The 71,081-nt window shown below is 50.2% G+C and overlaps 2 protein-coding genes and 1 pseudogene across 2 annotated transcripts; 1 reads left to right on the plus strand and 2 right to left on the minus strand.

Moving 5' to 3' along the window:
• Positions 1-24,689: 24,689 nt before the first annotated feature.
• Positions 24,690-24,801, plus strand: LOC119939864 (annotated as a pseudogene).
• A 2,242-nt stretch (positions 24,802-27,043) lies between these two features.
• On the minus strand, positions 27,044-38,072 carry LOC119939091 (myeloid zinc finger 1-like). The gene is made up of 7 exons (XM_038758852.1): positions 38,016-38,072; positions 35,364-35,798; positions 32,078-32,252; positions 29,477-29,547; positions 29,045-29,141; positions 28,688-28,804; positions 27,044-27,924 (listed from the first exon to the last, which is right to left on the minus strand). The coding sequence occupies exons 2-7, from the start codon at positions 35,733-35,735 to the stop codon at positions 27,044-27,046; spliced, it is 1,713 nt and encodes a 570-aa protein (XP_038614780.1). The 5' UTR covers positions 35,736-35,798; positions 38,016-38,072.
• A 2,439-nt stretch (positions 38,073-40,511) lies between these two features.
• LOC119939151 (C-C motif chemokine 1-like) lies at positions 40,512-45,029 on the minus strand. Its single transcript, XM_038758940.1, has 3 exons — positions 44,951-45,029; positions 42,289-42,397; positions 40,512-40,605 (listed from the first exon to the last, which is right to left on the minus strand). Exons 1-3 carry the CDS (start codon positions 45,027-45,029, stop codon positions 40,512-40,514), a joined length of 282 nt encoding a protein of 93 aa, XP_038614868.1.
• Between the last annotated feature and the right edge of the window lie 26,052 nt (positions 45,030-71,081).

A 71,081-nucleotide genomic window follows, 5' to 3' on the forward strand; every position in this document is an offset into this window, starting at 1 on the left:
TCTCCTCCTCCTCCCCAGCCCCCTCTCTTGCCTCCTCTCCACCCGGAGGGTAAAACTTTTCAGGCTCCCCAAGATTCAGACCCATGTGCCCTTCCAGGCTTGGGCCTGGAAGTCTAAAGGACCTGGATTCTAATCCTGACTCTGCCACCGGATTGCTGTGTGACCTGGGGCTAGTCACTTCACTTCTCAGAGTCTCAGTTTCCTCTTCTGTAAAACGGAGATTCGGTGGTCCCCTAATACTGTGAGCTCCGTCAGGGAGAGGAATTGTCTAATCTCATTGAATTTTATCTACCCCAGTGCTTGGCACATAGTAAGCACCTATCAAATATCACAATTATTATTATTGCCCTGGGTCCTCTCTGTCCCCCACCGTGGGATGTGACAGGACAAGAGAGGAAATGATGACTATCATTTATCTAGAACTTTTATTTTGGGCTGAAGATCTCATAATTCCACTCCTCACCTCTAACCCTTGTTTGCATGAGGAACCCAACGAGGCATGGAGAGGGCAAATGACTCGCCCAAGGTCACACAGGGTGGCATCTCACTGGGATCACACCCCCCTCCTCACTTGAAAGTGAGGATTATTAAGCACTGGAGTAGATGCAAGATAATCATATCAGACACAGTCCCTGTCTCACGCAAGACTCACAGTATAATAGGGAGGGAGAACCCGTATTTAATCTCCATTTAACGAATGAGGAAATTGAAGCACAGAGAAGTGGAGTAACTCTGTCAAAGTCACACAGCGGGCAAGTGGTAAAGCCGGAATTAGAACCCAGGTCAGTCAGATCAGACACAGCCCCTGTCCCATGGGGGATTTGCGGTCAAAGAGGGAGGGAGAGCAGGGATTTAATCCGCAGTTTACAGATGAGAAAACTGAGGCTCAGAGAGATGAAGTGGCTTGCTCTAGGAGAACGGCAGAGCTGGGACCAGAACCCAGGCCTGTTGATTCCCTGTCCCGTCCTCTTTCCACTAAGCCACACTGCCCCTCATGCTACTTCAAGCGCTTAGAACAGTGCTTTGCACATAGTAAGCGCTTAATAAATGCCATTATTATTATTACAAGCTTACTATTAACATGGCTACCAAGACAGGGCCCTCAGCTTGCCAAGTCTGGGGGAAGGAGGTAGCAGGGTAAGGAAAAAGGGAGGTGAGGAGGTGGCAGGGTGGAATTTTACCCATCTTACAGGACACCTGGGACGTTTTGGGAAAGGAACATGTCTACCGATTCTGAAATATTGTACTCTGCACATAGTAAGCCCTCAATAAATATCATTGATGGATTGATAAATTCCTAAGTGTGCGTTGCCTTAGCTGATAGTAACTGTGGTATTTGTTAAGCGTTTACTATGTGTGTACTAAGCACTGGGGTAGATGTGAGCTAATCAGGCCGGACACAGTCCCTTTACAACATGGGACAGCCCCTGTCCCTCTAGACTGTAAGCTCGCTCATTCATTCAATCAATCGTATTTATTGAGCACCTATTGTAGGCAGAGCACTGTACTAAGCACTTGGGAGAGGACAAAATAGCAATAGACACCTTTCCTGCCCACAACAAGCTTATGGTCTAGAGGGGGAGACCCAAGCGCTTAGTACAGTGGGGTGGGAGAGTGATATGTCTAAACTGGTGCTAGATTCAGTCATTCAGTCATTCAGTCGTATTTATTGAGCGTTTCTCCAGAGAAGTGAAGTGACTTGTCCAAGGTCCCACAGCAGGGTAAATGGGACCTCCTTCAGGAGGCCTTCCCAGACTGAGCCCCCTCCTTCCTCTCCTCCTCCTCCCCATCCCCTCCGCCTTACCTCCTTCCCCTCCCCACAGCACCTGTATATATATATAGATGTCTGTACGTATTTATTACTCTATTTATTTTATTTGTACAGATTTATTCTATTTATTTTATTTTGTTAGTATGTTTTGTTTTGTTCTCTGTCTCCGCCTTCTAGACTGTGAGCCCACTGTTGGATAGGGACTGTCTCTACATGTTGCCAACTTGTACTTCCCAAGCACTTAGTACAGTGCTCTGCACACAGTAAGCGCTCAATAAATACGATTGAATGAACAAATTGCTAGGAGAAGCAGCGTGGCTCAGTGGAAAGAGCACGGGCTTTGGAGTCAGAGGTCATGGGTTCAAATCCTGACTCCACCAATTGCCAGCTGTGTGACTTTGGGCACTTCACTTAACTTCTCTGTGCCTCAGTTACCTCATCTGTAAAATATGGATTAAGACTGTGAGCCCCCAGTGGGACAACCTGATCACCTTGTAACCTCCCCAGCGCTTAGAACAGTGCTTTGCACATAGTAAGTGCTTAATAAATGCTATTATTATTATTAATATGAATGAAAGTGACAGAGCTGGGATTAGAACCCAGGCCCTCTGATTCCCAAGCCCGGATTCCATCCTCCGGCCCATGCTGCTTCCAAGCTAGTTGAATAGAAAGGAAACTCTATTTTCCAAACAAGTTGTAAGAAAGGAAACTGTCCAGCTGGAATGGTGGCTAGTAGCCAGGATTTAGCTGTATGGGACTGTTTGCCCTGCTGTTTTCAGGAACTCTGGGCGTCCGCGCCAACTGAATATTTGAGCAAGAAGACACAATCAAGTAGCCAAGATGCTGACTCTGTGTCTGCCCTCTGGGTTGAAAATCTTGGATGCTCTTTCTGATCTTTCCAAAACATTTGCCTAGTGAAAAACCGGTCTCTGTCGCTGTCTCTCCTCCAGTTTCCCCCATCTCCCTTGCTCTCTTTTTAAACTTTTTTAATTGGTGTCTGCTAAGCGCTTACTATGCGCCAGGCACTGTACTAAGTGCCGGGGGTAGATTCAAGCTAATCAGTTGGACGCAGTCCATGTCCCTCATGGTGCTCACAGTCTTCATCCTCCTTTTGCACGTGGGATAGCAAGTGGCGGAGCCGGAATTAGAACCCAGGTTTTTCCGACTCCCAGGCCAGTGCTCAATAATAATAATAATAATAATAATGGCATTTATTGAGCTCTTACTATGTGCAAAGCACTGTTCTAAGCGCTGGGGAGGTTACAAGGTGATCAGGCTGTCCCACTGGGGGCTCACAGTCTTAATGCCCATTTTACAGATGAGGTAACTGAGGCCCAGTGAAGTGAAGTGACTTGCCCAAAGTCACCCAGCTGACAATTGGTGGAGTGGGATTTGAACCCATGACCTCTGACTCCAAAGCCCGGGCTCTTTTCACGAAGCCACGCTACAGGCCACACTGCTTCTCATCCTGGCTCCGCCACCTGCCTGCTGTGTGATCTTGGTCAAGTCACCTCACTTCTCTGCTCTCAGTTTCCTCATCTGTAAAATGGGGATTCAATCCCTGTTCTTTTTCCCCATTGAATGTGTAAACCTCAAATGGGGCAGGGGGTGAACCTGATCTAATTTTTGTCGTATCTACCTCAGGGCTTGGCACATAGTAAGCACTGTTGTTATTATTATTATCATTTTCATTATTAATCAAAAGTATTATGGTGTTTGGTAAATGCTTACTATGTGCCCGGCATTGTAATAAGCGGCAGGGTGGGTACAAACAAATCAGGTTGGACAAAGTCCCTGTCCTACATGGGGCTCATAGTCTCTGTCCCCATTTTACAGATGAGGGAACTGAGGCACAGACAAGTGAAGTGACTTGCCCAAGATCACACAGCAGACTAGTGGTGGAGCCAGAATCAGCATCAGTGGAGAAGCAGTGCGGCCTAATAATAATAATAATAATGGCATTTATTAAGCGCTTACTATGTGCAAAGCACTGTTCTAAGCGCTGGGGAGATTACAAGGTGATCAGGTTGTCCCTCGGGGGGTTCACAGTCTTAATCCCCATTTTACAGATGAGGGAACTGAGGCCCAGAGAAGTTAAGTTACTTGCCCAAAGTCACACAGCTGGCTATTGGCAGAGCCGGGATTTGAACCCATGACCTCTGACTCCGAAGCCCGGGCTCTTTCCACTGAGCCACTCTGCTTCTCTACGAATAGAGCACGGGCTTGGGAGTCAGAAGGGCCTGAGTTCTCTTCCCAACTCTGCCGCTTCTCCACTGTGTGACCTTGGGCAAGTCACTTCACTTATCTGGGCCTCAGTTCCCTCATCTGTAAAATGGGGATAAGAGAGCGAGTCCCACGGAGGACAGGGACTGTGTCCACCCTGATTAACCTGTATCTACCCCAACGCTTAGAACGGTGCCGGTATGTGGTAAGAGCTTACCTAGTACCATTAATTAATGCGTATTATTTATCGTTATTATCATTGTTACCAGGAAGACTCTGACTCAGCTGCCCAGTGAAACTTAGAAAGCCAGTCTCAGGCAAGGAGGAGAAAGAAGGATGGTTTCCAGATGAGCCAGTCGCAGATAGAATCTCTCTCACTGCTCAATAATGGTCCCATTAGGGGCCGGGAAATTGTATTTTTATCCCTGCAGTTTTACTCTGTCCTGCCGGGTTTTCAGCCAGAGACCAGTTGTCCTAATTCTCAATTCTTGGACAATAATAATAATAATAATAATGGCATTTATTAAGCGCTTACTATGTGCAAAGCACTGTTCGAAGCGCTGGGGAGGTTACAAGGTGATCAGGTTGGCCCACAGGGGGCTCACCGTCTTAATCCCCATTTTACAGATGAGGGAACTGAGGCACAGAGAAGTTAAGTGATGTGCCCAAAGTCACACAGCTGGCAATTGGCGGAGTTGGGATTTGAACCCATGACCTCTGACTCCAAAGCCTGTGCTCTTTCCACTGAGCCACGCTGTGTGCTGCAAGCACTTCATCCGAACCCCCCACCCCAGCCCCCCGTAAGACTCATCTTCTAACATCTGTTTTCCAGTTCCCTTTCTTCCTCCCTTGCCCCATCTCGGTAAGTTTCCATTCCTTCCATTCCTTCTGTCCCCCCCGCCTCCATGGGTCACTGTTGAGATTCTTGGTTCCTCCCAGCCGGCCACTGGGGACCGGTCTGGTACTTTGCGATTCCTGGAAACCGAGTCACGGGGGAAGAATTCTTCCAAGGATTCCTCGAATCATTCGATCCTTCAATCGGCGGTGCTCGCTGAGCACTTGGGAGAGCACAATAAGAGTGGTGTGGCCTCAGGGCTAGAGCCTGAAATTCAGAAAGACGTGGGTTCTAATCCCGGCTCCACCACTTGTCCGCTGTGTGACCTTGGGCAAGTCATTTCACGGTGTAGTGTTTAAAGCACGGGCCTGGGGATCCGAAGGTCATGGCTTCCAATCCCAGCTCTGCCACTTGTCTGGTGTCACCTCACTTGGGCAAGTCACTTCACTTCTCTCGGCCTCTGTTCCCTCATCTGTAAAATGGGGGTTAAAACTGTGAGCCCCACATGGGGTGGGGACTGTGTCTAACCTGATTTGCTTGTATCTACCCCTCCGCTTAGTACGGCGCCTGGTACATTGTAAGCGCTTAACAAATACCACAATTATTACTATTGTTTCACTTCTCTGGGCCTCAGTTTCCCTCATCTGTCAAATGGGAATGAAGACCGTGAGCCCCACGTGGGACAGGGGCTGTGTCCAACTTGACTAGCATGTTTCTATCCCAGAGTTAAGTATAGTGCTTACGATCTAGACTGTGAGCTCGTTGTGGGCAGGGAATGTGTCTGCTTATTGTTGTATTGTCCTCTCCCAAGTGCTTAGTACAGTGCCCTGAACACAGGAAGCGCTCAATAAATGCGATTGAATGAATGATTCATTCATTGAATGAATAAAAACAGTGGAACTCTTCTCCAAAATCCAAAACCGAAAACCAAAAGAGTAAGCACTTAACAAATACCATAGCCCCGCTCACCCTGCCAAAAAAAGCAAAGCTTTTTGTGATGCTATTGAAACTATAAGGGACTGGGAAAGCCGGGAAGGAGGTCTCTGTGATGTCTGCCTCCACCCCTCTAGACTGTAAGCTCACTGTGGTTAGGGAATGTGTCTGTTTATTGTTCTATTGTACTCACCCAAGCGCTTAGTACAGTGCTCTGCACACAGTAAGAGCTCAGTAAATACGACTGAATAAAAGAATGAATGATTGAAAGAATAAAACAGGGGTTGTGTCTAATCTGATCATCGCCCTTCTACTTGAGCTCAGTGTATAAAACAGGCAATTAATGAGAAGCAGCGTGGCTCAGTGGAAAAAACATGGGCTTTAGAGTCAGAGGTCATGGGTTCAAATCCCGACTCCACCAGTTGTCAGCTGTGTGACTTTGAGCAAGTCACTTAACTTCTCTGTGTCTCAGTTCCCTCATCTGTAAAATGGGGATTAAGACTGTGAGCCCCCCGTGGGACAGCCTTGTAACCTCCCCAGCGCTTAGAACAGTGCTTTGCACAAAGTAAGCGCTTAATAAATACTATCATTATTATCATTATTAATAAATATCCTAATTATTAAGGGGAATCTGGCAACTTTATTGGCTCCACTTTATTCATTGCCAGCCCTCAGCCCTGCAGTGCTTATGTCCACATCCATAATTTATTAATATCTCTTGATGTCTGTCCCCCTCTGAGAGGTAAGCTCCTTGTGGGCAGGGAATGTAGCTGTTACACTATTATACTGTAATAATAATAATAATGATGGCATTTATTAAGCACTTACTATGTGCAAAGCACTGTTCTAAGCGCTGGAGCACTGTTCTAAGCTGTACTCTAAGCTGTACTGTACTCTCCTAAGTGCTTAGTACGGTGGATACAGTGAGCACTCCGTAAATACGATTGACTGATTGAATTTACCTAACCCCAATCCAAGTGGAGTTTTGGTTTTCGGAGAGGAGTTCCATTGTTTTTATTCATTCATTCATTCAATCGTATTTATTGAGCGCTTACTGTGTGCAGGGCACTGTACTAAGCACTTGGGAGAGGACAATACAACAATACACAGACACATTCCCTGCCCACAACGAGCTCACAGTCTAGATCGCAAGCCCGCTGTGGAACCGGAGCCGTGTCCACCCTGTTGATTCTATCGCTTAATCAATCAATCGTATTTATTGAGCGCTTACTGTGTGCAGAGCACCGTACTAAGCGCTTGGGAAGTACAAGTTGGCAACATATAGAGCCAGTCCCCACCCAACAGTGGGCTCACAGTCAAAAAAGTACAGGACTGGGAGTCGGAAGATTTGGATTGAAATCCCATCTTGGCCGCTTGCCTGCTGGGTGACCTTAGATAAGTCACTTAACCGCCTTGTGTCTCAGTTTCCTCATCTGCAAAGTGAGGACTGATTCCTGTTCTCCCTCCCACTTAGATTGTGAGGGCCACGTCGGGTAGGGACTGTGTGCGATCTGTTTATCCTACATCTATCCCAGCGCTTAGCACAAAGTGAGTGCTTCTCAAACACGGTTATTGTCATTATCATTTTTTAATGGTATTTGTTAAGCGCTTACTATGTGCAAAGCACTGTTCTAAGCGCTGGGGAGGTTACAAGGTGATCAGGTTGTCCCACGGGGGTGGGTTCACGGTCTTAATCCCCATTTTACAGATGAGGTAACTGAGGCACAGAGAAGTTAAGTGAGCTGCCCAAAGTCACCCAGCTGACAGTTGGCGGAGCCGGGATTTGAACCCATGACCTCCGACTCCAAATCCCGGACTCTTTCCACTATTATTCGTAGTAGGAGGACCGGGAAGTAGCATGGCGTAATGGATACAGCATGAGCCTGGGATTCAGAAGGTCACGGGTTCTAATCCTGGCTCTGCCACTTGTCTGCTGTATGACCTTAGGCAAGTCACTTCGTTTCTCTGTGCTTCAGTTCCCTCATCTGTAAAATGGGGATTGAGACTGTGAGCCCCCCATGAGACAGGGACTGTGTCCAACCCAATTTTCTTGTATCCACCCCAGTGCTCAGTACAGTGTCTGGCACTCAGTAAGCATTTAACAAATACCATAATTGTTATCTGATTATCTTATATCAACCTTACATCTTCTAGATATCAATCTTATATCTTCGGGACTGTGAGCCCGTTGTTGGATAGGGACCGTCTCTATATGTTGCTGACTTGTACTTCCCAAGCGCTTAGTACAGTGCTCTGCACACAGTAAGAGCTCAATGAATATGATTGAATGAATGAATGCTCTGCACACAGTAAGTGCTCAATAAATACGACTGAATGAATGAATGACTGAACCCCAGGGCTTAGCATGAATTCAATTCAATCGTATTTATTGAGTGCTTACTGTGTGCAGAGCACTGTACTAAGCGCTTGGGAAGTACAAGTTGGCAACGTTTAGAGATGGTACCTACCCAACAACGGGCTCACAGTGTAGAAGACTGTGGTGAAGTGCTTAGCAAACATTGTGTTATCATTATTATTCATTCATTCAATCGTATTTATTGAGCGCTTACTATGTGCAAAGCACTGTTCTAAGAGCTGGGGAGCAGGTTGTCCCACGGGGGGGCTCACAGTCGTCATCCCCATTTTCCAGATGAGGTAACTGAGGCCCAGAGAAGTGAAGTGACTTGCCCAAAGTCACACGGCTGACAATTGGCAGAGCCAGGATTCGAACCCATGACCTCTGACTCCAAAGCCCAGGCTCTTCCCACTGAGCCACGCCGCTTACTGTTACCATTATCATAATTATTATAAAGAGAACTGCGAGTTGAACTCCAGCTGCATCCCAGATTTGCTAGGGACCCTTAGATGGGCCCGTTGCCCCCTACTCCGTGCCTCAGTTTCCCCATCTGAACAACAGAGAAGAGAAGCAGCTGCTTAGAGAAGCAGCGTGGCTCAGTGGAAAAGAGTACGGGCTTTGGAGTCAGAGGTCATGGGTTCATATCCCGCCTCTGCCAATTGTCAGCTGTGTGACTTTGGGCAAGTCACTTCTCTGGGCCTCAGTTCCCTCATCTGTAAAATGGGGATGAATACTGTGAGCCCCACCGTGGGACAACCTGATCACCTCGTAACCTCCCCAGAGCTTAGAACAGTGCTCTGCACATAGTAAGCGCTTAATAAATGCCGTCGTTAACAGGGTGGGGGGAGGATCTCGGCGATGCGAGCCTTCCCGCGGAGGCCGGAGGGGTGGAAGGCGGCATCGGGGGATTCCCGGAATCCGGGCAGGCGATGCCCCGTGCCCAGTCAGCCCATCGTGCCGACCTCTTCGGAAAGCAGAACGGGGAAATTCTGGGAAAAGCGATTTGCTGATCCAGGGCCTGAGCTCAGCTCTGCATTTAGAGCGGGGGGCTGGAAGCCACCCAGCAGACAGAGATAGAGAGAGAGCACGCTGAGGTTCCTTCCTCTTGAATTTGGAACTGACTCATTCCGAGACAAACCCTTGATTTGTGAATGAAATGCATGACATCAGGTCCACACATAAACACACACACTCTCTCTCTATCCCATAGGCAGTGAGAAGCAGCATGGCCTAGTGGATACCGCCCTGGCCTGAGAGTCAGAAGGCCATGGGTTCTAATCCCAGCTCCGCCACTTGTCCGCTGGGTGACCTTGGACAAGTCGCTTTACTTCCCCGGGCCTCAGTTCCCTCATCTGGGGATTCAGACTGGGAGCCCGTGTGGGACAGGGATCGGTCCCAACCCGATTAGCTTGGATCTAGAAGCAGCGTGGCTCAGTGGAAAGAGCCCGGGCTTTGGAGTCAGAGGTCATGGGTTCAATCAATCAATCAATCAATCGTATTTATTGAGCGCATACTATGTGCAGAGCACTGTACTAAGCGCTTGGGAAGTACAAATTGGCAACACATAGAGACAGTCCCTACCCAACAGTGGGCTCACAGTCTAAAAGAATCCCAATTCAAATCCCAATTCAAATCCCAGCTCCGCCAATTGTCAGCTGTGTGACTTCGGGCAGGTCACTTCACTTCTCTGGACCTCCGTTACCTCATCTGTAAAATGGGGATTAAGATTATGAGCCCCCCGTGGGACAACCTGAACACCTTGTAACCTCCCCATCATCATCCATCGTATTTATTGAGCACTTACTCTGTGCAGAGCACTGTACTAAGTGCTTGGGAAGTACAAGTTGGCAACATATAGAGACAGTCCCTACCCAGCAGTGGGCTCACAGTCTAAAAGAACAGTCTAAAAGAACAGTGCTTTGCACATAGTACGCGCTTAATAAATGCCATCATTATTATTATTATTACCTACCCCAGCACATGGTAAGTATTTAACAACTACCACAGTCATTATTGTCATTATTATTGTTATTATTGCTATTAATAACGACTGTGGTCTCCATCCCCTGTGTTGGCTGGCTGTTTTCAGGGTTCCTACTGGGCTCTTCTACCACGTGGGATTTCTGAAGGGTGTCTCAAGTCCAAAACGGTCATTCATCTAGGTCTCCCCTACTTCTGCCTGTTTCCATCTACCGACCATGTTGAGATGGGCTTGGGCCACGCTGATAAGCGGCGGAGAAAATGGAGATAAAAAGAAAAACTCCCATTAACTTTGCCCCCATTTCCCTTAATAACTGTGGTGTTCGTCAAGCGCATCCTACGTTTCAAGGGCTGGGGAGAGACAAGGTGATAATCAGGTCAGACACACTCTCTGCCCGACATGGGACTCCCAATTTAAGCGACATTATTTCAGCTGAGAAGCAGCATGGCCTAGTGGATAGAGCAAGGCTGTGGGATCCAGAAGGACCTGGGTTCTAATCTCGGTCCCGCCACTTGTCTGCTGTGTGACCTTGGACAAGTCACTTCACTTCTCTGGGCCTCAGTTACCTCAGCTGTAAAAAGAAGATTAAGATCGTGAGCCCCATGTGAGACACGGATTGTGTCCAACCTGATTATCTTGTATCTATTCCAGCTCTCCGTTCAGTGCCTGGCACATAGTAAGAGCGTAACAACAAAAAAAAAGGGGAGGACAGGCATTGAATCCCTGTTTTACAAAGGAGGAAACTGAGGCCCAGGGAAGTTAATCGACCTGCTCAGTGTCTGTTGTTGGGTAGGGACCGTCTCTATATGTTGCCAACTAGTACTTCCCAAGTGTTTAGTACAGAGCTCTGCACACAGTAAGCGCTCAATAAATATGATTGAATGAATACAACAAGCAAGTGGCAGTGCTGGAATTAGAACCCAGGTCCTCCGACTCCTAAGCCCGGGTTTTTTCCACTGCTTCTTCCTTCTCTTTCTCCTTCATCCTGCTTTCTCTCTCCGACTTGGTTTTAAGTCATCTGGAATCTAGGGGAGCGCTGTCTGGTTTGTGTCTTGCATAATTCCCGGGCAAGACTTCAACTCCTGTAAGTCCCATGGCTGACAAGAAATGTCTAGTGGACACGGGGTGATTTCGGGGAATCACTTAAGGCAAACGCTGCAGAGCCCAGCTAACTGACGGATCTCTCAGTGAGCCTGTTGTTGGGTAGGGACCGCCTCTGTTGCCGATTTGTACTTCCCAAGTGCTTAGTACAGTGCTCTGCACACAGTAAGCACTCATTAAATATGATGGGGAGGAGCCATGCACTGACCGCCGCTTGGAAGGATGCAACACAGAATGAGCTCGGTCAATTACTCATATTTATTGAGCGCTTGGTGTGTACAAAGGACTGCCACTGTTGGGTAGGGACTGTCTCTATATGTTGCCAACTTGTACTTCCCAAGCGCTTAGTACAGTGCTCTGCACACAGTAAGCGCTCAATAAATGCGATTGATTGATTGATTGATTGACTGGAGTATTGAAGAACGCAGGCCTGGGAATCAGAGGACCTGAGTTTGAATCCTACCTTGGTTAATTTCCTGCTGGGTGAATTTTTTTTTCTTAATGGCATTTGTTAAGCGCTTACTGTATACCAGGCACTGTTCTAAGCGCTGAGGAAGATACAAACTTATTCAGGTTGGACACAGTCCATGTCCCACACGAGGCCCGTACTCGTAATCCCCATTTTTCAGATGAGGGGGAACTGCGACACAGAGAAGCAGAGTTACTTGCCCAAGGTTCCACACCAGACTAGTGGCAGAGTCAGGATTAGAACCCAGATCCTTCTGATTCCAAGGCCTGTGTCTAACCACTAGACCATGCTGCTTCTCCTTGAGCAGTCTTCTAGACTGCTTCTAGACTGTGAGCCCACTGTTGGGTAGGGGCCGTCTCTATATGTTGCTAACTTGTACTTCCCAAGCGCTTAGTACAGTGTTCTGCACACAGTAAGCGCTCAATAAATACAATTGAATGAATAAATGAAGTCACCTAACTTGTCTGTGCCTCAGTTTCCTCATCGACAAAATGGGGATTCAATGGCTGTTCCCCCTCCTTATTTTGACTGTGATCCCCAGGTGGGAGAGGGACTGTAATCAAATTGGCCATTTTGGGTCTTTTCACTCCTGAAAGGATACTCGGTCTTGTCAGAGATAAGAGTTGGGGGAGACTCCATCTTTAATTCATTCCTTCGTATTTAATGAGCACTTACTGTGTGCAGAGCACTCTGCTAAGCGCTTGGGAAAGGACAATACAGCAATAAACGGTGACAATCCCTGCCCCAAAAGAGTTCACAGTCTAGAGTGGGGAGACAGACATCAGTACAAATAAATAAAATTACAGATATATACGTAAGTGCTTAGAACAGTGCTTTGCACATAGTAAGCGCTTAATAAATGCCATTATAAAAGTGCTGTGGGGCTGGGAGGGGGGAAGGGCAAATGGAGCCCGTCAGGGCGATGCAGAAGGGAGAGGGGGTTGAGGAAAAGTGGGGCTTAGTCTGGGAAAATCTCTCTGTTTGATGGCTGAGACTCGGTCCAGGCCTGAAGACTTGGGGGTCTTCGTGGAGGAGGTGACAATCGAATTAGTGGATCACCCCCTCTAGACTGTCTTCTCATTATGGGCTGGAAATATATTTGCTAATTCTGCTGCATTGTAATAATAATAATAATAATGGCATTTATTAAATGCTTACTATGTGCCAAGCACTGCTCTAAGCGCTGGGGGGGATACAAGGTAATCAGGTTGTCCCACGTGGGGCTCACGGTCTTCCTCCCCATTTTACAGATGAGGTAACTGAGACACAGAGAAGTGAAGTGATTTGCCCAGGCACTGTAATCTCCCAGGCACTTAGTACAGTGCTTTGCACATAGTAAGTCCTCAATAAAAACCATTTATTGATTGATTCCTAGCATTACTGAGGTCGTATCTCCTCCTCCAAGAGGCCTTCCCCGATTAAGCCTTCTTTTCCCCAGCTGTGTCTATCCACTTTGACCCGTGACCTTTGGACTTTGATATTCACCCCACCCCCATAGCACTAATGTACATATCTTTAAATTATATATCAACTATTATAAACTACTTATCATTCATATTAGTGTCTGTCTCCCCCTCTAGATTGCGAGTTTATTATGGGCAGGGAATGTTCTGCTAATCCTGTTGCATCGTAAGCAGAGCGGCTTAATGGATAGAGCCCAAGCCTAGAAGTCAGAAGGTCTTGGGTTCTAATCCCGCCTCCGCCACTTATCAGCAGTGAGACTTTGGGCAAGTGGCTTCACTTCTCTGTGCCTCAGTTATCTCATCTGGGAAATGAGAATTAAGACTGTGAGCCCCATGTGGGACAGGGATTGTGTCCAACCTGATTAGACTGAATCTACCCCAGGTCTCAGTACGGTGGCCGGCACATGGCAAGAACTTAACAAATGTCAAAATAATAATAATAATAATAATAATAATAATAATAATAATAATGGCATTTGTTAAGCGCTTTCTATGTGCCAAGCACTGTTCTAAGCACTGGATAATAATGTTGGTATTTGTTAAGTGCTTACTACATGCCAAGCACTGTTCTAAGCACTGGAGTAGATACAAGGTAATTGGGTTGTCCCCCCTGGGGCTCACAATCTTAACGCCCATTTTACAGATGAGGTAACTGAGGCACAGAGAAGTGAAGTGACTCGCCCAAAGTTGCACAGCTGATAAGTGACAGAGTAGGGATTAGAACCCGCGACCTCTGACTCCCACGCCTGTGCTCTTTCCACTAAGCAAGCGCTTAGTACAGTGCTCTGCACCTAGTAAGCGCTTTGTAAATACCAGTGATGGATTGATTGAGGGGGGCTCATTTGGGGGAGCAATTAAGGCACTGAAACTCAAAGAAAAATAAACTGGAAGATAAGTTATTGAGGGGTGGGTCTGTTTCCTCTCCCACCGCATCTCCCCTCCGTCCCTCCCCTGTGGGTCAAGAGGACTTCAGCTGCGGTCAAGGGGAAAGGCCGTTTCGGACTCGAGCAGGATACTGAGTTTCGTTTTCTCCTCGTCTCCGTGACTCAGTCCTGGTTACCACCTGCCAGCAGCTCTTCCAGTTGCCACACTTGGGAATTTCGGGATCAGAGCGATGGAGTTGCACAATGGCCTGGGATTCCAGCAGGGCCATGGCAACCGGAGGGGGAAAGTCATCATGGTAACCTGTGGGAGGGTGTTGCCATGGCAACCTGGTCCTTCCCTCCCTCCCGTGGCCTTGGACATTTCACCGCTGTGAAATGTAGAGACTGTAAACTCCTTGAGGGTAGGGATCATGTTTTCTAACTCTACTTCTGCTCCTAAGTGCTCAGTAGAGTTCTGGGATGATAATGTTCATCCAGCTCCTACTATGTGCTAAGCGCTGGGGTAGATACAAGGTAATTATATCGGCCCTGTCGCCAGGACCCAACCTCCTGAATTCAGGAGCTGGGGGTAAGTTGGGCAGCTGAGAGCTAAGGCAAGAGTGCTTCGTACAGTGTTCTGCACACAGTAAGCGCTCAATAAATACGATTGAATGAATGAATGAGAACAAAGGTAAACTGTAAACTCCTTGAGGGCAGGAATGGTGTGTTCTAACTCCATTTCCTCTCCTAAGAGCTCAGCAAAGTGCTCTGCACACAGTAGACTGTAAGCTCCTTTAGGGCAGGGAATGTGTTTTCTAATCTACTGTCCTCTCCCATGTGTGCCTAGTGGGACACACTGTGGGCCGGGAGTCAGAGGACCTGAGTTCTAATCCCAGCTCCGCCCTTCATCTGCTTTGTGACCTTGGACAAATCATCCGACTTCGCTGTGCCTCAGTTCCCTCATCTGTAAAATGGGGATGAAGACTGAAGCTCATGTGGGACAGGGATTGTGACCAACCTGATTAGCTTTGATCTACCCCACTGCTTAGTATAGTGCCTGGCACATAGTAAGTGCTTCGCAAATACCATAGTTTTTTTTTTGTAAGTGTTCGGTATAGTGCTCTGCACACAGTAATCCGTAATCTCCTGGAAGGTAAGGATGGTGTCTTCTAACGCTCCTCTCCTCTCCCAGATGCTCGTTATCAATCAATCAGTGCTATTTATTGAACACTTCCTGTGTTCAGAGCACTGTACTAAGCGCTTGGGAGAGTACAACAGAAGCAGCGTGGCTCAGTGGAAAGAGCACGGGCTTTGGAGTCAGAAGTCATGGGTTCAAATCCCGGCTCTGCCAATTGTCAGCTGTGTGACTTTGGGCTAGTCACTTAACTTCTCTGTGCCTCAGTTCCCTCATCTGTAAAATAGGGATGAAGACTGTGAGCCCCCCGGGGGACAATCTGATCACCTTGTAACCTCCCCAGCACTTAGAACAGTGCTTTGCACAGAGTAAGTGCTTAATGAATGCTATCATTATTATTATTATTATTTTTACAGTAGAGCTGACAGACACATTCCCTGTCCACAGTGAGCTTACAGTCTAATTGGGGAAGCAGACATCAATGTAAATACATAAATAGCAGATATGGACATAAGTGCTGTGAGGCTGAGGGAGGCGTGATAAAGGGAACCAAGTGCAAGGGTGATAAAAAGGGAGAGGGAGAAGAGGAAATGAGGACTTAGTCGGGGAAGCCCCCTCGGAGGAGATGTGATTTTTAAGATGTGAATTAAGCCAATAATCAGTGATGTTTATGGAGCTCTTACTGTGTGCAGAGCACTGTTCTAAGCGCTTGGGAGAGTACAGTCCAACAGAATTAGCAGAAACATTCCCTGCCCATAATGAGTTTACAATGTAGAGGGGGAGACAGACATGAATATAAAGAAATAAATTAGACCTATGTGCTGTGCTGTGGGGTTGAGGGTAGAGTGAATATAAAGTGCTTAAAGGGGACACATCCAAGTGCAAATCCTTCCTCTTCCTCCTCTACTCCTCCTCTCCCACCTTCTCCTTCTCCTCCTACTTCTTCTCTTCCTTCTCATCCTCTTTCTCCTCTCCCATCTTCTCCTTCTCCTCCTCCTCTTCCTTCTCCTCCTCTGCACTTCCCTCTTGCTTGTGGGTACAAAAATCCCTCACTCACGCAGTCCCCTGGGCCTGGAACTCCCTCCCCTAATCCATCAGCTCGAATCCTGGCTCCCCCACTTGTCCACTGTGTGACCTTGGACAAATCACTTCACTTCTCTGGGCCTCAGTTCCCTCTTTTGTAAAACGGGGGTTAAGACTGTGAGCCCCGTGTGGGACGGGGGCTGTGTCCAACCTGATTAGCTTGTCCCCAGTGCTTAGAACAGTGCCTGGTCTGTAATGTGCTTAACAAATACCATTAAAAAACAAAAAACAAACAAAAAAACTTCAGCTTTCCCCATCTCCAAAGCTGCCCGAATCCCTCCTCCTCCCCTTTATCTTCCCCCTCTCCTCCCCTCTTCCTCCTCTCTCCTCCCCCACTCTTCCCCTCTCCCCCTTCTCATCTCCCACTCCTCCCCTCTCCTCCCCTCTCCTTCCCTTTTCCTCTCCCCTTTTCCTCCCCTCTTCCTTCCCCCTTCTCCCTTTTTCCTCCCTCACTCCTTCCCTCTTTTCCGTTACTCCCTTCTCCCCCAACTCTTCCACTACCTCCCTCCTTCCTCCACTTTTCTTCCCCTTCCTCCTTATTCCTCCCTCCTTCCACCCACTCGTCTCCTCTTTCTCACCTCTTCCCCACTCCTCCTCTCTTCCTCTCCCACTCCTCCCATTTTCCTTCCCCCTTCTCCTCTCTCCTCCCCTTTTCCTCTCCATTTCCTCCACCACTCTTCCCCTCTTTTCCCTCACTCCTCCCCTTCCCCTCCACTCTTCCCCCTCCTCCCTCCCTCTTCCTCCCCTTCCTCGCTAATCCTCCCCGCTTTCTTCCCACTCCTCCCCTCTTCCTTCCTCCCTCCTTCCCTCTTCCTCCTTCCTCCTCCAACTCGTCCCCCTTTCTCCTCTGATTTCCTCTCAGCTCCTCCCTCCCCACCACCACCAATCTCCCCAGTCCCTTCCAGAAGGGATAGCCCATTTTGGGGGAGCAGAGAGGAAGTGTAGGCCCTGGTGGGGCCCAGGGCACCAATGGCAAGGAGAGCAGTTGCCCCGGAAAAGTCCACAAAGTGCTCTTCCTAGGTCAGCGGGGGCAGGAAACCTGGTTTTCCACTTCATTCTTTTTTAAGTGAAAGTTGTTTTCTGGGGATTTTCCCTGTGCAGGGGAAACCCGCATGGAAATTCCCAAGTAAAACTTTCACCGTGAAAGCCACTGGAAGAGTGGATTCAGCATTCCCAGCCTACGTCCTGGCCCTGACCTGCTCTCCCTCCAAGGAGCAGGGGGCTTCCAGGGGAGTCTCAGGGAGGGGGCCGGAGAGGGAGGGGAAAGATCAACAGCCACAGATAGTCAATCAGTCCATCGTTATTTATTGAAATCTTACTGGGTGCAGAGCACTGTACTGTGCCCTTGGGGGAGTACAATAGAACAATAAGTAGACATATTCCTGGCCCGCAATAAGCTTACAGTTTAGAGGGAGAGACAGACATGAATAGAAATGAATAAATCGTGGCTATGGACATAAATACTTCCCAAGCGCTTAGTACAGTGCTCTGCACCCAGTAGGCACTCAATAAATACGACTGAATGAATGAATGAAAGTGCTGTGGGGAAGGGGAACGAAGAAAGGAAGCGAGTCAGGGCGACGCAGAAGGGAGGGGGAGAAGGGGAAAGGAGGGCGCAGTCAGGGAAGGCCACTTGGAGGAGATGGGCCTTGAGTCCCTTTTACAGATGAGGGAACTGAGGCCCAAAGAAGGGAGGTGTCTTGCCCAGGGTCACACTCCAGACGAGTGGTGGAGCTGGAAGTGGATAATGCCCGGGCCTGGGAGTTGGAATGACCTGGGTTCTAGAACAGTGCTCTGCACATAGTAAGCGCTTAACAAATGCCATCATTATTATTATTATAATCCCAGCTCCGCCACATGTCTGCTGTGTGATCTTGGGCGTGTCGCTTTACTTCTCTGTGCCTCCGTCCCCTCATTTGTAAAATGGGGATTAAGACTGTGAGCCTTATGTGGGACAGGGACTACGTCCAACCTGATTAGCTTAATTCTACCCCAGCACTTGAAATGGTGTCTGACACATCATAAATACTTAACAAATTCCACTAAGGTCGCTTAACTGGGCAGGAAATGTATCTGTTTAATGTTGTATTGCACTCTCCCAAGTGATTAGAATTATGACGGCGTTTGTTTAGCACTTACCACGTGCAAGGCACTGTACTGAGCGCTGGGGTGGATACAAGCAAATCGCGATGGACGCAGTCCTTGTCCCGCTTGGGGCTCACAGTCTCAATCCCCATTTTACAGATGAGGGAACCGAGGCGCAGAAAAGTGAAGTGACTTGCCCAAGGTCACACAGCAGACAAGTGGCAGAGCCTGGATTAAAACCCGAGTCTCTTACTCTCAGGCTCAGGTTCTTTCCTCTAGGCCACACTGCACACGGTAAATTCTCAATAAATATGATTGAATGCCATGAATGCTTCTCCAGTCAATCAGTTGTATTGATTGTATTGATTCTCACTCCCAGGCCCATGTTCTATCCACTCTGCCATGCTGCTTCTGGGTCAGTGCTTGGCACACAGTAAGCACTCAATAAATACAATTGACTATTATCAATATTATTATTATTACTGTTATTATTATTGAGTAGGTGGGAGAACAGGAATCGAATCCCCACTACACAGATGAGCCACTTGTCAGCAGTGTGACCTTGGGCAAGTCACTCTGTGCCTCAGTTAACTCATCTGTAAAATGGGGATGAAGACTGTGAGCCCCCCCCGTGGGACAATCTGATCACCTTGTATCCTCCCCAGCTCTTAGAACAGTGCTTTACACATAGTAAGCGCTTAACAAATGCCATCATTATTATTAATATTATTAGTTCACTTCTCTGGGCCTCAGTTCCCTGATCTGTAAAATGGGGATGAAGACTGAGAGCCCTACGTGGGACAACCTGATCACCTTGTATCCGCCCCCCCCCCCCCGCCCCCCCACCAGCGCTTAGAACAGTGCTTGGCACATAGAAAGCGCTTAACAAATACCATCAATATTATTAAGTCACTTCACTTCTCTGGGCCTCGGTTCCCTCATCTGTCAAATGGGGATGAAGACTGTGAGCCCCGCGTGGGACAACCTGATCACCCTGTATCTCCCCCAGTGCTTAGAACAGTGCTTGGCACATAGTAAGCGCTTAAACAAATACCAACATTATTTATTATTGTTATTATTATTATTATGAGAGTGTGAGCCCCACGTGGGGCAACCTGATCACCTTGTATCTCCCGCAGTGCTTGGAATGGTGCTTGGCACATAGTAAGCACTTAAACAAATACCAACATTATTTATTATTGTTATTATTATTATTACGAGACTGTGAGCCCCACGTGGGACAACCTGATGACCTTGTATCTCCCCCAGCGTTTAGAACAGTGCCTGGCACATAGTAAGCGCTTAACAAATGCCATCATTATTATTATTATTATTATTACTTCACTTCTCTGGGCCTCAGTTCCCTGATCTGTAAAATGGGGATGAAGACTGTGAGCCCTACGTGGGACAACCTAGCCCACTGTTGGGTAGGGACTGTCTCCATATGTTGCCAACTTGTACTTCCCAAGCCCTTAGTACAGTGCTCCCTTAGTACAGTAAGCGCTCAATAAATACAATTGATGATGACAACCTGATCACCTTGTATCTCCCCCAGCGCTTAGAACGGTGGTTGGCACATAGTAAGTGCTTAAACAAGTACCAACATTATTTATTATTGTTATTATTATTATTATGAGACTGTGAGCCCCACATGGGACAACCTGATCACCTTGCATCTCCCCCAGCACTTAGAACAGTGCTTGGCATATAGTAAGCGCTTGAACAAGTACCAACATTATTTATTATTGTTATTATTATTATTATTATGAGACTGTGAGCCCCATATGGAACAATCTGATCACCTTGTATCTCCCCCAGCTCTTAGAACAGTGCTTGGCATATAGTAAGCGCTTAAACAAGTACCAACATTATTTATTATTGTTATTATTATTATTATGAGACTGTGAGCCCCACATGGGACAAGCTGATCACCTTGTATCTCCCCCAGCGCTTAGAACGGTGCTTGGCACATAGTAAGCACTTTAACAAATACCAACATTATTTATGATTGTTATTATTATGAGGCAACTGAGTCCCCGAGACGTGAGGTGACTCCCCCAAGGTCACACAGCAGGCAAGTGGCGGAGTGGGGATACGAATCCAGGTTTTCTGAGCCTCAGGCCCGGGCTCCTGACCCCTGACCCCACTGTGAGCCCACTGCTGGGTAGGGACTGTCTCTATATGTTGCCAATTTGTACTTCCCAAGCGCTTAGTACAGTCCTCTGCGCATAGGAAGCGCTCAATAAATACGATTGATGATGATGATGATGATGACCCCTGTCCATCCTGCCAGAGAAATCCGGGAAAATTCGCTTTTCCATGAAGCCGGACCAGGCTGCCCGGTCGGAGGGCGCCTCCTGCTGGCGTTTCTCTATCATTGCACAGAGCCCCAGGTCAGAGGGATAATAATAATAATAATAATAATAATAATAATAATAATAATAATATATATTTATTTATTTGTTAAGCGCTTACAATGTGCCAAGGTCAGAGGGATAATAATAATGATGATAATGCACAGAGCCCCAGGTCAGAGGGATAATAATAGTAATATTAACAATAATATTATATGTGTGACTTTGGGTGAGTCACTTAACTTCTCTGGGCCTTGCTCACCTCATCTGTAAAATGGGGATTAAGACTGTGAGCCCCCCATGGGACAACCTGATCACCTTGTAACCTCCCCAGCCCTTAGAACAGTGCTTCGCACATAGTAAGCGCTTAATAAATGCCGTTATTATTTATCTGTCTGGTTCCGTGAGGGTTCCGTGAGGGTTCCCAGGTCCGCCACCTGTCTGCTGTGTGACCTTGGGCAAGTCACTTAACTTCTCTGAGCCTCAGTTACCGCATCTGTAAAATGGGGATTAAGACTGTGAGCCCCACGTGGGACAACCTGATCACTTTGTATCCCCCCCCCCAGCGCTTAGAACAGTGCTTTGCATATAGTAAGCGCTTAACAAATGCCAACATTATTGTTATTATTATTATTCCCTGCCCTCCGACTCCCCCTTCCTCTTGGACTCGGCCCCATGCGGGAGTGGGGGGCATGTCTGCTCATCTTCTACCCGCTCCACAGTTTGTCGCCTTGCTGGGCACCTAGTAAGAATTTGATAAATGTCATCAATACTAATAATAATTGTTAATACTACTATTATGGTACTTGTTGAGAGCCTACTATGGGGGCAGCGTGGCTTAGTGGGTAAAGCAAGGGCCTGGGAGTTGCAATGATCTGGGTTCTAATTCTGACTCCGCCGCTTGCCTGCTGTGTGCCCATGGGCGAGTCACTTCACTTCTCTGAGGCGAGTGAGGCCCAGAGAAGTGAAGTGACTCACCCAAGGTCACACAGCAGCAGACAAGTGGCAGGCCCGGGCTCTAGCCATTAGGCCATGCTACTTGTCCCACCCCTCCCTTCTCTTAGACTCAGCCCCATGTGATATTGGGGGCCTTGTCTAGTTATTTTCTATCGGCCGCAGGGCTCCTTCCCTTCCCCACAGCACCTGTATATATGTTTGTACATATTTATTACTCTATTTATTTATTTATTTATTTTACTTGTACATATCTATTCTATTTATCTTATTTTGTTAGTATGTTTGGTTTTGTTCTCTGTCTCCCCCTTTTAGACTGTGAGCCCACCGTTGGGTAGGGACTGTCTCTATCTGTTGCCAATTTGTACTTCCCAAGCGCTTAGTACAGTGCTCTGCACATAGTAAGCGCTCAATAAATACGATTGATGATGATGATGATAATCAGGACCGGTCACCGGAACCGGAGCCGCAAACGGGGCCCACCTTCGCAGGTGATACAATATTAATAATGATGGTATTTGTTAAGTGCTTACTATGTGTTCTAAGCGCTGGGGAGAATACGAGAGCTGATCAGGTTGCCCCACGGGGGGGGCTCACAGTTTTAACCCCATTTTACAGATGAGGCAAATAGGGACTAAGACTGTGAGCCCCACGTGGGACAACCTGATCACCTTGTGTCCCCCCCAGCCCCAGCTATTAGAACAGTGCTTTGCACATAGTAAGCGCTTAACAAATGCCATCATCATTATTATTATCAGCGTGCCTGGCACATAGTAAGTGCTTGACGAATGTCACCCATCAGTCGATCAGTGGTATTTATTGAGTGCTTACTCTGTGCGGAGCACTGCTTTTAGACTGTGAGCCCACTGTTGGGTAGGGACTGTCTCTATATGTTGCCAGCTTGTACTTCCCAAGCGCTTAGTACAGTGCTCTGCACACAGTAAGTGCTCAATAAATATGATTGATTGATTAAATACGATTGATTAAGCGCTTGGGAGGGTTCAATTCAACTAGCGGACGTGTTCCTTGCCCATCACGAGCTGAGAGTCATAAAGAAACGTGACAGGGGCAAGGAAGTGAGCCCCTCTCCATCCCCCCCCCCCCCATCTTACCTCCTTCCCTTCCCCACAGCACCTGTATATATGTTTGTACATATTTATTACTCGATTGATTGATTGATTTTACTTGTACATCTCTATTCTTTTTATTTTATTTTGTTAGTATGTTTGGTTTTGTTCTCTGTCTCCCCCTTTTAGACTGTGAGCCCACTGTTGGGTAGGGACTGTCTCTTTATGTTGCCAATTTGTACTTCCCAAGCGCTTAGTCCAGTGCTCTGCACACAGTAAGCGCTCAATAAATACGATTGATGATGATGATGATGATGAAGTGGGGAGACTGGGGGTGCTTGAAGGCCTTGGGATTCTGGGACTGGGTTCCTCTTCATCCCCAGGCATGTGCGGAGAGAGTTCCCCCGGTTTCCACTGCACGTTCCTCAAGTTGTGAAGCCGTGCACCCACCCGGAAAAGTTCTGCTTCTTCCCCCTTCTCCCCCCGATAATCCTAGGGGTCCAGGGCCGCCCCGCTCCCCTCACAGGGAACTGAAATCTCCAGGATATTAATAATAATAATAATAATAATAATAATGTTGGCATTTGCTAAGCACTTACAATGTGCAAAGCACTGTTCTAAGCGCTGGGGGGGATACAAAGTGATCAGGTTGTCCCATGTGGGGCTCACAGTCTTAATCCCCATTTTACAATTGAGGTAACTGAGGCTTAGAGAAGTTAAGTAACTTGCCCAAGGTCACACAGCAGACAGGTGGCGGAAGAGGGATTCGAACCCATGACCTCTGACTCCAAATAATAATAATAATAATGTTGGTATTTGTTAAGCGCTTACTATGTGCAAAGCACTGTTCTAAGCGCTGGGGGGGGGATACAAAGTGATCAGGTTGTCCCATGTGGGGCTCACAGTCTTAATCCCCATTTTACAATTGAGGTAACTGAGGCTCAGAGAAGTAACTTGCCCAAGGTCACACAGCAGACACGGGGTGGAGCCGGGATTCGAACCCATGACCTCTGACTCCAAATAATAATAATAATGTTGGTATTTGTTAAGCGCTTAGTATGTGCAAAGCACTGTTCTAAGCGCTGGGGGGAACACAAGGAGATGAGGTTGTCCCATGTGGGGCTTACAGTCTTAATCCCCATTTTACAATTGAGGTAACCAAGGCTCAGAGAAGTTGAGTAACTTGCCCAAGGTCACACAGCAGACATGGGGCGGAGCCGGGATTCGAACCCATGACCTCTGACTCCAAAGCCCGGGCTCTTTCCACTGAGCCACGCTGCTTCTCAAGCTGTTCTCTAAGAAGGGCTAGATGCCGGACCCGTATCCCTGTCGATCTGGCGTTAGCTGTGACGTATGAAAAGAAACGGAGTCTAAGGATTTGGGTTTTAATGGTATTTGTTAGGCGCTTACTATATGTCAAACACTGTTCCAGGCACTGGGGTAGGAACAAATTAGGTCGGACACAGTCCCTGTTCCGTGTGGAACTCACAGTCTAAGTAGGTGGGAGAAGAGGAATCCCCATTTTAGTTGGGGAAACTGAGGCTCAGAGAAGCAAAGTGACTTCTTAATAACTGTGGTATGTTAAACACTTACTATGTGCCAGGCGCTGTACTAAGTGCTGGGGTGGGTACAGTTCCTGTGGGGCTCGCAGTCTCCATCCCTGTTTTACAGATGGGGAAACCGAGGCCCGGAGAAGTGAAGTGATTTGCCCAAGGTCACACAGCAAGCAGTTGGCGGAGCCGGGATGAGAACCCAGGTCCTTCTGACTGCCGGGCCCACGGGAGCGGACTCGTCACGTCACGTGCCCTGGCTGTGTGGGGTGGTGGTTTCAGATCCCAGGGTCAAGTGGTGTTTCTTTGAGGGGAACGCCCGCCCCAATCAATCAATCAATCGTATTTATTGAGCGCTTACCGTGTGCAGAGCACTGGACTAAGCGCTTGGGAAGTACAGGTTGGCAACATAATCACGCCTCGTGATCTCTGTTTCTCTCCAGGCCAACCCAGGATGGGGTCTTCCGTGCTGTGGAAAGAGAACAGCCTGGGCAATGGAAGAGGTCCTAGTGGCCTACACGACACATATATGGTTAAGGCATTGTCACCTACTTCGTGGCATCTAACCAAGTTTTTCCCCTTTTAGACTTAGACTGTGAGCCCACTGTTGGGTAGGGGCTGTCTCTGTTGCCAATTTGGACTTCCCAAGCGCTTAGTACAGTGCTGTGCACATAGTAAGCGCTCAATAAATACGATTGATGATGATGGGCTGGGCCTTCCCCCCAAATGATGGGGGCTTGGTTTCCCCGCGGAACCCAGCGTGCTGCCTTCTTATGGTCACTTGGCCAATCAATCAATCGTATTTATTGAGCGCTTACTATATGCAGAGCACCGTACTAAGCGCTTGGGAAGTACAAATTGGCAACATATAGAGACAGTCCCTACCCAACAGTGGGCTCACAGTCTAAAAGGGGTGCAGCTGTGTCTGGGGAGCAGAGGGTGGTCCTGAGGCCGCCCTGCTTCCCTGGGTGGCTACTAGATAGGGCTCGTCCGTTGCTTTAGGGCAGACCCTTCAAATCTGGACAAAACGCGCCGGGGGGAATCCAGCGGTAAGTTCGGCCTCGCTTTCCTCGGACCAAAGGGGAGGTCTGGGGGAGGCGAGAGGGTCTCTGTGGGAGGGAAGAGGGAAGCCCTCCTGTGTCAGAGGCCCAGAGAATAATAATAATAATGATAATGGCATTTATTAAGCGCTTACTATGTGCAAAGCACTGTTCTAAGCGCTGGGGAGGTTACAAGGTGATCAGGTTGTCCTACGGAGGGCTCACAATCTTAATCCCCATTTTACAGATGAGGGGACTGAGGCCCAGAGAAGTAAAGTGACTTGCCCAGTCACCCAACTGACAATGGGCAGAGCCGGGATTGGAACCCGTGACCTCTGACTCCAAAGCCCGGGCTCTTCCCACTGAGCCACGCTGCTTCTGGACGTGGCCCTGACGCTGCTGCGGCCACTGATCACGTGGCCGGATTCCGGTAGCGTGGCCTACGGTGGATCGAGCCCGGGCCAAAGAGTCAAAAGGACCTGGGTTCGAATCCTGACTCCGCCACTTGCCTGCTAGGCAACCTTCCGTATCTGCTGTGTCTCCGCTACCTCATCTGTAAAATGGGGGTGAAGACCGGGAGCCTCATGTGGGACATGGACTGTGTCCGACCCGATTACCTTGTATCCACCCGGGCGCTTAGTTCACTGCCAGGTACACAGTAAGTGTTTAACAATTACAATTATTATTATTGAGAAGAATTTAGATTGAGGCCTAGCGGGCAGGTGCTTCTCCCGTGGGATGACACCCTTTCCAGGAGCGTCGGCCACTCTGGGTGGGTGCGGGGGAGCCGCAGGACCTGGGTTCGAAACCCGGCCTCGCTGCTTGCCTGCAGTGACAGGAGCAGCCTGGCCTAGAAGATAGAGCCCAGGCGTTCAGAGGGCTTGGGTTCTAATCTTGGCTCCTCCACTTGTCTGTTGTGCGATCTTAAGTAAGTCACTTCACTTCCCCGGACCTCTATTCCGTCAGCTGCAAAATGGGGGTTCAATCCATTCTGCTTAGACTGCCAGCCCCATGTGGGACCCAATTATCATGGATGTACCCCAGTGCTTAGTACAGGACCCGTAGTAAGCGCTTTACAAATGCCCCAGTTAGTCTAATTATCATGTGAGACGGGGACTGTGTCCCACCTGATTATCTTGTACCTCCCCCAGTACTTAGTACAGGGTCTGGCACATAGGAAGCGTTTAACAAATACCAAAAAATTGTACCCCCCAGGCCACAGTTGTATCTTGCGTCCTCAGGTTGGGTAGTGAGTAAGGGATCCAGGGAGGCTCCAGAGCAGCGTTTGAGGGTGGGACCCTCCTTCCCCGGACCCCCAGGACGCTGAATCTCCTGTTTGAACCCTGGGCTCTTGGGGACTGTGGGCTGCTTTGGAGTTGGGAGTTTTGAACCAGAGAAGCGAGGAGGAGGAGGAGGGGGTCAGGGTGGGAGGGTGTGTGTGTGTCTTTGCGCTCTGCAGTTTTTTCCTTCAGCCTTGAACCGCTTCCCGCAGGCCGCTGCCCTCCCCATCTCCAAAGCCCTGCCGAGACCCTCTCCTCCAGGAGGCCTTCCCCGATTAGCCTCTCCCCCCTGCGCCCGACTGCCACTCGGGCAGTCCCTAAGCGCTGTTCTGCCACGCTGCGTCCACATCTCCGCTTGGACAGCGGGTGGGGTCCTCTTCCCGGTGCTTTACTGCCGGGTCCGTCTGTCCGGCCGGCCCAGAGGGCGGGGAGCGTGTCCGCCGCCTCGGTTTCCTCGCCCGGGTGGCCGGCGTGGCACTCGGCCGCGGTCCGAGGGGGGTTTATTCGGCGGGCTCCCCGGCTCCCCGTCCCCCGTCCCACTGGCCCCTGTGCTGCGGGTACAGCTGGGGGCTCTCCCGGAAGCCCCGGGCGCAGGCGGCCCCCGGGAAGGGCCCGGACCGGTCGGGGTCGCAGCCGGGGCAGGCGGGCAACCCCTCGCCCGGGTGGGCCTTCCGCCGGGCGGAGGGTCCGAGGCCGCAGACGGGGCAAGGGGCGGCCGGGTCGGGGGCCGCGGGGCCGGCGTCGGGCCGCTGGACGCCGCCGTGCCGGGCCTGGTGGCCGAGCAGGCGCGAGTTCTTGCTGAAGCCCTGGCCGCAGATGGGGCAGCGGTAGGGCCGCTCGCCCGTGTGGACCCGCCGGTGGGCTCGGAGGTTGGCGTTGCGCGTGAAGGCCTTGGCGCAGACCGGGCAGCGGAAGGGCTTCTCGCCCGTGTGGACCCTGCGGTGCCGGGCCAGGTGGGAGTTCTTGCTGAAGCCCTGGCCGCAGCTGGGGCAGCGGAAGGGGCGCTCGCCCGTGTGGACGCGCTGGTGGGCTCGGAGGCCCGAGCCACGGCTGAACCCCTTGGCGCACACGGGGCACTTGAAGGGGCGCTCGCCCGTGTGGACTCGCTGGTGGCGGACCAGCTTGGACTTCTGGCCGAAGCTCTTCCCGCAGTCGGGGCAGGCGTGGGGCTTCTCCCCGCCCGCGGCCCCCCGGGCCCGGACGGCCCGGGCGCCCTCGGCTCCTTCCCCGGGGACGGAGGGGGCGTCCCGCCCCGCCGCCGCCGCCGCCTCCTCCCAGGAGGCCCCCTGGGCCCGGGGCGGGGGGATCCCCTCCGGCTCCGGCCCCCAGGCCCTCGGCTCTTCTCTCGGCCAGCTGTCCCTCGGGGTCCTCCTGCCCGGCCCTGTGGGGGACGACATGAAGCCATTTAGCGCGGGGCGGGGAGGGACGAGACCACCCTCCTCACCCTGCTTTTCCTCTTCTCCCACTCCCTTCGCACCCTTTACTCACCCCCCCACTTCCAGCCCCATGACACGGGCAGAGATTGTCTCTCTTTGCTGCCGAAATGTACTTTCCAAGCGCTCGGCACACAGTAAGCACTCAGTAAATCCGGTCGAACGAATGAACGTCCGTATCCGAAATTTAGTTGCTTCTTTTAACGCCTGCCTCCCCCTCTAGACTGTTAGCTCCTTGTGGTCAGGAAATGCATCTGTTGGACTCTCCCAAGCGCTTAGTACAGTGTCCCGCACATAGGAAGTGACCAGTAAAGGTGGTCGACTGACTGATCGATCCCGGGGGCTACCCACCTCAGGGTTGGCCCACGCCTCCGGCAACGGCCGGGACCCCGCATTGATCCAGGCCGAGATTTGGGGGGCGGTTGGATGCCCCAGGATGTGTTGGGATGGGGATCTGCTCCTTCTTCCTCCCGGCCGGAGGGGAGTTTCCTTTAGCGTCCGCCTGCCCTGCCGGATCGTAGACCCCCTACTAATTCGGCTGTGCCCGGCTCAGCGCCCTACTCTCTGAGCCCAGCCTGGTGCCCTGCGCTCACCAGATGCCCGGTAATTGTCCAGCACAGCGCCAAGCTGGCCGCAGGTGCCCAAGGGGCCACCAAAGAGTCCAGGAGGGCCAGCGGGGCAGAGCCGTTGGCGGAGTCGCAGGCCCCTTACCTAGACAGACGCCTCTGGCGATGTCCATTTCCTGCACGGTGTGAGGTTCCAAGCCCCAGGGGTCTTCCCCTCTCTCCAGCATGGCCATCAGGTCCGGGTGGGGGATTGGGATCCCCGCTGCCGGGGGAGAGAGGGGAGGCGGAGGGTTGGACGTGGTGGGCGGAGATGGATGCACCCACAGTGCTCTTTGCATGGTGGTAGAGGGTCCCCCCCTGGCATTTCAAGTGCCGTCTCGTTCCCCCCGGGGCCCGGGCCTCCTGCTTTGCTTCCGATGGGCGGCTGGGCCCAGTGGAGGACAGCGGGGGGGATGTCGCTCCTGACGCCCCTTCTCCCCGGCATCTAGGGGGGCGGCCCCACCTGACTCCTGGCTGAGGGTGATGATTTTCTCCAACTTGTCCTGCTCGGGGTCTCCGCAGAGCTCCCTCTGGTTGGCATCCAGGCCCCCCCACTCCTCCTGGGGTAATGCGGGGAGGGGAGGACCTTGTCACTCCGCCGCCCCCTCCCTTCCCCAGGCCCCTCCCCGCTACCCTCGAGACCCTCCCGGCCCTCCACGTGCCTAGGTCCGGTCCCCGCAGATTCGGGTGGGTCTGGGGTCCCGGCTGGGCCAGCTGCCTGACCCGTGGGCTGGGGAGGGTCTCCCCCAGCCTGCATGCCCGGGGTCCCACGGGGAAGGGCAAGAACCCCTGAGGTGTCCCCCCACCCCCGTCCCGGGACCCCATCAGGCCTCCCCACCCTCCGTGTGGGGCCGTGGGAGGGAGAGGGGCGCGGGGCGGGGGCCGTGGGGCTCACCTGGGGCCTGGCGGGGAATAGGGCAGGCACCACCTCCTGGTCTCCAGCGCTGCCCTCCAGCGCAGGCAGAGCTGAGAGCGGGACAGAGATGGGGAGGGGGACGGCCATCAAACTCCAGCCTGCCCCACCTTGCCGCTCTCCTACTCCAGTCCAGTCCACACATTTTGCTCCTCTCACGCCAACCACCTCATCGGGCATCCGTCTCCTCTATCTCACCCACATCCTGCCCCTGGCCTGGAATGCCCTCCCTCTTGATATCCGCCAGACGATGACTCTTCCCCCCTTCAAAGCCTTACTGAAGGCCCATCTCTTCCGAGAGGCCTTCCCTGACTAAGCTCCCCCTTTCCTCTTCTGCCACTCCCTTCTGCATCGTCCTGACTAGCTCCTTTTATTCATCCCTCCCCCCAGCCCCACACCACTTATGTACACACCTGTATTTTTTTTTAATTTCTATTCATGTCGGTCTCCCCCTCTAGACTTTTAGCCAGTTGTAGGTAGGGACCGTGTCAGTTCTAGAGGACTCTCCCAAGCACTTAGTACAGTGCTCTGCACACAGTAAGCGCTCAATAAATACAACTGACTGACCGACTCACTTTACTTATTGGTATTAATGTCTTTCTCCCCCTCTGGACTGTAAGCTCATTAAGGGAAGGGAATGTGTCAGTTATTATCGGATTCTCCCAAGCGCTTTGTTCAGTGCTCTGCACCTAGTAAGCGCTCAATAAATACGACGGCCCCCTTTCCTCTTCTCCCACTTCCTTCTGCCTCGTCCTGACTAGCTCCTTTTATTCATCCCTCCCCCCAGCCCCACACCACTTATGTACGCACGTGTATTTTTTTTAATTTCTATTAATGTCGGTCTCCCCCTCTACACTTTTAGCCCATTGTGGGCAGGGACCGTGTCAGTTCTAGCGGACTCTCCCAAGCACTTAGTACAGTGCTCTGCACACAGTAAGTGCTCAATAAATACAACTGACTGACCGACTCACTTTACTTATTGGTATTAATGTCTTTCTCCCCCTCTGGACTGTAAGCTCATTAAGGGAAGGGAATGTGTCAATTATTATCGGATTCTCCCAAGCGCTTTGTTCAGTGCTCTGCACCTAGTAAGCGCTCAATAAATACGACGGCCCCCTTTCCTCTTCTCCCACTTCCTTCTGCCTCGTCCTGACTAGCTCCTTTTATTCATCCCTCCCCCCAGCCCCACACCACTTATGTACGCACGTGTATTTTTTTTAATTTCTATTAATGTCGGTCTCCCCCTCTACACTTTTAGCCCATTGTGGGCAGGGACCGTGTCAGTTCTAGCGGACTCTCCCAAGCACTTAGTACAGTGCTCTGCACACAGTAAGTGCTCAATAAATACAACTGACTGACCGACTAACTTTACTTATTGGTATTAATGTCTTTCTCCCCCTCTGGACTGTAAGATCATTAAGGGAAGGGAATGTGTCAGTTATTATCGGATTCTCCCAAGCGCTTGGTTCAGTGCTCTGCACCTAGTAAGCGCTCAATAAATACGACGGCCCCCTTTCCTCTTCTCCCACTTCCTTCTGCCTCGTCCTGACTAGCTCCTTTTATTCATCCCTCCCCCCAGCCCCACACCACTTACGTACGCACCTGTATTTTCTTTTTAATTTCTATTCCTGTCGGTCTCCCCCTCTAGACTTTTAGCCCGTTGTGGGCAGGGAACATGTCAGTTCTAGTGGACTCTCCCAAGCACTTAGTACAGTGCTCTGCACACAGTAAGCGCTCAATAAATACGACTGACTGACCGACTAATTTTACTTATTGGTATTAATGTCTGTCTCCCCCTCTGGACTGTAAGCTCATTAAGGGCAGGGAATGTGTCAGTTATTATCGGATTCTCCCAAGCGCTTGGTTCAGTGCTCTGCACCTAGTAAGCGCTCAATAAATATGACGGCCCCCTTTCCTCTTCTCCCACTTCCTTCTGCCTCGTCCTGACTAGCTCCTTTTTTATTCATCCCACCTCCCAGCCCCACACCACTTATGTACGCACCTGTATTTTTTTTTAATTTCTATTCATGTCAGTCGCCCCCTCTACAATTTTAGCCCATTGTGGGCAGAGAACATAGTTCTAGTGGACTCTCCCAAGCACTTAGTACCATGCTCTGCACACAGTAAGTGCTCAATAAATACGACTGACTGACTAATTTTACTTATTGGTATTAATGTCTGTCTCCCCCTCTGGACTGTAAGCTCATTAAGGGCAGGGAATGTGTCAGTTATTATCAGATTCTCCCAAGCGCTTGGTTCAGTGCTCTGCACCTAGTAAGCGCTCAATAAATACAACGGCCCCCTTTCCTCTTCTCCCACTCCCTTCAGCGTCGTCCTGACTAGCTCCTTTTTTATTCATCCCACCTCCCAGCCCCACACCACTTATGTACGCACCTGTATTTTTTTTTTTAATGTCTATGAATGTCGGTCTCCCCCTCTAGACTTTTGGCCCGTTGTGGGCAGGGAACGTGTCAGTTCTAGCGGACTCTCCCAAGCACTCAGTACAGTGCTCTGCCCGCAGTAAGCGCTCAATAAATACGACGGACTGAGTGCAGCCCCCCACCCGCGGCCGGTGCCCCTCACCGTGTCTGGGGAGGGTGCTGGGCTCTTCTTTAATGCCGAGCCCGGGCTGGTCCCGCGGGGCCGGGGCGGGCCGCTCCGACTCCTCCCAGGGCTGGGGTCCGGCTCGGCCCAACAGGTAGCTCAGAGAGGCCATCTTCTCCAGGAGGACGTCCTGCCCCTGCCCCGGGGCCGTCACCTGGGGACGTCAGGTCAATCAAACAATCGTATTTATTGAGCGCTTACTGTGTGCAGAGCACTGGACTAAGCGCTTGGGAGGTCCAAAATGGAACATGGAGACAGGGGGGAGTGAAATGACTTGCCCAGGGCCTCTCCTCCCATAGCAAGCGCTTAACCAATACCATTATTATCATTATTTATCATTTGCCAAGCGCTCCCTGCGTGCAGAGCACTGTGCTTTGGGAGAGGGCAGGGGTTGGAGCAGGGTCCCGGGCAGAGGGAGATCGACCCGAAAGGAGGGTCGGCTTGGTGGGGGCGGCCTGGACCGGGCTGGTTCCGGACCGGTCCTCGCCGCTGCCCTTAGGGCCCGGCCTCCTCGAGGTCCGAGGGAACGAGGAGCTGCGCCTCGACAACGCCCTGTTCTCCGACTACGACAGCGGCCAGAGGCCCGTCCGGACCCCGGGGGAGACGGTGCCCGTCAGCATCAAGGTCACCTTGACCAACCTCATCTCCTTGGTGAGGCGCCCTGGGGACCCCCAAACCCCCCCAGCCCTGACCCTCGACCCCCTTCAATCAATCATCCCCCGGCCCCCTCCTACCTCACCTCCCTTCTCTCCTTCTCCAGCCCAGCCCGCACCCTCCGCTCCTCCGCCGCTAATCTCCTCACCGTACCTCGTTCTCGCCTGTCCCGCCATCGACCCCCGGCCCACGTCCTCCCCCGGGCCTGGAATGCCCTGCTCCCTCTGCCCATCCGCCAAGCTAGCTCTCTTCCTCCCTTCAAGGCCCTGCTGAGAGCTCACCTCCTCCAGGAGGCCTTCCCACACTGAGCCCCTTCCTTCCTCTCCCCCTCGTCCTCCTCTCCATCCCCCCGTCTTACCTCCTTCCCTTCCCCACAGCACCTGTATATATGTATATATGTTTGTACATATTTATTATTCTACTTATTTTATTTGTACATATCTATTCTATTTATTTTATTTTGTTAGTATGTTTGGTTTTGTTCTCTGTCTCCCCCTTTTAGACTGTGAGCCCACTGTTGGGTAGGGACTGTCTCTATATGTTGCCAATTTGTACTTCCCAAGCGCTTAGTACAGTGCTCTGCACATAGTAAGCGCTCAATAAATATGATTGATGATGATGATCAATCCATCAATCATCATCAATCGTATTTATTGAGCGCTTACTATGTCGGGGGTCCTATCTCCCGGGGGCGGGGGGCGGGCCCCGGGGGCAAGGGAACCAGAGCCAGAGGGAGCGGGCCCCGGTCGGGGGAAGCAGTATGGCCCAGTGGCTACAGCCCGGGCCTGGCAATCAGAAGGACCTGGGTTCTAATCCCGGCTCGCCCACTTGTCTGCTGGGTGACCTTGGGCAAGCCGCTTCCCTTCTTTTAGACTGTGAGCCCACTGTTGGGTAGGGACTGTCTCTATATGTTGCCAACTTGGACTTCCCAAGCGCTTCGTACAGTGCTCTGCACATGGTAAGCGCTCAATAAATACGATTGATGATGATGACTCAGTTATCTGTAAAAATGGGGATTAAGGCAGTGAGCCCCACGTGGGGCAACCTGATTACCTTGTGTCTACCTCAGCGCTTAGAACAGGGCTTGGCATAGACCGTGAGCCCGCTGTTGGGTAGGGACCATCTCTATAAGCCCCTGTATATATGTACATATGTTTGTACGTATTTATTACTCTATTTATTTTACTTGTACATATTTATTCTATTTATTTTATTTTGTTAATTTGTTTTGTTGTCTGTCTCCTCCTTCTAGACCGTGAGCCCGTTGTTGGGTAGGGACCGTCTCTAGATGTTGCCAACTTGGACTTCCCAAGCGCTTAGTCCAGTGCTGTGCACACAGGAAGTGCTCAATAAATATGAATGAATATGTTGCCTACCTGTACTTCCCAAGCGCTTAGTACAGTGCTCTGCACACAGTAAGTGCTCAACAAATACAACCGAATGAACAAATGCCATCATTATTATTATTATTGTCTGCTGTGTGACCTTGGGCAGGTCACTTCACTTCTCCGTTCCTTCATCTGTAAAATGGGGGTAAGAGTGTGAGCCCCACATGGGACAGGGGCTGTGTCCAACTGATTAGCCTGTGTCTACTCCAGCGTACAGTACAGTGCCCGGCACAAAGGAAGCGTTTAACAAATAGCACAGAAAAAACGCGGGGCGGGGGAAGGCTCTGAAAGATCTAGAGGCCGAAGCCAAGGCTGGTTCCCGTGACAGGTGGGTCACCTCGCCCCTCACCGCGGCCCCCTGTTCCCGGGGTCCGGCGCGGCCCGAGGCTTCAAGCCTCATTGTGGACGGGGAATGTGTCCCCCAACCCTGTTGCACCGTGCTTAGCGCAGTGCTCCGCACCCAGTGGGCGCTTGATGCAAATCAGCGACCGATTGCGGTGGCCCCCATCATCATCATCATCAATCGTATTTATTGAGCGCTTACTGTGTGCAGAGCACTGTACTAAGCGCTTGGGAAGTCCAAGTTGGCAACACATAGAGACGGTCCCTACCCAACAGTGGGCTCACAGTCTAAAAGGGGGAGACAGAGAACAAAACCAAACATCCTAACAAAATAAAATAGAATAGATATGTACAAGTAAAATAAATAAATAAATGGAGTAATAAATATGTACAAACATCTATACATATATACAGGTACTGTGGGGAAGGGAAGGAGGTAAGATGAGGGGGATGGAGAGGGGGGCGAGGGGGAGAGGAAGGAAGGGGCTCAGTCTGTGAAGGCCTCCTGGAGGAGGTGAGCTCTCAGTAGGGCCTTGATGCCAAATGCCCTAAAGCACTGCAAATGCAATTACGGTACATCCCAGGGCACCCAAATCCCCTTGGATAAAGCAGAGATCCAGGGCTTTTATTTTTCCAAGGCATTTTCACATCGATTATCTCATTTCATCCTCATAGATGAGACGATTTCAAACTTTAGAACGACTCTGGCCCAAAGCAATGCCGAGCTGATGGGGCGAGCTAGCCAAGGCCCGTCTGTCAGGGAGCGCGGCTGGGATTTCCGGGTCACCACGTGAACTCTAGGTAAGAATCCATCCCGGAAACCCAACGGTCCGGCTTGGGGGGGGAGATGAGGCCCGCGGGGCCCACCGCGGCATCCTCACCCATCGCAGCAGCCTCCTGGGGTCCCTCTGCAAGTCCTCCAGCAGGATGACCACCTCCTCGCCGCTCTGGGGCCTCTGCTCGCGGACCCAGGCCCCGACCTCGCCGGGCAGGATGGTGAGGAACTGTTCGAGCACCAGCAGCTCCAGGATGCCCTCCTTGCTGCGGGCCTCGGGGCGCAGCCACTGGTGGCACAGCTCCCGCAGCCGGCTCAGGGCCTCGCGGGGCCTGGCCGCCTCTCGGTAGCGGAAGCCCCTGAAGCGGCGGCGGAGACCCTCGGCGTCCGGCGGGGTCCCGCACCCCTGCTCCAGCTTGACCGCGGCCTCCTGCTCCCGGGCCGCCGGGACCGAGGGGCTCAGGGTGGCCGGCATCATCTGGCTCCCGGGGCGCTGGGGGTCCTCTCCCTGGGGAGCCGGGGGGCTCTAGGGGACCTCCACCTGGGGGGGCCGTGGGAAAATGAGGCCGGAAGACCGTGAGAGACATCCTTCCCTCCAGCCCCCAGCCCGTCCCGCGGGGGGCATCCGGCCCACGATTTGTCTCCGACTTGTCAGGACCCTTAGAGGCCGGTGGGCCGGACACACCCGGGACATTTCTGATCAAGGACGGACCGCCCATCATCCCTGAGCCTCCCCCAGTGACCCAGCACCGACCACCCTACGGCCTCTGGCTCTCTCTTCTCTATCCCCGACTCTTCCCCAGTGACCCAGCACAGACCGTCCAACACCCCTGACTCTCCCCCAGTGACCCAGCCCGGACCATCCAACACCCCAGACTCTTCCCTCTCTATTCCTGACTCCTCCCCTGTGACCCAGCACGGACCATCTGACACCCCCAACTCTCCCCTCTCCATCTCTGACTCTCCCCAGTGACCCAGCACAGACCATCCCACACCCCTGACTCTCCCCTCTCCATCCCTGATGACCCAGCCCAGACCATACAACACCCCTGACTCTTCCCTTTCCATCCCCGACTCTCCCCCAGTGACCCAGCACCAACACTCCCGTCCCCATCCCCAACTCTCCCCCAGTGACCCAGCCCTGACTCTCCATCACCCCTGACTCTCCCCATTCCTCCAGTGACCCAGTCCTGCCCCTCCATCCCCCCTGACTCTCCCTTCTCCATCCTGACTCCCCCCCAGTGACCCAGCCCGGACCCTCCATCACCCCTGACTCTCCCCACTTCCCCAGAGACCCAGTCCTGACCCTCCATCACCCCGACTCTCCCTTCTCCATCCTGACTCCCCCCCAGTGACCCAAGCATAGGCCAGCCCACACCCCTGACTCTTCCCCTCTCCATCCCCGGCTCTCCCCCAGTGACCCAGCACCCCCAACACTCCCGTCCCCATCCCTAACTCTCCCCCAGTGACCCAGCCCTGACCCTCCATCACCCCTGACTCTCCCCACTCCCCCAGTGACCCAGTCCTGCCCCTCCATCCCCCCTGACTCTCCCTTCTCCATCCTGACTCCCCCCCAGTGACCCAGCCCGGACCCTCCATCACCCCTGACTCTCCCCACTTTCCCAGAGACCCAGTCCTGACCCTCCATCACCCCGACTCTCCCTTCTCCATCCTGACTCCCCCCCAGTGACCCAGCCCGGACCATCCCACACCCCTGACTCTTCCTTCTCCATCCCCGACTCTCCCTCAGTGACCCAGCACCCCCAACACTCCCGTCCCCATCCCTAACTCTCCCCCCGTGACCCAGCCCTGACCCTCCATCACCCCTGACTCTCCCCACTCCCCCAGAGACCCAGTCCTGACCCTCCATCACCCCTGACTCTCCCTTCCCCATCCTGACCGTCCCCCCACAGTGACCCAGCCCGGACCATCCCACACCCCTGCCTCTTCCCCCCAACACTCCCGTCCCCATCCCTAACTCTCCCCCAGGTGACCCAGCCCTGACCCTCCATCCCCCCTGACTCTCCCCACTCCCCCAGAGACCCAGTCCTTACCTTCCATCCCCCCTGACTCTCCCTTCTCCATCCTGACTCCCCCCCAGTGACCCAGCCCGGACCATCCCACACCCCTGACTCTTTCCCTCTCCATCCCTAACTCTCCCCCAGTGACCCAGCCCTGCCCCTCCATCACCCCCGACTCTCCCTTCTCCATCCTGACCCCCCCGCCCCCCCCCCAGTGACCCAGCCCGGCCCATCCCACACCCCTGACTCTTCCCCTCTCCATCCCTGACTCTCCCCCAGTGACCCAGCCCTCCATCACCCCTGTCTCTCCCCTCTCCATCCCTGACTCCCCCCCAGTGACCCAGCCCGGACCACCCCACACTGTTGCCTGTCCCCTCTCCCCCAGGGGCCCAGCCCTGCCCCTCCATCACCCCTGCCTCTCCCCTCTCCATCCCCGCCTCTCCCTCTGGCAACCTCTTTGGGCCTTCCAATCCAGCGGTGGCGTTTCCTGGGCTCCCACTGCGGGGTCCCCTCCCCGAGGCGCTGGGGGGCCCTGCGGGAGGGGTCTGGAACCCAAGCGGGCCCCCTCCCCAGGCTTGGGGCCTCAGTTTCCCCTGCTGCTCCAGCCTCGTTGGTCCTCCTGCCAGTCCTGCTTCCTTCCCCGGCCTGTCCTGGGGGATGGGGGAGGAGATGGGGTGACCCCCTGGGGGTCTTGGGGGGGCGGGGTCCCCCTTCATCTCCCTTCCGTTGGGACTCACCTCCTTGGGAACCTTAGAGCCTGGGGGACCGGCGAGATGGGGAAACCGGAAGTTGCCCGGCCCTTTCCATCTTCGGGAGCACTTCCGGCGTCGCTCCTCCTCCCCGCCAACCGAGCAACCTAGCAACCAACCGATTGGGCGGCGTCGCGCCTGCGCGGGAGCGCCGCAGGACCCGCGCCGTCCGAACTACATTTCCCAGAAGGCGTCGCGCCGGCCTGCGCATGCGGTCTCGGGGTTGCCGCGGCAACTAGCGGAGGGGCAGGGCGTTCCGGGGGTTTCCATGGAGACGGGCCAGGGAGGATGAGGGCCTAGTGAGGGGACCGGAAGCGAGGAGAGTGGGCTTCCGGTTGGGCCTCTCTGCCTTCCCTCAATCAGTCGTATTTATTGAGTGCCAACGGGGTGCAGAGCACTGTACTAAGCGCCAGTAGGAGTACAGTCCAACAATAAGCAGCCACATTCCCTGCCCACAAGGAGCTGACAGTCTCAATCATCATCAGTCGTATCTATTGAGCACTTACTGTGTGCAGAGCACTGTACTAAGCGCTTGGGAAGTACAAGTTGGCAACATATAGAGACAGTCCCTACCCAACAGTGGGCTCACAGTCTAAAAGACACAGTCTCAATCCTCTCCCGCCATCCTGTATATATGTTATCTTACCTCCTTCCCTTCCCCACAGCACCTGTATATATGTATATATGTTTGTACATATTTATTACTCTATCTATTTATTTTCCTTTTACATATCCTATTTATTTTATTTTGTTAGTATGTTTGGTTTTGTTCTCCGTCTCCCCCTTTTAGACTGTGAGCCCACTGTTGGGTAGGGACCGTCTCTATATGTTGCCAACTTGTGCTTCCCAAGCGCTTACTACAGTGCTCTGCACACAGTAAGCGCTCAATAAATACGATTGATCCTACAGTGATGGCCTCAGACATCAAACTTTCTGTTGGGGGGTGAGGGGGTCGCCTGTTTCCCTCAAGAGGAGCAGCATGGCCTCGTGGATAGAGCCCGGGCCTGGAACTCAGAGGACCTGGGTTCTAATGCTGCCTCCATCACGTTTCTGCTGTGGGTGACCACGGGTAAGTCACTGAACATGAGAAGGAGCGTGGCTCAGTGGACTCCACATGTTTTGTTTTGTTGTCTGTCTCCCCCTTCTAGATTGTGAGCCCGTTGTTGGGTAGGGACCATCTCTAGATGTTACCAACGTGTACTTCCCAAGTGCTTAGTACAGTGCTCTGCACACAGTAAGTGCTCAATAAAGCCCCCTCCTTCCTCTCCCCCTCCTCCCCTTCTCCATCCGGCCCACCTTATCTCCTTCCCTTCCCCACAGCACCTGTATATATGTTTGTATGGATTTATTACTCTATTTATTTTACTTGTACATACTTATTCTCTTTATTTTATTTTGTTAATATGTTTTGTTTTGTTCTCTGTCTCCCCCTTCTAGACTGTGAGCCCACTTTTCGGTAGGGACCGTCTCTATATGTTGCCAACGTGTACTTCCCAAGCGCTTAGTACAGTGCTCTGCACACGGTAAGTGCTCAATAAATACAATTGAATGAATGAATGAATGAATGAAAGTACAAGGGCGACGCAGAAGGGAGTGAGAGAAGAGGAGAGGAGGGCTTAGTCAGGGAAGACCTCTTGGAGGAAATGGAGGCAGGACGTGAGCGAGGGGTCGGCGACAAGATAGATGAGATCGAGGTGCAGTGAGTAGGTTGGCATTCAATCAATCAATCAATCAATCGTATTTATTGAGCGCTTACTATGTGCAGAGCACTGTACTAAGCGCTTGGGAAGTACAAATTGGCAACACATAGAGACAGTCCCTACCCAACAGTGGGCTCACAGTCTAAAAGGGGGAGACAGAGAACAAAACCAAACATACCAACAAAATAAAATAAATAGGATAGAAATGTACAAGTAAAATAAATAAATAAATAAATAAATAGAGTAATAAATATGTGCAACCATGTATACATATATACATTCAATACCTATCCCCCTCCTCTTTAGGCTGCGAAGCCCCAACTGGGACCTGGTGATCTTGAATCTACCCCAGCGCTTAGTACGGTGCTTCATCAATCGTATTTATTGAGTGCTTACTATGTGCAGAGCACTGTACTAAGCGCTTGGGAAGTACAAATTGGCAACATATAGAGACAGTCCCTACCCAACAGTGGGCTCACAGTCTAAAAGGTACTTGACCCGTGGTAAGAGCTTGACAAATACCCCAATTATTGTCAAGAGAGATAGACCATTGTTCCGTTAGCTTTATTTCTGTAGCTTAAAGTCTGTAGCTTAAATCACTGAAGCACCCAGGACGGAGCAGGGTGGGGGGCCTCGGCTGGGGCCAGGCAGCGGGGTTACTTGGGATAAGGAACAGCGTGGGGGGGTTCCATAAATAATGGCCTCGTACCGACCCATCCCCTCGCCCGAGGCCCAGGGAGAGGGTTCGGGCGCTGTGCTTCACCCTCCGTCAGGGCTGTGCTTGTTACTTCTTCTTGGCCTCCGCCTCCATCACGTATTTCTGGACCCAGACATCTTGGAAGCTGCCGCAAAACGTCTTCCCCCCCTTCAGCGTGAACCTGGGAGGGCACGGAATGTGTCCGTTATAGTGTTTGACTGGACGCCCGCCGGCCCCTCGTACAGTGCTCTGCACACAGTAAGTGCTCAACAGATGTCATCGACGGACTGAGATCTGTCCAGGAGGCCTTCCCAGACTGAGCCCCCTTTTTCCTCTCCCCCTCCCCATCCCCCCTGCCCTACCTCCTTCCCCTCCCCACAGCACCTGTGTATATGTTTGTACAGATTTATTACTCTATTTTCCTTGTACATATTTACTATTCTATTTATTTTGTTAATGATGTGCATCTAGCTTTATTTCTATTTATTCTGTTGACTTGACACCTGTCCACGTGTTTTGTTAACAGTCCCCCCATTCTAGACTGTGAGCCTGTAGTTGGGTAGGGACCGTCTCTATATGTTGCCGACGTGTACTTCCCAAGCGCTCAGTATAGTGCTGTGCACACAATAAGCGCTCAATAAATGCGATTGAATGAATGAATGAATGCGTGGCTTAGTGGCTTTTAGACCGTGAGCCCAATGTTGGGTAGGGACTGTCTCTATATGTTGCCAATTTGTACTTCCCAAGCGCTTAGTACAGTGCTCTGCACATAGTAAGCGCTCAATAAATACGATTGATGATGATGATGATAGTAAGCGCTCAATAAATACGATTGATGATGATGATGATGGTTAGAGCGCAGGTCAGAAGGTCATGGGTTCTCATCCCGGCTCTGCCACTTGTCTGTAAGTGTGACCCTGGGCAGGTCACTGCACTTCTCTGGGCCTCAGTTCCCTCAGCTGTAAAATGGGGACTGAGAATGTGACCCCTATGTGGGACAGGGATTGGGTCCAACCTGATTATCTTGTATCTACCCCAGCGCATAGCACGGTGCTTGAGACATATAGTAAGCGCTTAACAAATAGTATTATTATTATTATTACGGGGCGCCGTTCCCTGCCCTGCGTTGCGCTTAGTACAGTGTTCTGCACACAGTAAGCACCCAATAAATACGATTGAATGAATGAATGAATGAATGAATGAATGCAGTATTGTAGGATGCTCCCCTGCGCCCCCTGGCGGTGCCCGGGACAAGTGTCAGCGGGCTGAGCACCAATGACGCTGTCGGCCCAGCAGGGGGCGCCCCCCGCAGTTGTAGGATGCTCCCCTGCGCCCCCTGGCGGTGCCCGGGACAAGTGTTAACGGGCTGAGCACCAATGACGCTGTCGGCCCAGCAGGGGGCGCCGCCCCCCCCGCAGTTGTAGGATGCTCCTCTGCGCCCCCTAGCGGTGCCCGGGACAAGTGTCAGCGGTCTGAGCACCAATGACACTGTCGGCCCAGCAGGGGGCGCCGCCCCCCCCCCCGCTGTTGTAGGATGCTCCTCTGCGCCCCCTAGCGGTGCCCTGGACAAGTGTCAGCGGGCTGATCATTCATTCATTCATTCATTCAATTGTATTTATTGAGCGTTTACTGTGTGCAGAGCACTGTACTAAGCGCTTGGGAAGTCCAAGTTGGCAACATATAGACGGTCCCTACCCCGTCGGTCGAACGGGGATGGAGACCGTGAGCCCCACATGGGACAGGGACAGGGTCCAGTACGATTTGCGTGGATCCGCCCCGGCGCTCAGTACAGGGCCTGCCCCATAGTAGGCGCTTAGCAAATAGCACTGTCGTTAGTAAGAGTATTATTAGCATTGTTACTCACCGCACTGCCTTGTGGGGACAGGAGGAGGCCGTCAGCTTGTAGCTCCTGACCAGGTGACTGATGTTCCGCTTCACGAACTGGTAGCAGCAGTTGGAGGACTGGTGGATGACTGGAAAGGAGGCCCAATCAGTCGGTCAGCCCGGTATACTTACTGAGCGCTCACTGTGTGCAGAGCACTGAACTAAGCGCTTGGGAGAGTCCAGTAGATCAATAGACAGACACACTCCCTTGCCCACAACGACCTGACAGTCTAGAGGGGGAGACAGACATGAATCTGAATAAATAAATGACAGATATTCATTCAGTAGCATTTATTGAGCGCTCAGTGTGTGCAGAGCACTGTACTAAGCGTTTGGTAGAGTCCAGTAGATCAATAGACTGACACACTCCCTGCCCACAACGACCTGACAGTCTAGAGGGGGAGACAGACATGAATCTGAATAAATAAATGACGGATAGTAAGGCATTCATTCAGTCGTATTTATTGAGCGCTTACTCTGTGCAGAGCACTGTACTAAGCGCTTGGGAAAGTCCAATAGATCAATAGACACACTCCCTTCCCACAATGAGCTGACAGTCTAGAGGGGGAGACAGACATGAATCTGAATAAATAAGTGACAGATAGTCACTCATTCAGTCATATTTATTGAGCGCTCACTGTGTGCAGAGCACTGTACTAAGCGCTTGGGAGATTCCAATAGATCAATAGACAGACACACTCCCTGCCCACAACGACCTGACAGTCTAGAGGGGGAGACAGACATGAATCTGAATAAATAAATGATGGATATTCGTTCACTGGAGAAGCAGCGTGGCTCAGTGGAAAGAACCCGGGCTTGGGAGCCAGAGGTCATGGGTTCAAATCCCGGCTCTGCCACTTGTCTGCTGTGTGACCTTGGGCAGGTCACTTCACTTCTCTGGGCCTCAGTTCCCTCATCTGTAAAATGGGGATGAAGACTGAGCCCCTCGTGGGACAACCTCATCACCTTGTAACCTCCCCAGTGCTTAGAACAGTGCTCTGCATATAGTAAGCGTTTAATAAATGCTATCATTATTATTACTATTATTATTCTCTGGGTCTCAGTTCCCTCATCTGGGAAAGGGGGATGAAGACTGTGAGCCCCCCGTGGGACAGCCTCATCACCTTGTAACCTCCCCAGTCCTTAGAACAGTGCTCTGCACATAGTAAGTGCTTTAATAAATGTTATCAATATTATTACTATTATTATTCTCTGGGTCTCAGTTCCCTCATCTGGGAAAGGGGGATGAAGACTGAGCCCCTCGTGGGACAACCTCATCACCTTGTAACCTCCCCAGTGCTTAGAACAGTGCTCTGCACATAGTAAGCGCTTAATAAATGCCATCATTACTATTATTATTCTCTGGGTCTCAGTTCCCTCATCTGGGAAAGGGGGATGAAGACTGAGCCCCTCGTGGGACAACCTCATCACCTTGTAACCTCCCCAGTGCTTAGAACAGTGCTCTGCATATAGTAAGCGTTTAATAAATGCTATCATTATTATTACTATTATTATTCTCTGGGTCTCAGTTCCCTCATCTGGGAAAGGGGGATGAAGACTGTGAGCCCCCCGTGGGACAGCCTCATCACCTTGTAACCTCCCCAGTGCTTAGAACAGTGCTCTGCACATAGTAAGCGCTTAATAAATGCCATCATTACTATTATTATTCTCTGGGCCTCAGTTCCCTCATCTGTAAAATGGGGATGAAGACTGAGCCCCTCGTGGGACAACCTCATCACCTTGTAACCTCCCCAGTGCTTAGAACAGTGCTCTGCATATAGTAAGCGTTTAATAAATGCTATCATTATTATTACTATTATTATTCTCTGGGTCTCAGTTCCCTCATCTGGGAAAGGGGGATGAAGACTGTGAGCCCCCCGTGGGACAGCCTCATCACCTTGTAACCTCCCCAGTCCTTAGAACAGTGCTCTGCACATAGTAAGTGCTTAATAAATGTTATCAATATTATTACTATTATTATTCTCTGGGTCTCAGTTCCCTCATCTGGGAAAGGGGGATGAAGACTGAGCCCCTCGTGGGACAACCTCATCACCTTGTAACCTCCCCAGTGCTTAGAACAGTGCTCTGCACATAGTAAGCGCTTAATAAATGCTATCATTATTATTATTATTCTCTGGGTCTCAGTTTCCTCATCTGGGAAACGGGGATGAAGACTGTGAGCCCCCCGTGGGACAACCTCATCACCTTATAACCTCCCCAGTGCTTAGAACAGTGCTCTGCACATAGTAAGCGCTTAATAAATGCCATCATTACTATTATTATTCTCTGGGCCTCAGTTCCCTCATCTGGGAAAGGGGGATGAAGGCTGTGAGCCCCCCGTGGGACAACCTCATCACCTTGCGTCCCCCCATCATCATCATCATCATCAATCGTATTTATTGAGCACTTACCGTGTGCAGAGCACTGGACTAAGCGCTTGGGAAGTACAAGCTGGGAACATCTAGAGACGGTCCCGGTGCACCAACGATAAGTGCTTAATAAATACCATTATTATTATTATTATTATTATTATTATAAGCCGGCGATGTGTCCGACCGCCCCCCGTCCGAGACACCGCCGCAGGGGAACCCGGCCCGCTCGGAGGCAGGGGGATGGACTGGATGACCCCTCCCGATGCTCACCGCTCTTGCCGTCAACGTCCGAGGCCCAAAGGCCGAAGAGCAGCAGGGCGGCCAGGACAGCGAGGAAGCGGGACATCATCCTCGGCTCCGGGCCGGACGGGTCGGGAGAACCCGGGATCGATCGATCGATCGATCGTATTTATTGAGCGCTTACTGGGTGCAGAGCACTGGACTAAGCGACCCTGTCCTCCCCGCCTATTTATCCCCTCCCGGCCCGGCCGGAGGCGGGGGTTCCCCAAAGGGCAGGGCAGAGGCGGGGGAGACTCCCAGGAAAAGCAAAAGTGGCTGTGGCCGACCATGTGTGGAAAACTTTTCTTTCCATCATCCTCATCAGTCGGATTTATTGAGCGCTTACTGTGTGCAGAGCACTGGACTAAGCGCTTGGGAAGTACAAATTGGCAGCATATAGAGACAGTCCCTGCCCAACAGTGGGCTCGTGGAAGCGGGGAGACTGTGAGCCCACTGTTGGGTAGGGACCGTCTCTAGATGTTGCCAACTTGGACTTCCCAAGCGCTTGGTACAGTGCTCTGCACACAGTAAGCGCTCAGTAAATACGATTGAATGAAGGAATGGTAGACCGTGAGCCCGCTGTTGGGTAGGGACCGTCTCTATATGTTGCCAACTTGGACTTCCCAAGCGCTTAGTACAGTGCTCTGCACACAGTAAGCGCTCAATAAGTACGATTGAATGAATGAATGGTAGACTGTGAGCCCACTGTCGGGTAGGGACCGCCTCTGTATGTTGCCAACTTGGACTTCCCAAGCGCTTAGTACAGTGCTCTGCACACAGTAAGCACTCAGTAAATACGATTGAATGAATGAATGGTAGACTGTGAGCCCACTGTTGGGTAGGGACCGCCTCTGTATGTTGCCAACTTGGACTTCCCAAGCGCTTAGTACAGTGCTCTGCACACAGTAAGCGCTCAGTAAACACGATTGAATGAAGGAATGGTAGACTGTGAGCCCACTGTTGGGTAGGGACCGTCTCTATATGTTGCCAACTTGGACTTCCCAAGCGCTTAGTCCAGTGCTCTGCACACAGTAAGCGCTCAATAAATACGATTGATTGATAAGCAGCGTGGCTCAGTGGAAAGAGAGCCAGAGGTCATGGGTTCAAATCCCAGCTCCGTCAGTTGCCAGCTGTGTGACTTTGGGCGAGTCACTTCACTTCTCTGGGCCTCAGTTCCTTCATCTGGAAAATGGGGATGAAGACTGTGAGCCCCCCCGTGGGACAACCTGATCACCTTGTAACCTCCCCAGTGCTTAGAACAGTGCTTTGTACATAGTAAGTGCTTAATAAATGCCATCATTATTATTTAAGAAGCAGCGTGACTCAGTGGAAAGAACCCGGGCTTTGGAGTCAGAGGTCTTGGGTTCGAATCCCAGCTCTGCCACATGTCTGCTGTGTGACCTTGGGCAAGTCACTTCACTTCTCTGGGCCTCAGTTACCTCATCTGGAAAATGGGGACAAAGACTGTGAGCCCCCCGGTGGGACAACCTGATCACCTTGTAACCTCCCCAGTGCTTAGAACAGTGCTTTGCACATAGTAAGTGCTTAATAAATGCCGTCATTATTATTTAAGAAGTAGTGTGGCTTAGTGGAAAGAGCATGGGCTTTGGTGTCCGAGGTCTTGGGTTCGAATCCCAGCTCTGCCACATGTCTGCTGTGTGACCTTGGGCAAGTCACTTCACTTCTCTGGGCCTCAGTTACCTCATCTGGAAAATGGGGATGACGACTGTGAGCCCCCCCGTGGGACAACCTGATCCCCAGCTCTTAGAACAGTGCTTTGCACATAGTAAGCGCTTAATAAATGCCATCATCATTATTATCATTAATTTGCTTCCCTGGGCCTCAGTTCCCTCAATCGATCAATCAATCAGTCGTATTTATTGAGCGCTTACTGTGTGCAGAGCACTGGACTAAGCGCTTGGGAAGGCCAAGTTGGTGACAGATAGAGACAGTCCCTACCCAACAGTGGGCTCACAAGACTGTGAGCCCCTCGTGGGACAACCTGATCACCTTGTATCCCCCCCCAGCGCTTAGAACAGTGCTTGGCACATAGTAAGTGCTTAACAAATGCCATCATTATTATTGTAGTATTATAAGGATCTGCCCATCACCCCTGCCGCGGCTCGGAGGAGTGAGGGGGAGAGGAGGCCTGGGCTTTTGGGTCTCCGTCGTCTCCCCCCGACTCTCCGTCTCTTGCCCCGCCTGGTCCCACAGAAGAGCCCGCTCTGGCATTCATTCAGTCGTCTTTATTGAGCGCTTCCTGCGTGCAGGGCACTGTACTAAGCGCTTGGGAAGTCCAACCTGGCAACACATAGAGACGGTCCCTACCCACCAGAGAAGCAGCGTGGCTCTCAGTGGAAAAGAGCCCGGGCTTTGGAGTCAGAGGTCATGGGTTCAAATCCCGGCTCCGCCCACTGTCAGCTGGGTGACTTTGGGCAAGTCACTTCAACTCTCTGGGCCTCAGTTACCTCATCTGTAAAACGGGCATTAAGACTGTGAGCCCCCAGTGGGACAGCCTGATCCCCTTGTAACCTCCCCAGCGCTTAGAACAGTGCTTTGCAGATAGTAAGCGCTTAATAAATGCCATCATTATTATTATTATTTAGAGAAACAGCGTGGCTCAGTGGAAAGAGCCTGGGCTTTGGAGTCAGAAGTCATGGGTTCAAATCCCGGCTCCGCCCACTGTCAGCTGGGTGACTTTGGGCGAGCCACTTCACTTCTCTGGGCCTCAGTTACCTCATCTGGAAAATGGGCATTAAGACTGTGAGCCCCCAGTGGGACAGCCTGATCACCTTTTAACCTCCCCAGCGCTTAGAACAGTGCTTTGCACATAGTAAGCGCTTAATAAATGCCATCATTATTATTATTATTATTTAGAGAAGCAGCGTGGCTTAGTGGAAAGAGGCTTTGGAGTCAGAGGTCATGGGTTCAAATGCGGGTCTTAATCCCACCTCTGCCACTTGTCTGCTGTGTGACCTTGGGGAAGCTGCTTCTCTGGGCCTCAGTTACCTCATCGGGAAAGTGGGGATGAAGACTGTGAGCCCCCGCCGTGGGACCACCTGATCAGCTTGTGACCTCCCCAGCGCTTAGAACAGTGTTTGGCACATAGTAAGCGCTTAATAAATGCTGTCATCACCAGCGGGCTCACAGTGGAGAAGACGGGAACAGGGGGCCCCCGGAGACGTCAGTGGGACCTCGTCAAGAGGAAGTTGACCCGAGGCGGGGGCAGCCGTGCCCCCAGGAAGCGAGAGCAGAGGAAAGCGTGGAGGGCGAGGAAATGCCCTCGGAGATGCCCACCGCCACACGCAGCCCGTGGGAGGGGACCCGGGGACCCGGAGCCAGGCCCCACATCCTCCAGGTAATGACTCATTCCTTCATCCGGGAGTATCATCATCATCATCATCATCAATCGCATTTATTGAGCGCTTACTATGTGCAGAGCACTGTACTAAGCGCTTGGGAAGTACAAATTGGCAACATCTAGAGACAGTCCCTACCCCAACAGCGGGCTCACAGTCTAAAAGGGGGAGACAGAGAACAAAACCAAACATACTAACAAAATAAAATAAATAGAATAGATATGCACAAGTAAAATAGAGTAATAAATATGTACAAACATATATCCAGGTGCTGTGGGAAAGGGAAGGAGGTAAGAAGGGGGGGATGGAGAGGGGGACGAGGGGGAGAGGAAGGAAGGGGCTCAGTGTGGGAAGGCCTCCTGGAGGAGGTGAGCTCTCAGTAGGGCCTTGAAGGGAGGAAGAGAGCTAGCATGATGATGATGATGATGAGGGATGCGGGATGAGGGCGGTGTGGTGGTAATTCATCATCATCATCATCATCATCATCAATCGTATTTATTGAGCGCTTACTGTGTGCAGAGCACTGGACTAAGCGCTTGGGAAGTACAAATTGGCAACATAGAGAGACAGTCCCTGCCCAACAGCGGGCTCACAGTCTAAAAGGGGGAGACAGAGAACAAAACCAAACATACCAACAAAATAAAATAAATAGGATAGATATGTACAAGTAAAATAAATAAATAAATAGAGTAATAAATCTGTACAAACATATATCCATATATACAGGTGCTGTGGGGAAGGGAAGGAGGTAAGATGGGGGGACGGAGAGGGGGACGAGGGGGAGAGGAAGGAAGGGGCTCAGTGTGGGAAGGCCTCCTGGAGGAGGTGAGCTCTCAGTAGGGCCTTGAAGGGAGGAAGAGAGCTGGCTTGGCGGATGGGCAGAGGGATTGGGGGCATTCCGGGCCCGGGGGATGATGTGGGCCGGGGGTCGATGGCGGGACAGGCGAGAACGAGGTACGGGGAGGAGATTAGCGGTGGCAGGGGAGCGGAGGGTGCGGGCTGGGCTGCAGAAGGACAGAAGGGAGGTGAGGTAGGAGGGGGCCAGGGGATGGATGGCCAGCCTGGAAGCCCAGGGTGAGGAGTCTCTGCCTGATGCGCAGATGGATTGGGAGCCACTGGAGATTTTTGAGGAGTATCTACTCAGTATCTACTGAGCCCTGACCGTGCCCCGAGCACTGTGTTAAACGCTTGGGAGAGGACCACTCAACAATAAACAGACACACTCCCTGCCCACAACGAGCTTACGGTCTAGAGAAGGGGAGACAGACAGCACTCTGCACACAGTAAGCGCTCAATAAGTACGAATGAATGAAATAAATTGCATGGTGGTATGTGTCAAGCGCTCACTGTGTTACTAAGCGCTGGGGTACATCCAAGGTAATCGGGTTGGACACGGTCCCTGTCCCCCGTGGGGCTCACGGTCTTCATCCCCATTTTACAGATGAAGGAACTGAGGCCCAGAGAGGGGGTCGATTGTGATGTCTGTTGAGCGCTTGCATTCATTCAATCATATTTATTGAGCGCTTACTGTGTGCAGAGCACTGTACTAAGCGCTTGGGAAGTACAAGTTGGCAACATATAGAGACGGTCCCTACCCAACAGTGGGCTCACAGTCTAGAGCTTTCTATGTGCCAGGCACTGTACTAAGCGCTGGGTTGGATACAATAATAATAATAATGATGGCATTTATTAAGCGCTTACTATGTGTAAAGCACTGTTCTAAGCACTGGGGAGGTTACAAGGTGATCAGATTGCACCACAGGGGTCTCGCAGTCTTCATCCCCATTTTACAGATGAGCTCACTGAGGCCCAGAGAAGTGAAGCGACTCGCCCAAAGTCACCCAGCTGACAATTGGCAGAGCCGGGATTTGAACCCGTGACCCCCGACTCCAAAAACCGGGCTCTTTCCACTGATACAAGCAAATCGGGTTGGACCACGTGGGGGTCCCCGTCTTAATCCCCATTTCACAGATGAGGCAACCCGGAGAAGGGAAGCGACTTGCCCAGGGTCACGCAGCAGGTAGGTGGCGGAGGCGGGATTAGAACCCGGGTCCTTCTGACCACCGGGCTTGCGGTCTCTCCACTGGGCTACCCTGCTTTTCTGAGAGGATTAAAGGCCCCAGAAAGGCTCCCCATGAAGGAGAGCTCACCTCCTCCAGGAGGCCTTCCCAGACTGAGCCCCTTCCTTCCTCTCCCCCTCATCCCCCTCTCCATCCCCCCCATTTTACCTCCTTCCCTTCCCCACAGCACCTGTATATATGAATATATGTTTGTACAGATTTATTACTCTATTTATTGATTTATTTTACTTGTACATATCTATTCTATTTATTTTATTTTGTCAGTATGTTTGGTTTTGTTCTCTGTCTCCCCCTTTTAGACTGTGAGCCCACTGTTGGGTAGGGACTGTCTCTATATGTTGCCAGTTTGCACTTCCCAAGCGCTTAGTCCAGTGCTCTGCACACAGTAAGCGCTCAATAAATCCGATTAATGATGATGATGATGAAGCCTGGGAACCTCGGGGGATATTGGGGTCCCCTCCCGGGATTTGGGGGGACCGGAGGAAGGGGGGGTCTATCACACTTCCCCCCTTCAAAGCCCTCCTGAGAGCTCACCTCCTCCAGGAAGCCTTCCCACACAGAGCCCCTCTGCTCCTCCTCCCCATCGTCCCGACTCCCTCTCCACAGCCCTTTTGTCTCTCTACGCATACTTATTATTCTATTTATTTTATTAATGCTGCATATATAGTTCTAATTCTATTTATAGTGATGCTATTGATGCCTGTTGACTTGTTTTGCTGTCCGTCCCCCTACCATTCGGGACTGCAAGCCCGGTGTGGGCAGGGATTGTCTCTGTTTGTTGCCGAATGGTACTTTCCAAGCGCTCAGTACAGTGCTCTGCGCGCAGTAAGCGCCCGAGTGCTTACTGTGTGTAGAGCCACTGTAGATTTATTTTATTTGTACATATTCTGTTTATTTTGTCAATATGTTTTGTTGTCTTCTAGACTGTGAGCCCACTGTTGGGTAGGGACGGTCTCTATATGTTGCCAACTTGTACTTTCCAAGCGCTCAGTACAGTGCTCTGCGCGCAGTAAGCGCCTGAGTCCTTACTGTGTGTAGAGCCACTGTATATTTATTTTATTTGTACATATTCTATTTATTTTGTTAATATGTTTTCTTGTCTTCTAGACTGTGAGCCCACTGTTGGGTAGGGACGGTCTCTATATGTTGCCAACTTGTACTTTCCAAGTGCTCAGTACAGTGCTCTGTGCGCAGTAAGCGCCCGAGTGCTCACTGTGTGTAGAGCCACTGTATATTTATTTTATTTGTACATATTCTATTTATTTTGTTAATATGTTTTCTTGTCTTCTAGACTGTGAGCCCACTGTTGGGTAGGGACTGTCTCTATATGTTGCCAACTTGTATTTCCCAAGCGCTTAGTACAGTGCTCTGCACACAGTAAGTGCTCGATAAATACGATTGATTGGTGATACGATTGAATGAATGAATGAATGAATGATAAATGCGGTTGAACGAATGAGTGAATGAGGGGGCTGTCACTCCCAAGGGCTGGCCGGAGATTCATTCATTCCTTCAATCATATTTATCGAGCACTTACTGCGTGCAGAGCACTGTACTAAGCGCTTGGAAAGTACAATTGGGTCTCCCCAGACTCAAAAGAGCAGGCCCACCTCTGACCAGAGATGTTGAAGGAGACGTATTCTGTTATCAATCAATCAGTCAATCAATCAATCGTATTTATTGAGCCCTTACTGTGTGCAGAACACTGTACTAAGCTCTTGGGAAGTACAAGTTATCCCCTTCTAGACTGTGAGCCCGCTGTTGGGTAGGGACCGTCTCTATATGCTGCCAACTTGGACTTCCCAAGTGCTTAGTACAGTGCTCTGCACACAGTAAGCGCTCAATAAATACGATTGAATGAATGAATCTGACAGACTGAAGAGCAGACGGTCCTAGTAATAATCGCGGTATTTGTTAAGCGCTTACTGTGTGCCAAGCACTGTACTAATCAAATCCATCGTACTGTACCAAATCCAGCGTGGCTCAGTGGAAAGAGCCCGGGCTTTAGAGTCAGAGGTCATGAGTTCAAATCCCGGCTCCGCCACTTGTCAGTTGTGTGACTTTGGGCAAGTCACTTCACTTCTCTGGGCCTCAGTTCCCTCATCTGGAAAATGGGGACAAAGACTGTGAGCCCCCCGTGGGACAACCTGATTACCTTGTAACCTCCCCAGTGCTTAGAGCAGTGCTTTGCACATAGTAAGCGCTTAATTAATGCCATCATTATTATTATTATTATTTAGAGAAGCTGCGTGGCTCAGTGGAAAGAGCCCGGGCTTTGGAGTCAGAGGTCATGAGTTCAAATCCCGGCTCCTCCACTTGTCAGCTGTGTGACTTTGGGCAAGTCACTTCACTTCTCTGGGCCTCAGTTCCCTCATCTGTAAAATGGGGATGAAGACTGGGAGCCCCCCGTGGGACAACCTGATCACCTTGTATCTCCCCAGCGCTTAGAACAGTGCTTGGCACATAGTAAGTGCTTAACAAGTACCATCATCATCATTATTATTATTATTATTATTATTATTACTGAGCATTGGGGCAGACGCGAGATCACCAGGCCCCCATGTGGAGCTCACAGTCTAAGTAGGAGGGAGGGGGTATCGAATCCCCATTTTGCAGATGAGGGAACTGAGGCACAGAGAACCGAAGTGACCTGCCCAAGGTCACACAGCAGGGAAGGGGCAGAGCCAGGATGAGAACCCAGCTCCTCTGACTCTTGGCCCATGCACTTTCCATTCGGCCACGCTGCTAGCAATCATAACAATAACCGTTATTGTGGTATTTATTAAACGCTTACTACTTACTAAGCGCTGGGTTAGATAGAAAGATAATCCGGTTGGATAGAGTCCCTGTCGGGCTCGGTGGAAAGAGCCCGGGCTTTGGAGTCAGAGGTCATGGGTTCAAATCCCGGCTCTGCCACTTGTCAGCTGTGTGACTTTGGGCAAGTCATTCATTCATTGTCGTATTTAGTGAGCGCTTACTGTGTGCAGAGCACTGTACTAAGTCACTTCTCTGGGCCTCAGTTCCCTCATCTGTAAAACGGGGATGAAGACTGTGAGCCCCACGTGGGACAACCTGTTCACCTTGTAACCCCCCCCCCAGCGCTTAGAACAGTGCTTCGCACATAGTAAGCGCTTAATAAATGCCCTCATTATTATTATTATTATTATTATAGGGGCTCATGGTCTAAGTAGGAGGGAGAACAGGTACTACATCTCCATCTGCAGTTGAGGGAACTGAGGCACAGAGAAGTGGAGAGATTCACCCGAGGCCACACAGCAGGCGAGGATCGGAGCGGGGATTCGAACTCGGGTCTCCTGGCTTCCTCTAGTTTGCTGGGCGTCTGGGGGGCGGGTCGAGGGGTGCACAAGTGGGTGGGGAGAGTCTCCCCCACCCCTCCTATAAACATTCCTCCACATGATGGTGGGGGGTGGACGGGGGTCCCGGGACGGGCCCATGGGGGCTACGAGCCCTGGGGAGACGGTTTCGAGTTTGGACTGTTGTTAATCGAATCTATTGAACACTTACTATGGGCGGAACACTGTACTAAGCGCTCAGGGGAGTACAATAAACAGAATGTGGGCCCACTGTTGGGTAGGGACTGTCTCTATATGTTGCCAATTTGTACTTCCCAAGCGCTTAGTACAGTGCTCTGCACACAGTAAGCGCTCAATAAATACAGTTGATGATGATGATGATGATGAATTAGCAAACACGTTCCCCGCCCAAAGCTAGCTTACACACAGTCCCTGTCCCACCGCCTTCACCCCCCATTTTCCAGAGGAGGAAACCGAGGCCCAGAGAAGTGAAGTGACTCGCCCAAGGTCACACAGAGCAGACACGAGGCGGAGGCACTTCGCTTCTCGGGGCCTCAGTTACCTCATCTGGAAAATGGGGATGAAGACTGGGAGCCCTACATGGGACGACCTGATTACCTTGTATCTGCTCCGGCGCTTAGAACAGTGCTTGGCACGTGGTAAGCGCTCAACAAATCAATCAGTCAATCAAGCGTATTTATTGAGCGCTTACTGTGTGCAGAGCACTGTGCCAAGCGCTTGGGAAGTCCGAGTTGGCAACATATAGAGACGGTCCCTACCCACCAGTGGGCTCACAGTCTAGAAGGGGGAGACAGACAACAAAACCAAACATATTAACAAAATAAAATAAATAGAATAGATATGCATAAGTAAAATAAATAAATAAATAGAGTAATACCATTATTATCATTATTATTATTATTAAGTGCTGTGGGGCTGGGAGGGGGGCTGAATAAAGGGAGCAAGTCAGGGCGACACTGAAGGGGGCGGGAAAAGAAAGGAGGGTGCAATCATCATCATCATCATCATCAATCGTATTTATTGAGCGCTTACTGTGTGCAGAGCACTGTACTAAGCGCTTGGGAAGTACAAGTTGGCAACACGTAGAGACAGTCCCTACCCAACAGTGGGCTCACAGTCTAAAAGGGGGAGACGGAGAACAAAACCAAACATGCTAACAAAATAAAATAAATAGAATAGATAGGTGCAAGTAAAATAAATAAATGAATAAATAGAGTAATAAATCTGTACAAACATATATCCATATATACAGGTGCTGTGGGGAAGGGAAGGAGGTAAGATGGGGGGATGGAGAGGGGGACGAGGGGGAGAGGAAGGAAGAGACTCAGGGAAAGGGGGAATCCAAGGCCTCCCCCGCTGCCCAAAACCACCGTCCAAACCATAGCCCGGTGGGGAAGGGGCAGGAGAGGTGGCGGTGGGTGACTCAGGCGGACAGCGGCGAGGTGGGCCCACCCTAAAAATAGCCCAGGAAACAGATGAGCAATACACCACCAAGTTGGCTTCTTTCATTCTTTCTATGTATATATGTTTGTACATATTTATTACTCTATTTATTTATTTATTTATTTATTTATTTATTTATTTTCCTTGTACCTATCTATTCTATTTATTTTATTTTGTTCGTACGTTTGGTTTTGTTCTCTGTCTCCCCCTTTTAGACTGTGAGCCCACTGTTGGGCAGGGACTGTCTCTAGATGTTGCCGATTTGTACTTCCCAAGCGCTTAGTCCAGTGCTCTGCGCGTAGTAAGCGCTCAATAAATACGATTGATGATTGATGATGATGATCTCCAAGCCCACGGGCGGCACGGGGAGGGGAGAACAGGGAGCCCTTGAGGAAGGGGTTAATAATAATAATAATAATAATGATGGTATTTGTTAAGTGCTTACTACGCGTGAAGCACCGTTCTAAGCGCTGGGGGGATACAAGGTGATCAGGTTGTCCCACGGGGGGCTCCCAGTCTTCATCCCCATTTGACAGACGAGGGAACTGAGGCCCAGAGAAGTGACTCGCCCAAAGTCACCCAGCTGACAATTGGCAGAGCTGGGATTTGAACCCAGGACCTCTGACTCCAAAGCCCGGGCTCTTTCCACTGAGCCACGCTGCTCTTAGGGTTAGAGGTCAGCCCTCATCCGGGGCGGCCGAGGAAATCTAGGGAGGCGGGAGCGGCCCACCCGTCGCCCCCCACGATCCCCCCGCCCCGAGAAAACCTCCCTGACCGGACAGGACGAGATGGGGTCCCCTGCTTCCGGTCCCCCCCTGCCCCAACTTTTTTTTTATGGACTGAATTAAGGGCTGACTATGTATCAGACACCGCTCTGAGCGCTGGGGGGAGCTTGGACAAGTCACTTCTCCGGGCCTCAGTTCCCTCATCTGGAAACTGGGGATGAAGACCGTGAGCCCCCCGTGGGACAACCTGACCACCTTGTAACCTCCCCAGCGATTAGAACAGCGCTTTGCACATAGTAAGCGCTTACGTGGCTCATTGGAAAGAACCCGGGCTTTGGAGTCAGAGGTCATGGGTTCAAATCCCGGCTCCGCCAATTGTCAGCTGGGTGACTTTGGGCAAGTCACTTCACTTCTCTGGGCCTCAGTTACCTCATCTGTAAAATGGGGATTAAGACTGTGAGCCCCACATGGGACAACCTGATCACCGTGTATCCTCCCCAGTGCTTAGAACAGTGCTTTGCACATAGTAAGCGCTTAACAAATGTCATTATTATTATTATTATTATTAATAAATGCCATCATTATTATTATTATTAATTGGCGGAGCCGGGATTTGAACCCATGACCTCTGACTCCAAAGGCCGGGCTCCTTCCAGTGAGCCACGCTGCTTCTCAGCGGTACTCTCCCAAGCGCTTCGTCCAGTGCTCTGCGCACAGTAAGTGCTCAATAACCACGATGGAATAATTAATAATAATAATAGTGGCATTTATTAAATGCTTACTATGTACAAACACTGTTCTAAGCACTGGGGGGATACAAGGTGATCAGGTTGTCCCATGTGGGGCTCACAGTCTTCATCCCCATTTTACAGATGACGTAACTGAGGCTCAGAGAAGTGAAGTGACTTGCCCAAGGTCACACAGCAGACGTGCGGCGGAGCCGGGATTTGAACCCATGACCTCTGACTCCAAAGCCCGGGCTCTTCCCACTGAGCCACGCTGCTTCTCTAGTCTGACAGGGCAGGGGCTCCTCTGAAGTGGGGTCCCGGGCTCCCCCTCTCAGAAGAAATATTAACATAATAATGATATTTGTTAAGCGCTTACTATGTGCAAAGCGCCGTTCTAAGCGCTGGGGAGGTTACAAGGTGATCAGGTGGTCCCACGGGGGGGCTCCCAGTTTTAAGCCCCATTTTACAGATGAGGTAACTGAGGCACAGAGAAGTGGCGCAGGCCCCCCTGGGCTGTGGCAGCCCCCCAACCCCGAATGGCTGAGCTTGCAGGAGGACCTCCTGTCCTGGCGGGGAGCGAAGGCCTCTCGGAGGAGGCGTGCCTCCAGTAAGCCCGAGAGACAGTGTGAGAGACGCCCCAGCTCCCGGATCCCGTCTTGTCATCTTCGAATCGGTGGACAGCGGCAACCGTCTCGGGGGGCGAGGGGCCGCGGGGTCTCAAGACCCCAAACGGGGAAAGCCCCTTCCTCGCTAAGGTGCGTCTAGGCCTTGGGATAAACCCACACCCGGCTCTTTTCTCCTATGGCATTTGATACTGTTGGGTAGGGACCGTCTCTGTATGTTGCCAATTTGTACTTCCCAAGCGCTTAGTACAGTGCTCTGCACATAGTAAGCGCTCAATAAATACGATTGATGATGATGATGATGATGATAAGATGGAATCAGAGGTCATGGGCTCAAATCCCGGCTCCACCACTTAGCTGTGTGACTTTGGGCGAGTCACTTCTCTTTTAGACTGTGAGCCCACTGTTGGGTGGGGACCGTCTCTAAATGTTGCCAACTTGGACTTCCCAAGCGCTTAGTACAGTGCTCTGCACACAGCAAGCGCTCAATAAATACGATTGATTGATTCTCTGGGCCTCAGTTACCTCATCTGTAAAATGGGGATGAAGACTGTGAGCCCCCCGTGGGACAACCTGATCACCTTGTATCCTCCCCAGCGCTTAGAACAGTGATTTGAACATAGTAAGCGCCTAACAAATGCCATTATTAAATCCCGGCTCCACCACTTGTCAGCTGTGTGATTTTGGGCAAGTCACTTCACTTCTCTGGGCCTCAGTTCCCTCATCTGTACAATGGGGAATAAGACTGTGAGCCCCCCGTGGGACAACCTGATCACCTTGTTAACCTCCCCAGCGCTTAGAACAGTGCTTTGCACGTAGTAATCAATCAATCAATCGTATTTATTGAGCACTTACTGTGTGCAGAGCACTGTACTAAGCGCTTGGCAAGTACAAGTTGGCAACATATAGAGATGGTCCCTACCCAACAGTGGGCTCACAGTCTAGAACAGCGCTTAATAAATGCTATCATTATTATTATTATAAGTGATGATAATTGTGGTATTGGTGAAGCGCTTACTACCTGCCAGGCACTGTACTAAGCGCTGGGGTAGATACAAGCTAATCAGGTTAGACATGGTCCCTGTCTCACATGGGGATCGCAAGCTTAATCCCCATTTTATTCACTATAATGATGTTATCTGTTAAGCGCTCACTATGTGCCAAGCGCTGTTCTAAGCACTGGGGTAGATACAAGGTCCTCAGGTTGCCCCACGTGGGGTTCACAGTGGTCATCCCCATTTGACAGATGAGGGAACTGAGGCCCAGTGAAGTGACTTGCCCAAAGTCACTCAGCTGACAAGTGGCGGAGCCAGGATTAGAACCCACATCCTCGGCCTCCCAAGCCCAGGTTCTTGCTACTAAGCCACGCTGCTTTATCTTTCATTCATTCAATCGTATTTATTGAGCGCTTACTGTGTGCAGAGCACTGTACTAAGCGCTTGGGAAGTACAAGTTGGCAACATATATTCATTCATTCATTCAATCATATTTATTGAGGGCTTACTGTGTGCAGAGCACTGTACTAAGCACTTGGGAAGTCCAACATATAGAGACGGTCCCTACCCAACAGCGGGCTCATGATGAAGGAACCAAGGCCCAGAGAAGCCAAGCGACTAGCCCAAGGTCACACAGCAGACCCACTGTGAGCCCACTGTTGGGTAGGGACCGTCTCTATATGTTGCCAACTTGGACTTCCCGAGTGCTTAGTACAGTGCTCTGCACACAGTAAGCGCTCAATAAATACGATTGAATGAATGGGCACTATCGTCGGCCGAGCGGGGCAAAGTGGAATCTGTGTGGAATCAATCAATCAATCAATCATATTTATTGAGCGCTTACTGTGTGCAGAGCACTGTACTAAGCGCTTGGGAAGTCCAAGTTGGCAACATATAGAGACAGTCCCTACCCAACAGCGGGCTCACAGTCTAAAAGGGGGAGACAGAGAACAAAACCAAACAGACTAACAAAATAAAATAAATAGAATAGATAGGTACAAGTAAAATAAATAGAGTAATAAATATGTACAAACATATATCCATATATACAGGTGCTGTGGGGAAGGGAAGGAGGTAAGATGAGGGGGATGGAGAGGGGGACGAGGGGGAGAGGAAGGAACGCTTACTGTGTGCAGAGCACTGGACTAAGCGCTCGGGAAGTCCAAGTTGGCAACATATAGAGACGGTCCCTAACCAACAGCGGGCTCACAGTCTGGGGTCCAGTACAGCACTCGGTAGGCGGCCAGTAAGGATTATCAAACGTTTGAATAAACGGATTGGAGAACGAAGGTGAGAAGGTCAGGGAGGGAAGAGATGGGATGGGCCAAATCCAGGACTCGGGGAGCCCCTCACAACCCTCTAGCCTGGGCTACCAAGTCTGTTGGATCGGACCCTCCCGAGCGCTTAGTACAGTGCTCTGCAAAGAAGTGCTCAATAAATACCACCGATTGTTGGATCCCCGCCCTCACGACGCCTCCAGTCTAGCAGGGAAGACAGACACAAGACGCTCGAAGCGGCGCGGCCTAGGGAAAGAGGACGGACCCGGGGGTCATTCCGCGTGACCTTGGACAAGTCACTTTCTCTCTCCGAGCCTCAGTTCCCTCATCCGTAAAATGGGATTTAACCACCTCTTCCCCTCCCGTTCAGACTGGGAGTCCACGCGGGGCGGATCGGCAGGCGTCCAGCCCAGGCCCGGCGCGCAGTAAACGCTCAACCGCTACCCGGTGCGGTCACCGAGCACCCGCTGGGTGCGGGGCTCTGTACTGGGCGGCTCGGGAAAGTACAAAGGAGAAGTGGGTTCCGTCTCCTGCCCACAGGGAAAAAGAGAATGGATCCGTGGATGAGGAAGGGCTGAAGTCATGGAGGGTATCAGTCACGTTGTACGGAAGCGTCCAAGAAGGAGGTGGGAGTTGGAGAGATGTCACCTGAGGAGGGTGGGCGGTAATCGGGGAAGTCTTCCTGGAGGAGGGGTGATGACCGAAGGGTTTCAAAGGAAGGCCGGGGGAGGGAGGGTTAGGAGGGGGAAGGGTGTGAAAAGGTCGGGGGGGGTTGAGTACACTACCCAATTGTGTAGCATAGTGCTGCATGCGTAGTAAGCGCTCAATAAATACGACTGACTGACTGAATGGTGGATGGATTGAATCCCCGTTTTACAGAGGAGGAAACTGAGGCCCAGGGACAGCAGAGAAGTGGGAAAGCGAGCAGCATGGCAAAGTGACTAGACTCCCGGGCCTGGGAGTCTACTGTGTAACCCTTGTGTATCTATTTGTACACCTTTATTACTCTATTTATTTTACTTGTACATATTTACTATTCTGTTTATTTTGTTAATCATCATCATCATCATCAATCGTATTTATTGAGCGCTTACTATGTGCAGAGCACTGTACTAAGCGCCTGGGAAATACAAATTGGCAACACATAGAGACAGTCCTTACCCAACAGTGGGCTCACAGTATAAAAGGGATATGTACAAGTAAAATAAATAAATAAATAAATAAATAAAGATGTGCATCTAGCTTTATTTCTGTTTATTCTGATGACTTGACACCCGTCCGCATGTTTGGTTTTGTTGTCTGTCTCCCCCTTCTAGACTGTGAGCCCGTTGTTGGGTAGGGACCGTCTCTATGTGTTGCCAACTTGGACTTCCCAAGCGCTTAGTACAGTGCTCTGCACACAGTAAGTGCTCCATAAATACGATTGAATGAATGAATGAATGAATTTATTACTCTAGTTTACTTGTGCATATTTACTATTCTATTTATTTTATTAATGATGTGCATAGAGCTTTAATTCTGTTTGTTCTGACGATTTTGACACCTGTCTCCATGTTTTGTTTTGTTGTCTGTCTCCCCCTTCTAGACTGTGAGCCCGTTGTTGCATAGGGACCGTCTCTATATGTTGCCAACTTGTACTTCCCAAGCGCTTAGTACAGTGCTTTGCACACAGTAAGCACTCCATAAATGCAATTGAATGAATGAATGAATTATCATTATTATTATGAATAACAATTGTTGTCTGTCTCCCCCTTCTAGCCTGTGAGCCCGCTGTTGGGTAGGGACCGTCTCTAGATGTTGCCAACTTGGACTTCCCAAGCGCTTAGTACAGTGCTCTGCACACAGTAAGTGCTCCATAAATGCAATTGAATGAATGAATGAATTATCATTATTATTATGAATAACAATTGTTGTCTGTCTCCCCCTTCTAGACTGTGAGCCCGCTGTTGGGTAGGGACCGTCTCCATATGTCACCGACTTGTATTTCCCAAGTGCTTAGTACAGTGCTCTGCACACAGTAAGCGCTTAACAAATACCATTATCATCATTACTATGACTGATCATTGTTATTATGAATAACAATTGTTGTTATTTATTATTCATTATAAAATAAAGACATATTATAAAGTAAAATTATTTATTTTACTTGTACATATCTATTCTATTTATTTTATTTTGTTAATCTAGTTTTGGTCTCTGTCTCCCCCTTCTAGACCGTGAGCCCGTTGGTGGGTAGGGACCGTCTCTAGGTGTTGCCAACTTGGACTTCCCAAGCGCTGCGTACAGTGCTCTGCACACGGTAAGCGCTCAATAAATACGATTGATTGATTGATTGATTGATTGATAATGATTATTTATCTATTCTATTTTATTTTGTTAATATGTTTTGTTCTCTGTCTCCCCCTTTTAGACTGTGAGCCCACTGTTGGGTAGGGACTGTCTCTATATGTTGCCAATTTGTACTTCCCAAGCGCTTAGTACAGTGCTCTGCACATAGTAAGCGCTCAATAAATACGATTGATGATGATGATGATGATTGCAATCGTTTTCAGCCCGTTTTGCGACCAGCGGGCTCGCGCACTTCCACGGACGGCCACAAGGGGGCAGGGCAAGGAAGCGAATCATCATCAATCGTATTTATTGAGCGCTTACTGTGTGCAGAGCACTGTACTAAGCGCTTGGGAAGTACAAGTTGGCAACATATAGAGACAGTCCCTACCCACCAGTGGGCTCACAGCCTGGAAGGGGGAGACAGAGAACAAAACCAAACATATTAACAAAATAAAATAAATAGAATAGATATGTACAAGTAAAATAAATAAATAGAGTAATAAATATGTACAAACATATATACATATATTCATATATATATATATACTGTATTTTTTGTTTATTTTACTTGGACATATTTAATCAACCAATCCTATTTATTGAGTGCTTACTGTGTGCAGAGTACTGTACTAAGCGTTTGGGAAGTCCAAGTTGGCAACATATAGAGACGGTCCCTACCCAACAGTGGGCTCACAGCCTAGAAGGGGGAGACAGAGAACAAAACCAAACATATTAACAAAATAAAATAAATAGAATAAGTATGTACAAGTAAAATAAATAAATAGAGTAATAAATATGTACAAACATATATACATATATTTATATATATATACTATATATTTTATTTATTTTACTTGGACATATTTAATCAATCAATCCTATTTATTGAGTGCTTACTGTGTGCAGAGCACTGTACTAAGCGCTTGGGAAGTCCAAGTTGGCAACATATAGAGACGGTCCCTACCCAACAGTGGGCTCACAGTCTAAAAGGGGGAGTCAGTCAATTAATCAATGGTATTTATCCAGCGCTTATTGTTCTATCGTACTCCCCCAAGCGCTTAGGACAGAGCTTTGAACCCAGAAAGCGCTCAATAAACGCGATTGACCGAATAATGATAGTCATCCATTCATTCCATCGTATTGATTGAGCGCTTACTGTGGGCAGAGCACTGTACTAAGCGCCGGGGAAGTACAAGTCGGCAACATGTAGAGACGGTCCCTACCCGACAACGGGCTCACGGTCTAGAAGGGGGGGGCAGACAACAAAACAAAATATGTAGACAGGTGTCAAATAGAATTAAAGCTCTATAATAATAATAATAATAGTAATAATAATGGCATTTATTAAGCGCTTACCATGTGCAAAGCACTGTTCTAAGCACTGGGGTAGATACAAGGTAATCAAGTTGTCCCACGTGGAGCGCACAGACTTAATCCCCATTTTACAGATGAGGTAACTGAGGCTCAGAGAATCAATCAATCAATCATATTTATTGAGCGCTTACTGTGTGCAGAGCACTGTACTAAGCGCTTGGGAAGTACAAGTTGGCAACATATAGAGACAGTCGCTACCCAGCAGTGGGCTCACAGTCTAGAAGTGAAGTGACTTGCCCAAAGTCACCCAGCTGACAAGTGGCGGAGCCAGGATTCGAACCCATGACCTCTGACTCCAAAGCCCGGCCTCTTTCCACTGAGCCACGCGGTATTTGTTAAGCACTTACTATGTGCAAAGCACTGTTCTAAGCGCTGGGGGGGATACAAGGCGATTAGGTTGTCCCATGTGGGGCTCACAGTCTTAATCCCCATTTTCCAGATGAGGGAACTGAGGCTCAGAGAAGTGAAGTGACTTGCCCGAAGTCACCCAGCAGGCAAGTGGCAGAGCCGAGATTCGAACCCATGACCATTCGAACTCTATGCACATCATTAACAAAATAAATAGAATAGTAAATATTTACAAGGGAAATAAATAGAGTAAGAAATCTGTACAAATATATATACAAGTGATGTGGGGAGGGGAAGGAGGCAGGGCGGGGGGATCAATCAATCGTATTTATTGAGCGCTTACTGTGTGCAGAGCACTGTACTAAGCGCTTGGGAAGTACAAGTTGGCAATATATAGAGACAGTCCCTACCCATTTATTTTATTTTGTTAGTATGTTTGGTTTTGTTCTCTGTCTTCCCCTTTTAGACTGTGAGCCCACTGTTGGGTAGGGACTGTCTCTAGATGTTGCCAATTTGTACTTCCCAAGCGCTTAGTACAGTGCTCTGCACATAGTAAGCGCTCAATAAATATGATTGATGATGATGATGATGATGGGGGGAGGAGGAGAGGAAATGATAATAATGATGGTATTTGTTAAGCGCCTACTATGTGCCAAGCACTGTTCTAAGCACTGGGGTAATGATGATGATGATAATAGTATTGGTTAAGCGCTTACTATGTGCCATGCACTGTTCTAAGCACCGGAGTAATGATGATGATGATAATGGTATTGGTTAAGCGCTTACTATGTGCCATGCATTGTTCTAAGCACTGGGGTAAGGATGATGATGATAATGGTATTGGTTAAGCGCTTACTATGTGCCACGCACTGTTCTAAGCACTGGGGTAATGATGATGATGATAATGGTATTGGTTAAGCGCTTACTATGTGCCACGCACTGTTCTAAGCACTGGGGTATTGATGATGATGATAATGGTATTAGTTAAGCGCTTACTATGTGCCACGCACTGTTCTAAGCACTGGGGTAATGATGATGATGATAATGGTATTGGTTAAGCGCTTACTATGTGCCATGCACTGTTCGAAGCGCTGGGGTAATGATGATGATGATAATGGTATTGGTTAAGCGCTTACTATGTGCCATGCACTGTTCTAAGCGCTGGGGTAATGGTGATGATGATAATGGTATTGGTTAAGCGCTTACTATGTGCCATGCGCTGTTCTAAGCACGGGGGTAATGATGGTGATGATAATGGTATTGGTTAAGCGCTTACTATGTGCCATGCACTGTTCGAAGCACTGGGGTAATGATGATGATGATAATGGTATTGGTTAAGCGCTTACTATGTGCCATGCACTGTTCTAAGCGCTGGGGTAATGATGATGATGATAATGGTATTGGTTAAGCGCTTACTATGTGCCATGCGCTGTTCTAAGCACGGGGGTAATGATGGTGATGATAATGGTATTGGTTAAGCGCTTACTATGTGCCATGCACTGTTTGAAGCACTGGGGTAATGATGATGATGATGATATTGGTATTTGCTAAGCGCTTACTATGTGCCAAGCACTGTTCTAAGCGCTGAGGTAGGTAGATACAAGGTGATCAGGTTGTCCCACGTGGAGCTCACAGCCTTCATCCCCATTTTACATATGAGGTCACTGAGGCCCAGAGGAGTGAAGTGACTTGCCCAAAGTCACACAGCTGGATAAATGGTGGAGTCGGGACTTGTGAACGCGGAGCACTGCACTGAGCGCTACGGTCACACGGCAATCAATCAATCAATCGTATTTATTGAGCGCTCAATAAATACGATTGATTGATTGACCTACACACACATACACACACCACTGACAGACACACACCTACAGATGAGGAAACTGAGGCTCAGGGAAGTGAAGTGACGCACTCGAGGTCACACGGCAGTCAAGCGGCGGGGCCGGGATTAGAACCCAGGTCCCCCACCTCCCGGGCCCAGGCTCTTTCCGCGAGGCCGATCTCCTGTGTGTGTGTGTGTTTGTGTGATTTCATCAACTTTTCCAGTACATAAGCCCTCTAGAGCAGTGTGTTTGTGCGTGTGTGATTTCACCAACTTCCCCCCCCATAATCTCCCTAGAGCTGTGTGTGTTTGTGTGTGACTACATCAACTTTCCCCCTCCTTAATCTCTCTAATGTTGTGTGTGTGTGAGATTTCATCCATTTCCCCCTCCATAATCGCTCTAGAGCTGAGTGTGTGTGTGGGTGTGAGATTTTGCCAATTTTCCCCCTCCATAATCACTCTGGAGGTTTGTGTGTGTGTGAGATTTTGCCAATTTTCCCCCTCCATAATCACTCTGGAGGTTTGTGTGTGTGTGAGATTTTGCCAGTTTTCCCCCTCCACAATCACTCTGGAGGTGTGTGTGTGTGTGTGTGTGTGTGAGATTTTGCCAGCGTCCTCCTCCATAATCCCTGTCAAGATGTGTATGTGTTGTGTGTGTGTGTGTGTGTGTGAGAGAGAGATTTTGCCAATTTTCCCCCTCCATAATCACTCTGGAGCTTTGTGTGTGTGAGAGATTTTGCCAACTTCCTCCTCCATAATCCCTCTCGAGCTGTGTATGTGTTGTGTGTGTGTGTGAGAGAGAGATTTTGCCAATTTTCCCCCTCCATAATCACTCTCAGGCTGTGTATGTGTTGTGTGGTGTGTGTGTGAGATTTTGCCAATTTTCCCCCTCCATAATCACTCTGGAGGTTTGTGTGTATGTGAGATTTTGCCAATTTTCCCCCTCCATAATCACTCTAGAGGTGTGTGTGTGTGAGAGAGATTTTGCCAACTTCCTCCTCCATAATCCCTCTCGGGCTGTGTATGTGTTGTGTGTGTGTGAGAGAGAGAGAGATTTTGCCAATTTTCTCCCTCCATCATCACTCCGGAGGTTTGTGTATGTGTCTGAGATTTTGCCAACTTCCTTCTCCATAATCCCTCTCGAGCTGTGTATGTGTTGTATGTGTGTATGTGTGTGAGATTTTGCCAATTTTCCCCCTCCATAATCACTCTAGAGGTTTGTGTGTATGTGAGATTTTGCCAATTTTCCCCCTCCATAATCACTCTGGAGGTTTGTGTGTATGTGATATTTTGCCAATTTTCCCCCTCCATAATCACTCTAGAGGTGTGTGTGAGAGAGAGAGATTTTGCCAACTTCCTCCTCCATAATCCCTCTCGGACTGTGTATGTGTTGTGTGTGTGTGTGTGTGTGAGATTTTGCCAATTTTCCCCCTCCATAATCACTCTAGAGGTTTGTGTGTGTGTGAGATTTTGCCAATTTTCCCCCTCCATAATCACTCTAGAGGTGTGTGTGTGTGAGAGAGATTTTACCAACTTTCTCCTCCATAATCCCTCTCGGGCTGTGTATGTGTTGTGTGTGTGAGATTTTGCCAATTTTCCCCCTCCATCATCACTCTAGAGGTTTGTGTGTGTGTGTGTGTCTGAGATTTTGCCAACTTCCTTCTCCATAATCCCTCTCGAGCTGTGTATGTGTTGTGTGTGTGTGTGAGAGATTTTGCCAAATTTCCCCCTCCATCATCACTCTAGAGGTTTGTGTGTGTGTGTCTGAGATTTTGCCAACTTCCTTCTCCATAATCCCTCTCGAGCTGTGTATGTGTTGTGTGTGTGTGAGAGAGAAATTTTGCCAATTTTCCCCCTCCATCATCACTCTAGAGGTTTGTGTGTGTGTGAGATTTTGCCAATTTTCCCCCTCCATAGTCACTCTGGAGGTTTGTGTGTGTGAGAGAGATTTTGCCAGCTTCCTCCTCCATAATCCCTCTCGAGCTATGTATGTGTTTTGTGTGTGTGTGAGATTTTGCCAATTTTCCCCCTCCATAATCACTCCAGAGGTTTGTGTGTGTGTGAGATTTTGCCAATCTTCCCCCTCCATAATCACTCTAGAGGTTTGTGTGTGTGAGAGAGATTTTGCCAACTTCCTTCTCCATAGTCCTTCTCGAGCTGTGTATGTGTTGTGTGTGTGTGTGAGAGAGATTTTGCCAATTTTCCCCCTCCATAACCACTCTCGAGGTTTCTGTGTGTGTGAGAGATTTTGCCAATTTTCCCCCTCCATAATCACTCTAGAGGTTTGTGTGTGTGTGAGATTTTGCCAGCTTCCTCCTCCATAATCCCTCTCGAGCTGTGTATGTGTTGTGTGTGTGTGTGTGTGAGATTTTGCCAATTTTCCCCCTCCATAATCACTCAGGAGGTTTGTGTGTGTGAGAGATTTTGCCAATTTTCCCACTCCATAATCACTCTGGAGGTTTGTGTGTGTGTGAGATTTTGCCAATTTTCCCCCTCCATAATCACTCTAGAGCTGTGTGTGTGTGTGTGTGTGAGATTTTGCCAACTTCCTCCTCCATAATCCCTCTCGAGCTGTGTATGTGTTGTGTGTGTGTGTGAGAGAGAGATTTTGCCAATTTTCCCCCTCCATAACCACTCTCGAGGTTTGTGTGTGTGTGAGAGATTTTTGCCAATTTTCCCCCTCCATAATCACTCTGGAGGTTTGTGTGTGTGTGAGATTTTGCCAATTTTCCCCCTCCATAATCACTCTAGACGTGTGTGTGTGTGAGAGAGATTTTACCAACTTTCTCCTCCATAATCCCTCTCGGGCTGTGTATGTGTTGTGTGTGTGAGATTTTGCCAATTTTCCCCCTCCATCATCACTCTAGAGGTTTGTGTGTGTGTGTCTGAGATTTTGCCAACTTCCTTCTCCATAATCCCTCTCGAGCTGTGTATGTGTTGTGTGTGTGTGAGAGAGAAATTTTGCCAATTTTCCCCCTCCATCATCACTCTAGAGGTTTGTGTGTGTGTGAGATTTTGCCAATTTTCCCCCTCCATAGTCACTCTGGAGGTTTGTGTGTGTGAGAGAGATTTTGCCAGCTTCCTCCTCCATAATCCCTCTCGAGCTATGTATGTGTTTTGTGTGTGTGTGAGATTTTGCCAATTTTCCCCCTCCATAATCACTCCAGAGGTTTGTGTGTGTGTGAGATTTTGCCAATCTTCCCCCTCCATAATCACTCTAGAGGTTTGTGTGTGTGAGAGAGATTTTGCCAACTTCCTTCTCCATAGTCCTTCTCGAGCTGTGTATGTGTTGTGTGTGTGTGTGAGAGAGATTTTGCCAATTTTCCCCCTCCATAACCACTCTCGAGGTTTCTGTGTGTGTGAGAGATTTTGCCAATTTTCCCCCTCCATAATCACTCTAGAGGTTTGTGTGTGTGTGAGATTTTGCCAGCTTCCTCCTCCATAATCCCTCTCGAGCTGTGTATGTGTTGTGTGTGTGTGTGTGTGAGATTTTGCCAATTTTCCCCCTCCATAATCACTCAGGAGGTTTGTGTGTGTGAGAGATTTTGCCAATTTTCCCACTCCATAATCACTCTGGAGGTTTGTGTGTGTGTGAGATTTTGCCAATTTTCCCCCTCCATAATCACTCTAGAGCTGTGTGTGTGTGTGTGTGTGAGATTTTGCCAACTTCCTCCTCCATAATCCCTCTCGAGCTGTGTATGTGTTGTGTGTGTGTGTGAGAGAGAGATTTTGCCAATTTTCCCCCTCCATAACCACTCTCGAGGTTTGTGTGTGTGTGAGAGATTTTTGCCAATTTTCCCCCTCCATAATCACTCTGGAGGTTTGTGTGTGTGTGAGATTTTGCCAATTTTCCCCCTCCATAATCACTCTAGACGTGTGTGTGTGTGAGAGAGATTTTACCAACTTTCTCCTCCATAATCCCTCTCGGGCTGTGTATGTGTTGTGTGTGTGAGATTTTGCCAATTTTCCCCCTCCATCATCACTCTAGAGGTTTGTGTGTGTGTGTCTGAGATTTTGCCAACTTCCTTCTCCATAATCCCTCTCGAGCTGTGTATGTGTTGTGTGTGTGTGAGAGAGAAATTTTGCCAATTTTCCCCCTCCATCATCACTCTAGAGGTTTGTGTGTGTGTGAGATTTTGCCAATTTTCCCCCTCCATAGTCACTCTGGAGGTTTGTGTGTGTGAGAGAGATTTTGCCAGCTTCCTCCTCCATAATCCCTCTCGAGCTATGTATGTGTTTTGTGTGTGTGTGAGATTTTGCCAATTTTCCCCCTCCATAATCACTCCAGAGGTTTGTGTGTGTGTGAGATTTTGCCAATCTTCCCCCTCCATAATCACTCTAGAGGTTTGTGTGTGTGAGAGAGATTTTGCCAACTTCCTCCTCCATAGTCCTTCTCGAGCTGTGTATGTGTTGTGTGTGTGTGTGAGAGAGATTTTGCCAATTTTCCCCCTCCATAACCACTCTCGAGGTTTCTGTGTGTGTGAGAGATTTTGCCAATTTTCCCCCTCCATAATCACTCTAGAGGTTTGTGTGTGTGTGAGATTTTGCCAGCTTCCTCCTCCATAATCCCTCTCGAGCTGTGTATGTGTTGTGTGTGTGTGTGTGTGAGATTTTGCCAATTTTCCCCCTCCATAATCACTCAGGAGGTTTGTGTGTGTGAGAGATTTTGCCAATTTTCCCACTCCATAATCACTCTGGAGGTTTGTGTGTGTGTGAGATTTTGCCAATTTTCCCCCTCCATAATCACTCTAGAGCTGTGTGTGTGTGTGAGATTTTGCCAACTTCCTCCTCCATAATCCCTCTCGAGCTGTGTATGTGTTGTGTGTGTGTGTGAGAGAGAGATTTTGCCAATTTTCCCCCTCCATAACCACTCTCGAGGTTTGTGTGTGTGTGAGAGATTTTGCCAATTTTCCCCCTCCATAATCACTCTGGAGGTTTGTGTGTGTGTGAGATTTTGCCAATTTTCCCCCTCCATAATCACTCTAGAGGTTTGTGTGTGTGTCTGAGATTTTGCCAACTTCCTTCTCCATAATCCCTCTCGAGCTGTGTATGTGTTATGTGTGTGTGTGAGAGAGAGATTTTGCCAATTTTTCCCCTCCATAATCACTCTAGAGGGTTGTGTGTGTGTGAGATTTTGCCAACTTCCACCTCCATAATCCCTCTCGAGCTGTGTATGTGTTTTGTGTGTGTGTGGGAGAGAGAGGGAGAGAGAAAGACAGGGATTTCGCCAACTTTTCCCCTCTTAATCATCAATCTCCCAACCCCTCGGCTGGGACCGAGCCAGACCGGGCCACTCCAGGCCTCCGGCCCCAAATCCGAGAAAACCTCCACCACTCCCTGCCCGTTCTTTCTGAGTTCTTATCGATTGATTATTGGAAATTGGGCCCAAGGAGAGACAATGTCAGGGAGAAAATGACTGTAAAATAGCATCCAAATGAACCATCCCCATTAGCGGGAGTACCTTACTGACGGAAGCGGGGATAATGTGCTTCCGGAAGATGCTACCTCGGACCCTGATTCTCCCGCCCAGATCGGCCCGGGGCTTGGTGGTCAATCAATCAATCAATCAATCAATCGTATTTATTGAGCGCTTACTGTGTGCAGAGCACTGTACTAAGCGCTCGGGAAGTACAAGCTGGCAACATATAGAGACCGTCCCTACCCAACAGTGGGCTCACGGT

The sequence above is a fragment of the Tachyglossus aculeatus genome, chromosome 17 (assembly GCF_015852505.1).
Source record: "Tachyglossus aculeatus isolate mTacAcu1 chromosome 17, mTacAcu1.pri, whole genome shotgun sequence".
In the NCBI taxonomy this organism is placed as follows: domain Eukaryota; kingdom Metazoa; phylum Chordata; class Mammalia; order Monotremata; family Tachyglossidae; genus Tachyglossus; species Tachyglossus aculeatus.

Coding starts and splice junctions, on each gene's coding strand:
- LOC119939091 (XM_038758852.1), bottom strand. CDS start 35,735: ATGATGCCGGCCACCCTGAGCCCCTCGGTCCCGGCGGCCCGGGAGCAG. Junction 32,253..35,363: donor CCAGGAGGCTGCTGCGATGG/GTGAGGATGCCG, acceptor TGACGTCCCCAG/GTGACGGCCCCGGGGCAGGG. Junction 27,925..28,687: donor CGCCAGAGGCGTCTGTCTAG/GTAAGGGGCCTG, acceptor CGTCCCCCACAG/GGCCGGGCAGGAGGACCCCG.
- LOC119939151 (XM_038758940.1), bottom strand. CDS start 45,029: ATGATGTCCCGCTTCCTCGCTGTCCTGGCCGCCCTGCTGCTCTTCGGC. Junction 42,398..44,950: donor GGACGTTGACGGCAAGAGCG/GTGAGCATCGGG, acceptor CCTCCTTTCCAG/TCATCCACCAGTCCTCCAAC. Junction 40,606..42,288: donor TGTCCCCACAAGGCAGTGCG/GTGAGTAACAAT, acceptor GTGCCCTCCCAG/GTTCACGCTGAAGGGGGGGA.